Source organism: Malania oleifera, chromosome 10, assembly GCF_029873635.1.
Source record: "Malania oleifera isolate guangnan ecotype guangnan chromosome 10, ASM2987363v1, whole genome shotgun sequence".
Lineage (NCBI taxonomy): Eukaryota > Viridiplantae > Streptophyta > Magnoliopsida > Santalales > Ximeniaceae > Malania > Malania oleifera.
The window spans coordinates 48275441-48336388 of record NC_080426.1 but is presented as its reverse complement, the minus strand read 5'-3'; the positions used below and the strand labels follow the sequence as shown (position 1 = coordinate 48336388).

The following is a 60948-nucleotide window of genomic DNA, read 5'->3' as shown; positions in this document are numbered from 1 at the left end:
TTACATAGCTTTTATAGAACCATGATTATATACAACTTTTATAGAACCATGATGTTATACATGTGGATGATGTTATAGAAGGTGTAAGGATACGTCAGCGGAACATCGAGAATCCTCTGCAGAATACCGAGAATCCTCAGACAGAGGAACCTGTGGAGTAGATTGTTGCACCGCCACCTCCTACTCCAACACCAGAACTTAGGAGATCTTCTCAGCAGCATGTACCAAATAGGAGGTATGTGAATCATTTACTTCTTATAGATGCAGGAGAATCCGAATGTTATGTTGAAGCATGTCAAGTAGGAGATTCGAGCAAGTGGGAGCTTGCAATGAAAGATGAGATGAAGTCTCTTAACTTCAACAAAACATAGGAACTAATTAATTTGCCCAATGGTAAGAAGGATCTTCACAAAAAATGGGTGTACATGATCAAAGAAAAGCATGATAGATCCAAAAGGTATAAAGCTCGGTTAGTAGTCAAAGATTTTGAACAGAAGGAAGGAATTGACGACAGTGATATTTTTGCACCAGTTGTGAAGCTGACAACCATCATATCTGTATTGAGTATTGTTGCCTCAAAGGGTTTACATCTTGAGTAGTTGGATGTGAAGACGACATTTCTTCACGGTGATTTTGATGAGGAAATTTACATACAATAGCCAGAAGTTTTCTCATTCAAAGGTAAAGAGAATCTTGTATGCAAATTGAAGAAGAGCTTGTATGGTCTCAAATAAGCTCCTAGGCAGTGGTACAAGAAATTTGACAGTTGTATGTAGAAGAACAATTTTTAAAAGTGCAATGCCAACCATTGTTGCTACTTCAAAAGGTATCGTACTAGCTATATTATCCTATTGTTATATGTTGATGATATGCTAGTCGCAAGATCAAATATAGAAGAGTTCAGAAAATTGAAGCAGCAATTGTCAGACGAATTTGATATGAAAGACTTGGGTCCCTCAAAGTAGATTCTTGGGATGCGGATCTCTAGAGATAACCAACAAGGAACGTTGCGGTTATCTCAGTTAGAGTTTATCAGCCGTATTTTACAGAGGTTTGACATGAGCAACGCAAAAACTATAAATGCACCATTGGTAGGTCACTTCCGTCTCTCTAAGGATCAGTCTTTCTTAGACAGATGAAGAAAAAAATTTCATGGCTAAGGTACCATATGCCTCAACCGTTGGAAGTCTAGTGTATGCTATGGTTGGTACCAGACCAGATATTTGCCAAGCAGTGGGAGCTGTCAGCAGGTATATGTCAAATCCAGGGAAGACACATTGGGAAGCAGTGAAGTGAATTTTGAGATATCTACATGGCACTATTGATAAGTGCCTATGTTTTGGCAAAAGCGATTTGAAAATCCAAAGGTTTGTAAATGCTAATTTCGCAGGTGAAATTGATCATTGCCAAAGCACCATTGGTATATATTCACTGTTGGCACAACAATAGTTAGTTGGATGTCACAGATACAGAAGATTGTTGTTCTATCCACTACAGAAGCTGAGTATGCAGTAGTGACAAAATCCAGTAAAGAGATGATTTGGCTTCAGAGTTTGTTAACGGAGCTTGGATTAAAACAAAAGAGGAATGTTTTGTATAATGACAATCAGAGTGCGATACATTTGGCAAAGAACTCCGCATTTCATTCCATAACTAAACATATTGGATTGCGTTATCACTTCGTTAAATCTCTGATAGAGGACGTCGTGTTGACACTTGAAAAAATCCAAGGTAGTAGAAATCCGGTAGATATGTTAACTAAGGTGGTGACTACAAAGAAGTTGAAGTTGTATTCAACTTCAATTGGTCTTCATGCTTGAAGACATATTTTGAACACATCATTTATTCATATACTGATACTGGTTGAGGATGAGTCTTTGTCTCCAAGTGGGAGATTGTTGTGCTAGAGCTAGGAGACGTGTGAGCTGCAAGCTCGAGATGCGTTCGTACGCGGCCATTAATTGTAAAAGAATGAAATTCCTCAATTTTGATTTATTGTGATTGATTACCAGCTACCTATATATAGAGGAGCTGTTGAGAGATAGAATGTACAGAGAAGTATAGAGAGGAAGAAGAGAGTGTGAGGAAAAGAGAAGAGAGGCCTGAGAGATTGTATTTTCTTTTCCGGTGGTTTAAGTGAATTGTGGTGTGCTCCGTGGACGTAGGTCGATCTTACCGAATCACGTAAATTTCTGGTGTCTCAATTTTTCTGGTTGCTCATAGGGTCCTAACAATTTTATAACTTTCCATTTTTTTTTTTTTTTGTAAGTACTCCATAGTTTTCTCTTTGAAATAAGCAATTAATTGGGATTGTGCATCAACTTAGTTGAAGCAAAAATAAAGTAGAAAGGATGATACATGTAACAATATTCCACTCAAAATAAGATTATGCTAAGCAACACAACTACCCATTAATATTTTTACCTTATCAATACAAAAGAAATAGTGACTTAAAGCATTTTACTTTCATTAAGACTAATATTTTATATACTTAGCAAGAAAGAAAAGTGATACGACCCATGATGGGAGATGGAAAAAATTGAAAGTAAATATGATTTGTACATATTTGATAAGAAAGAAAAATGAAGATCAAGAAAGAAAAATAACTTTTTTTTATTTGCACTCGTAAGACCCAATCCTCCTAGCAAGGACAACTTAGGCATGGAAAAAGAAAATAGATGGGTATCAGCAAGACCTGGGGGTAGAAAACGTTGATCCATAAGTTTGGTGCCGCACCAGGGGGTGCGAAAAGCTTGTTGGTGGCTGGAATTTCTATGTAAATAAAAAAAATAAAAATAGATGGGTGTTGAAGGTGTAAATTTATCTAAGCGTCTCTATTATCAATGTAACCCTAGTTATCATATCTCACACATATATTGATACTTCAATATTTTATTAAATATAATTGATCTCAAATCCGAACAGAAACCAGAGGACGTCACATTATCACACACATTGTATAGCTAATATAAGGAGAATTGTAAAATCTTGGTAGAACTTGTCTTTGGATTGGAAACTATTTATTGACTTTTTTGTTATTATTGATATTATTGTTCATTTCTTCATGTTATTCCAACTGTTACCATAGCCCTATTTGTAAAAATAATAATTTTATTTTTTTTTCTCTCGTTTTTCTTTGTTAACAAGGATAAAACACTTCTTTGTTTTTCATTTTGTGCTTTTAATATTATCGTGCTGCCAATAAATATGGTAGCATCATTCTTAGTATTTAGGATGTTGACATGTAATAAATATATTCACTAATAAGAATAAGTTTGCGTATTTTATTAGCACAACTTCTCAAGAAAAAAGTAGTTTATATGCCAATATATCATAAATATTAGGGTAAAAGACACTCGCCTTCCATGAAATTTGACAAAAAGATAGAGACCTCCCTTGAGGTTTCAAAAATCCCATTAACCTCTTTGTTTTAAAAATGATACATACCTCTCATAAAGTTTCGCAAAAAACTACACAAATTTTGCCTCAAAAGACTTGTCTTTTTACAAAATATAAAGACATGTATGTGTCTTTTTATCAAATCTCAAAACAGGTCAATGTCTTTTGTCCTCAATATTAAAAAGTTTGTTGGTGAGGTTCAATAAAAAGTAAAAAAGAATCTAGCAATAAAAGTTTTGTTTTGTTTTCTTTTCTTTTTTGTCCCTCATACCAAGTAAAATCTTTAAAAAAAAATATCATTTTTTTATTTTTCCAAAATTTGTATAAGCCAACATTTGGGATCATGTATTTTGGGGGATTTTGGATTTGTACGATTTGGAAGAAACTCAATATATAGTCCACAAAAATTAAAGTTTAAGATCTAAATTCCATACTTCGATATGCAAAGTAAGAGTAAGAAATAAAAGGACATTTTCTAAATTTTCTATATAAATATGAAAAATTGGAAAACAAGTTTGTATTTGTGTAATTATTTGAAAATCTAGAAATAGAAAATAAAATTATTTCTACAAGTAAATAGTGTAAAAATTATTATTATTATTATTATTATTATTAATTTATTTTATATAAATCTTGAAAAAATAAAAATAATAACTAACTCTTTAATGCTTTTTAGAAAACAAAAATAAAAAACAAAATAGCTTTTAACATTTAAAAGGACCCTTAATTTATTACAAGGACTTTCAGGATGCATGAGTAGCAATTTTTATAATTTTTTTTTACAAATTTTGACATGTGGTTGGCGATGAAGTAATGAAAGCTGCGTTCCATTTTTATTTTTTTTCTTCTTTTGGTTTGAAAGAGGTTGCCCATGCACTAGAAAATCAAAAATAAAACCTTGATGACCTAATTTCCCATGAGAATAAATAGGAGGACGTAGGACCTATAGGTATAGTATTCTGCGGTCAAGCCCATTGTTATTGATTAATTAGAGGGGTTCTCAACTGATAATTGTTTGAACCTCATTGGTAATTATTAATTACTTGCCTTAACTGTGGACAGAGACTATACAGCCAGGAACTATATTATATATGGATTAGAGAAAAAAAGTGCAATCCGTTGCAGCATAATTCTGGACCGCACGATCATCTAATTTTGTTGACCAGAGATCAACCCAAGAATTGAATGATCAGTCAACATTCGGTGGGACTGGCTGGACCCATGCACTAACCATTTCTATATCCTTTTTAACCAATAAGTAGAGAAAAACAATGGTCTCAGACGGACCAATGTGAATGGTGTAGTTTCGTGAAACATTCCTAAGTGAAGACCCTATCGAACAAAGGTCCATCTCCAGATCCCAATTCGTCACCAACTCCATCACACGGTCAATGCATGTTTTTTACTTCTCATTATTCTTAAGAAAGAATGGCTATGCAAATGAATAAGAGAGAATGAATGGTTGAAAGGAGAAGAAAAAGAGTTCTTGTGCATGGAAAGTAGAAGTCAATGTTCCTTAACTCGTTGCCCGGGGGGATCATGTAGTAAAGTTGGACACTCAATCGGGAGTCTCTGTGGGCTGTGGCAGGTGGACGAATTGGCGATTCACGTTGAAGGCAAGGCCTTGGGCGCAATTACAAATTTCACGTCGGGAAAAACGCATGTTAAGGTGGTTCGTACTCGTGGAGTGTCAAAGGGTGCACGTGCGTCTTAAATTTAGTGGGTTGACTATTAATTAAGGAGGTAAATGGAGGTTGCTTTGTTTTTTATTTTTTATAATCCCTGAACTCCCGTAACTATTGCACCACATTAGACATTATGGTGTGACTCTAAACCTGACAGGTGAAATGTTGTCATCTGCCCATTGACGCACTCCTGGTAATTCACTGGCATAATGTCAAAAAGAGCGAATCGTGTTGAGAATTCCACTTATGAGTTCGTCCCACATTGGAAAATTTGAATGGACGATGGGTGCTTATATATATGGTTGGACCCAAAATCCAATAGGCTTAAACTTTTGGGTCAAATTGGTGTTCACCCATGTGTATCAAGCTCACCTATGAGCTCCTCCGATCCTAACAAGTGGTATCAGAGCCGATGGTACGTTTGTAACTCTGGGTGTGCAACATCGTGAAAAGTCGACACGTGAAGCTAATTCTCCTGACGTGCTAACAGTTGAAAGACCAAGTGTGTGACCAAGGCCAATAAAGATCATCTAGGCTGCGGATGGATCCAAATAGGGTTAAGACATGAGAGGTAGGATTGATTCGAATGCACGTGAAATGTAATCCGACGCACGTAAGGCACCAGTGGTAAGGCCCACTTGAGCAACTGTTAGAGAATTGGGTTTACTCCCAGAAGGGAGACGATTTTCGTTCAAGGAGGAACAGCTGGAAATCACATGTGAGGAGGAGATTGTTGAAAATTCCACTTGTGAGTTTGTCCCACATTGAAAAATTTGAGTGGATGATGAGTGTTTATATACATGGTTGGACCTAAGAGCTAATAGACTTAAACTTTTGTGTCAAGTTGGTGTTCACTCATGTGTATCAAGCCCACCCATGGGCTCCTCCAGTCCTAACAAATCGAATTTGTATCCTTGGAGTCACCAAAATTACAAGTTCGCCCTTAGCACTTGAGCTAGCTCGGCTGGGCGGAGGTAGCTTAATTCTCATTCAAATAATTGTTTGATCACCTTGTTAGAAGGTAATGTTAGGAAGAATTTTTTTTTTTTAAAATTTTTAAAAATATTTAGTAAAAAGAATGCAATTAAATTGAAATTATTTAAATAATTAGAATTAAAAACTGTGCATATGGGAATTTCACATTTGAGAATAGGGTTCTCATGAGACTTTAAATTATTTAAAAAAAAATAAATTTTTTTAGGGACAACAAATATACTAGGTTTTGGAGAAATTCATGCATACAATAATGTGAAAATTTTCAAAGTGGGTTAAATATGAATACCCAATTCATATCTTTTAGAAAATCTTAAAATTTTCTTGGATATGAGACAATTTGGGTAATACATACCTACCAATTATTCGAAGGCTTCGGTTTTAATTTTTTTAATTAATGATATTTTTTGATGCTTATGTATATGTTGTAGGTGCATTTTATTATTAATTAAAAAGTTAATGTTTATTAATAGAGAGATCCTTGCAATGCGCAAAAACGACAATCTAAACTAAAATCATATATAAATTGCTAATTAGTTTGGTGAGATGATTTCTCAAGCCAAAAAAAATCATTATTATTACTTTTTTGAAATTCACATTTCTTAAGCCTAGAAGATTTAAATTCAAAATTCACACTATTCACATCAACTTCATTCCTAAAATTCTAGTACTCTGACTTCAAAATTTTCAAACCAAACCAATCACAAATAAATAAAATAAGAGAAATTTAACTGTCTCACTTTCCTCCATATGCATCATGTATGAGATGATTATATAATCTAAGAATTATATATGAGAAAATGTAGATTATATAATCTAAAATTGTTTATATTGATATTTTATTTTCCTTGCTCATTTCGTCAATAATAAAACATGAATGAAATTATTTTTTTTCATAATTGTCTTTTATTTCTTTAGTGTTTTGAAATTCCAAACAAGATATAAAAATTATTAAAAGATCAAATTTATTAATTAATAATATTTTATTTAGAGCAATTTACTTTAATTTGTACTTTAATTTATAAAATAATAGGAACGAACATTTCAAATTTTTAATAATAAGTTAGAATTGCTTTAAGTATGACTATGCATGAAATGAAATAAAAAATTTATTATCTTTTGTACATATTTTTCTCTTTAATTTATTTTTTTTCCTTATCTTATTTCATTTGGTACAAGTTAATTATCTGTAATATGCGATAATATAAAAAATATAAATTTTAATTCTTAAAGTTAAATTTATAATTTTGAGTGATTTTGAAAGAAGTTGAATATATATTTTATTATATTTTTTATTTAAATATGTGAATCATTTGAATTTAGACAGCTGTCTCGTGGAACTGTCCAGGTGGCAACAAGACAGCAAGTCATTCTTAACAAATATATGACGTGGTAGCAAATCTGCCGCGTCATCCTTTTCAAAAAAGGGACGTAATTGTTTTAAATAAAAAGAAGTCAAAATATAAAATATTAAAAATCATAAAGTAATATTCCAGTAATAAAAAACCAAACAAAATTTGTGTTGCTGCTGTGTGCTGCCACACTGCCCACTCCCACTCCCACTGTTACTTCCAGCGCGATTATTACAGCGTCACCCTCTCGCCACCGTCGACTTCTTCGGCGACACCGCGTGGCCGCGGCCGCCGTCTTCCTGGCATGCAAATTAATAAATGCATTCCAGTTGAGTTTACACAGCTGCATGCTACGGTTCCTGGTAAAATCTGTGTCTTCTCTCACAAGAGGTGATGAGCAAACTGGGGGAGGGATGGCCGGTGATGCCTAATTAAGGGAATTAATGGGTGTTGTGTCCTCTTCAATGGTGTCTCCGGTGAACTTTATTCTCAATGTTCTCATCAAATTATTTCTTAAAGAGTGTGTTATGAAGGAGAATATTTTTAACTAAGGAATATTTTTATTTGGTTTTGTTGAGAATTTCACATGTGAGAGCTTGTCTCACATTGAAAAATTTGAGTAGATGATGAGTGCTTATATACATGATTGGGTTTAAGACCCAATATGTATACCTTTTGAATCAAGTTGGTATTCACTCAGGTGTATCAAACCCACTCATAGGCTCCTCCGATCCTAATAAGTGGTATCAGAACCGACGGTTCGTAACTTTAGGTCAGCAACATCGTAAAAAGTCGAGACGTAAAATTAATTCTCCTGACATGCTAACAATTGGAGGACCAAGTGTTTGACCGAGACTAATAAGGATTATCTAGGCTTAGGATGGATCTGAATAGGGTCAAGACGTGGGAGGTAGGATTGGTTCGGAGGCACGTGAAATGCAATTTGAGACACATAAAGCGACAATGGTAAGGCCCACTTGAGCAACTGTTGGGGAATTGAACTTACACTCATAAGGAAGATGGTTTCCGTTCAAGGAGGAGCGGTTGGAGCTCACAAGTGAGGGGGAGATTGTTGAGAATTTTACTTGTGAGTTTGTTCCACATTAAAAAATTTGAGTGGATGATAGATGTTTACATACATGGTTGGGATTAAAACCCAATAGGCTTAAACTTTAGGGTCAAGTTAGTGTTCACCCATGTCTATCAAGCTCACCTATAAGCTCATCTGATCCTAACTGTTGGGGAATTGGGCTTACTCCAATAAGGGAGATGATTTCCGTTCAAAGGGGAGCAGTTGGAACTTACAAGTGAGGGGGATATTGTTGAGAATTTCACTTGTGAGTTTGTCCTACATTGAAAAATTTGAGTGGATGATGAGTGCTTATATATATGGTTGAGCCCAACATCCAATAGGTTTAACTTTTTGGGTCAAGTTGGTGTTCACCCATGTGTATCAAGCCCACCCATAGGCTCCTTCGATCCTAACAGGTTTGAGTTCTAAAAAATATAATTTTACCAATATGCATGTTTGACATGATAATGTGCATATATGTACATTTATTTATGTCATTTATTTGTGCCCATAAAAAATGTAACTAGGAGGACACTACAAAAAAGAATGCCTTTAGTGACCATTTCAAATTATTACTAATAATAGCAAATCATCACTAATAATTATTAGTGATGATTTAGTGGCAATTTCGGATTGGTAACTGAAACAACGGAGACAATTAACTATAGTGACAGTTTCATTCACTCACTAAAAGTCTAAGATCGTCACTATAACTTGCACATTTTTTCGGTTGGAAATCATCACTAAAAACATACTATTATTGACGAATATCTAAACCGTCACTAAAAGTCACACTATTAGTGGCGGTTTTAAAACCGTCACTAAAAGTCGTACTATTAGTGACGATTATTAGTATACAATTTTTGAATATATATATATATATATATATATATATATGTACGTACTATAAGTAAAAAAGATTTGATAGCAAGAATGATCAGACATAGTTAAACAAAAAATGATACAAATTTAAATAGTTAAGTTTGATTTGTCGGAATTAACCCCACTTGGCGGCTACCTCGTATGCTCAATTTGGACACCTAAGTGCTTAAGTTAACTAAGTGTATTAGGTTAACTTCTAAACACATAATTTTCAATCGGGGAGGAGTTTTGGGTACCATAAGCTCCGACACTTTGAGTTCAATGTCACAGACATGTTGGGGCAGACCCCACCAAATTTGGATCTCGTATGCCCGACTTGGACACCTGAATGCTTTAATTCAGTAAGTTTTTTAAGTTTGTTTGTATTCAACTTTATTTCTAAGTGCGCAAAAAGCTTCCGGGGAAGAATTTTTGGGTACCGTCAGCTCAGGCACGTCCAACTCAATGTGACGGACGTATCAGAACTGACCACACTCAATTTGGACCTCGTATGCCTGAGTTGGACACCGGAGTACTTAAATCCACTAAGTTTTCTAAGTTAATTTGTTTATATTCTAACTTTACTTCTAAGTGCACAAAAAACTGCCAAAGAGGAGTTTTTGGGTACCATCAGTTCTGGCATGTCCAGCTCAATATGACAGATGTGTCAGGACTGACCCCACTCATTTTGGATCTCGTATGCCCGACTTGGACACCTGAGTGCTTAAATCTATTAAGTTTGTTAAGTGTGTTTGTATTCTAACATTACTTCTAAGTGCGCAAAAAAACTCTCAAAAATGAATTTTTGGGCACCGTTAGCTCTGACACGTTCAACTCAATGTGACAAACGTGTTGGGACTAACCCCACTTGGTTTGGATCTCGTATGTCCGACTTGGAGACCCGAGTGCTTAAATCCATTAAGTTAACTAAGTTTGTTTCTAAGACTGATATTTTAGTAGCTTTTAAAGATAAATATATCGATCATAAATCTTCTAAAATTTTAGTGTATTTTCTTGGTATCGATAGTCTATTCACTAAAATACAAGTTTGATTTGAGGAGGAAAAAGGAAGTTGAGCCTAATAATGGCAAAAATTTTTTTTAGAGGTAATAATAATGGCAAAAACTTTGTTTTTCTTTAATGGCAAAAATTCGGTGAAAATGAGTCACGAAAGTAGAAGCAAAGAGGATTCCATTAAGATAGCAAAGAGAGGATGTAGATACACTTTTATATCTTCAGAGGCATTACAATGGCGGACCCTCTTTTTTGAATCATTTAAACTCCTAAAATTCTATGACAATATTTTTGACTTCATAACTCAAAGATTAAAGACATGATTGAGTAAATTAATCTTACCCCTTCCTTCCTTTAATTATGTCAAAAAAATTTAGTATTTCCTCTTCATGATCTTCAAATTGTAGCCTAACAATTTACTTAATCTCAAACATAATCTTTTCAGCATTCAAATCTATGTCACTAACATTGAACATTTGGTAACATACAACCAAAAGTCATATTAGAACTCTAAAGCTTTCAATTCCAGTTGAAGTTTCAGGGAAGATTTGAAATGAAAGAAATTCAAGAACCTTTAACAAAAAAAACCTTCAAAATACTATAGTGGTGTTTGAAGTAATTTTGAGCAATCTTTTCCTTTCGAATAGTAGTCTACAAGAGTTAATTTCAATACTTGGAAAGAGTTCTTACCCGAGCTCTCCTCTTTAGGGTCTTAATGGTTGTGTAGCCTTCCATAGGCTCTTTGAATTTTCTTCTCTCTCCTTTCTTGCACATATTTTTCTCTTCATAAATTATAGTTTTACCTTTTAAAAAAACAGGTTCCTATAGTGTTTAGAAGAGTTTTTCATCTGCATGTGTAGGATAGAACTTAATCTAACTAATATATAAGAGTACTCATGAGCTTGACCTTGTTTTAGAATATTATAATTATACTCATTTCATGAGACAAATATCATTGATTATAAAATCATCACTAAAATATAATAGTTACATCCAAATATTTCTATTTTATTTGAGTTTAAACATGCAATCTACTCATTTCTAGAGAATTAAAAGATCATGGCTATCAAAATAAAATAGAAATTTAATAATATAGACCATACGAGAGTTGTTAGTAGATTGCATGTTTAAATTCAAATTGTGATGCCTAGGATATCAATTTGTAATTGTACCAAAATCGGGATTTACCATTTAGGTATTACTTAAAATTTTAAATTGACCACATAAGAAAAGAGCAAAGAGAAAGTAAATTTGGTAAAAAAAGCTAGGTTGATGGTTAACTTAATTGTATATGCATAATTGTACAATGCAAAGAATTAAAGGACTCTTCAAATACACAATAATTTGAACCAACACTGTCCTTTGGTCTTTGTGCAATTATTGTCTTCTCCTATTCTTTTTTCCTAATCCTATTTCCTTGTCCTCTTGTTTCTCCATCTTGTTGTCTCTGCATTCCCCAAGTCTCATCCCTCTTTTCTCCCTACGTCTCGATCTCTATTTTTCTAATTTCTACGATTCTCCATTATTTCCCATGTACTTATATCTTCCAGATATATAGGACACACCTTATATCTTTCAAATGACTTGGTGCTTGTACTCAATTTGAAATTGATTGACCATATCACCCTTCACCATTTATTAGAAGGCTTTTAATGATATACATTTTTTTGAGCACCTCGAGGTATATATATATATATATATATGTATGCATGTATGTGTGTATACTTTTTGTATATCGGCACACACGTGAGTGCTTTATATTTTAAATTTTCGGATTTGAATTTGAAAATACATGGACATTGGAAGAAATTAACACAATTTTAAATTACGGTATCTCCAAGTTCACACAAAATGTAAATCCAAACCTGAATTACATGTTCCCAAATAAAGGAAAAAGTTAGTTTAACAATCCGAAAAACATGAACTCTTATGTCGCGTTTGAGAGCATAGGTTTTAAGTCTATAACTGTACATTATATTTTATTCAAATTCAAAATAACTCTAAAACCAAGAACTCGATTGAAACTTTTCTTCAAGGGTGCGTGGGAAATTAGTCCTAATAATTGGAAGTGAAGCTAAGCCCTGGGGAATGAATTGCAGTGTGCAGTGTATATATGTTTCATTTCTGTGAAATCACGCAAGTATATATATGTAAACAACGAATCAAAAAGACCTCACCTAACTAGCCAGCTGGCCAAGATATATATATATACCGACTGTTTCCCCAACCTTGACGCTTAACGAAAAATTAAACGACCATCTTGACCATCTTCTTTTCAGATTTTCTGAAACTGGCAGTAGGAGGGTGTGACTGAGGGCGTTCAATGTTAAACGCATCGGCGCTGTTGAGTTGAGGACAAAAGCAAATTAAAGCAACTGTGTGATACGCACGGGGAACACATATTTAGTATTGCATTGATGAAGTTGAAACCAAGAGAAAGGCAGTCTGGTCGTACGCCCACCCAATTTAAGTAAGATGAAGGCACATTTTTCACGGCAAATCAGATCAGCAACCGACGCATGCATGCATACGCGGTCCGCGTGAGTAAAACCGAAAACATGTGGATTGTGGGGTTTTGTTAAAGCATTTAAAATGGAAGGATATGTGAATTCATCAATCTTCATGTTTCTTGACTGCATTTGTCGAAACAAAGTTAAAGCTTCTTCTTTGATTCCTTGCCTTACGCATGCACTTATCATGGAATTTCAAGAAATAATATCTTTAAATCTCAACTCAAGTGGTAAGGGTGACTTATAACTTTGATAATCTCAAGGTCACGAATTCGATTCCCTCTTAAAGTATTACGTCAATGAATTATTAGGGGGTGCGTCAATGGGCGGACGGCTTTCACTCTCAAGTTTGGTGTCACACCATAGTATCCAAAGTGGTGCGATGGTGGCTAGAATCCTTGGATTATAAAAAAAAAAAAAGTAGGGTTTTGTTGGCTGGAGTAGTGTAGAAATACACTAGTACTGCTTATATTATCTAATTCCTCCTTTTCGTTTTCTTTCTTGTAAAATATTTTCTTCCAAAACTTCCTTCCTTTACAGAAACAACTATTAATTCTCTAAAAAGTAGTAAGCTTCAATCTCTCTCTCTCTCTAAAATATTTAAACGTTTTATGCAGAAATGAAGATAACGGAAACTAGTTATGTTTTATATACTGAATTGTGATATGAGATTTGAAATATGAAAAATGTTGAAAAGTGGAATATAGAATTATTTTATTAAGAACGATAAATTGTGATATATCAATGTGTATTTTACTAGAAAATGATGGAATATGATATATATATATATATATATATATATATATATATATATATATATATGAATAGAAATGTTTTTCTATGATAAACAAGGAAATAAGAAATTCTGATATGCTTTATTGAGAAATGTTGAAATACATGAAATGAGATATATACCATTATGAGATGGAATGTGTACTAATATGTTGGGAAAGAAATAGAAAATGATAAGAATATTTCTAATGTGATGAAATGTACCAACATATGGAAATGTGAATATTGAAATGAAAATTATGAATTGTGAATACTGAAATGTGAATATATATGGAAATGTGGAAATGAGAATCCTGATGAACTAGAGTATTTATGAAAGCACAGTACCATTGCTAGTGGGATGATAAGTGCAACCACACGGTCTATTGGAGAGTGTGGCGTGACAGTCGATTAAGCCAGTGAGAAGGGTAGTTTTGCCCCCTGGAGTCCAAACCAGGGTTAGGCAGACCAATCGTACTACAAACAATTTGTATTCTGGATGGTTTGTAAATATTGATTTCCGCTGTTAGGTTTATTTGTATGTGATAGTCTGATTACCTGGTAACCTACTTTGGGTCGGGTTATATTTATATGGTATCCGAGTTTGTGACGCGACAGAGGATTGATTTATTGATTATTGATTATATTTTAAAAAATATATATATTGTATGAAAAATTAGGACGTCACATAAATGGTAATGTAATATTTATATTTTGGATCATTGCATATGTATATGTAAATTTTTCATGCAGGATAAATACATGCAAGAGTGGCATTATGGTAAACAAGAGGAGCAAGAATCATCAGATGTTTTGACAGTTCTCATGCTAGAGTGAGAATATATAGCATTGAAAGCTCTTTGTGAGAATTATCAGTCATCAATCTTGTATAACTCGCTAGCATGATATTCACATTTAGTCTCCTTGTCTCTCTAGATAAACATATGTTGTCAACAAATGTGTAATAAATGAACCATGTTACTTTTCTTTTGACGATGTGATTCACTTTTCTTCTTCATCCTTATTTATTGCTTGCTGCTTATTTTGTATGGAATGATTGAGATGGTCATGCGATGGATTCATGACTTTTGTTTGTCTTTTGGTTACACCTTGATGTCACAATTAGTGCAATGTGACCCTTACACTAAGGAAATTGTTCAACTCGTACATGTGGGTATTCAACATTCTAGAGACTATATTGCCAAAAATATCTTGTAGGATAAACTAAGCCAAATGCTACCTTAAGGCAAGTAGAAATTAATGCACATGCCATATGTTGTTGGGAATTAACAACAAATTCCCAAAACCTGTGAGAAACAAAATAGAGAAAGAATACACGTCAAAGAAAAATCAATCATACTCATAAGACAGTATTTGCGTGGTTCGGCAATTTTGCATACGTCCACGGAGTTGTAGGGATTTCACTATTATTAGGAAGAAAAAAACAGAGAGTGCGGCGGTACAATGCTCTCTCTCTCGCACTCTTGCGAAGTTTGACCACTTACCCTAATCACCCAAAAACAATCATTTTATATGCTGCGCACAGGGTTCCGAATGGGCTACAAAACAGGCCCAAAAAATTTTCAGTCCAAGCCGCAGCACTCATGGACTAAGCCTTAGGATAGAAATCTCTCATTAAATAAAAGTCATGTCATCATCCAGATTGAACGCAACTAGGCTCTACAAAAGCCCAACATATGTTCCAACAAAGCAATTATATGAAGACTCTCAAGCCTAAATGAAGAACTTATAGGAGTTTATATTAAAACTTCATTAAAAGCCTTGCTTCTTTGAGAGAGGTCAATCTTATTAATTGAAACAGAATTTGGATGCAATTAGAAACTTGGAGAAACTAAATGGTCTTGTGTGGGAATTTAGAGACTAAAAACTCCACAATCGTCACAATTATCAACATCAAGTGATTTGATGGCCCTAGTAGTAGCATTAACAAACACATGCATATAATCTTACTAAAATACTAAGGCAAACTAAGAAAAGCAATATGTCATTTTTTCATCGTACTCTTACTTCCTCCTCTAACTTGAGGAAGAAGAGGTTTGGGGCCTTTCAATGCGTTCTTCTTGATGTTGTTGTATAGGACCAAGTTGTGTTCTCAGCAATAAATTGTTACACATGGCAAGAAATATCAATACAAATAAAGTTGTTTTTAAACTATCATGTGTAAGAGAATTAAATATTATTGGGGAAATGAATAGTCTGACTAACATAAAGAATCTAGACTAATTAATAGCAAACTAAGAGGATGCAAACCGAAGTACAAACTCTTAGCTTTAATAATTGTTAGTTAGGGTTAGTTCGGTGTACATGAGTGTGAGTTAAACTATAAGCTTGGCCTTCCTTTTTTTCAGAATAGATTGGGGGCCATTAGGATAGCTTGGTATAGGCATGTACTATGTGTGCCACTAGAGTAGCTCAGGGTCATTGTGATAGCTAAGTAGAGGCTCGTACCATGCACTCTAATATTGTGTTACTTGGGGGCCTGATAGTCACATGAAAACTCCCCACCACATACCCAATTGAAGAATTCATAGTAGAACTTCCCTAGCTATGAGCCTCTCATGCTCGACAAAGGGTGATCTTGTTGGGAACAAATTAAATGTGGATGCAATTAGAAGCTTGTAGAAACTAAATGATTAACAAAGGAATTTAGCTAAGGTAAACTAAGGAAAATAAGTGGTCACTTCATTCACCATACTCTCATTTCCTCCTCTAACTTAAGGTTTGAGGAAGCAACTCCAAGCCTTCCGAAATTGTTTCACCCTCGCCGTGTTGTGCAGGACTTGTGTTTGCGGTGAATAATTTCATGTGACAACAAATATTAAGAAGTGAAGAAGCTATACATTATTTAGAAATTAGTCAATTTTTTATGAAATAAAATGAAGCCTACTATGCTGTGACCTATGTATGATATTTCATATATTTTTTAAGAAGCTTTTTTAATAAAAAAATAAATAAATTCTAGGCTTAATAAAAATCTCTGTATCATTCAATCAAGCATCATCAAACTGTATTTAGGCTAATTATCTTTAATTTAGGAATGGTGGCACCTCCAAAAAGGCAAAAGGGTATTTCCTATTCCAGTAGTTCCCCCTACAGAGATCTCATGAGTTGCATTTCAAAGTTCATAGCTCCAAACCTAGCCAGTAGTTGTGACTTGTGAGTCATGGGACATACCCATTGGTGAATAACTCCAAAAGCCAACCCCCTACAATATGCAAAAAGGGTCAATAGCATTAACATCCCTCATCGCCTCTCCAAGCTCTCAAAGGCTGCTCCTCTTCTGATCTCATCTCATATTAATTATATAATACACATATAGCAATACTCATGCCCCTGGAAACTTCATCTTATTCCATAGTTACATCTTACTTTCTTTTTTTTTTCTTCTTCTTCTTTTTAACATTTTCCCCACATTTATTTTTCCCAGATGGAACTGGCCGGTTTCCTTTTCAGATCAAACTTGAAAAACATAATCACGACGAGCAAAGGCCAAGTCTTCGAAAAAAAAAAAAAGAAAAAAAAAAAGAAAAAAGGAAAGCACTAGTCCATAAACACACCAGAAATTAATGAAAAATCGAAAAAGCAAGTTGAGTTAGAGAACTCCCTACTTCTCTTCCTCACATGGTTGCGTTTAGATCATGAGTAACACGCAAGCAATTGGCTTGACTGACCTGACCCCAAAAAACGTTTTTGGAAATTGAGATGCTGTTCTTTCCCAAATTTTCAACTTTAGAATGGACTTTTCTTTCTTTGTTTTCCCTCTGCTGGCTGCCATTTGTCCAACTCCATTGCCCTATATAAATCCTTCCCCCAACTCTTTCTTTCTTGCCTCACACTACAGCATTCTCATACAATACCCAATAGATCCCTCTACCTACTATTCGATTATGGGGTCCTTGAGTGAGAACGGCCAACTCCTTTCCAAGATAGCCACCAATGATCGACATGGCGAGAACTCACCTTACTTCGATGGATGGAAGGCTTACGACAGCAACCCTTTTCACCCCACCAAGAATCCCAATGGGGTTATCCAACTGGGTCTTGCAGAGAATCAGGTTTCAACAACTTAGTGATCTCTCTCTCTCTCTCTCTCTCTCTCTCTCTCTCTCTCTCTCTCTCTCTCTCTCTCTCTCTCTCTCTCTCTCTCTCTCTCTCTCTCTCTCTCTCTCTCTCTCTCTCTGTGTTTTTCTCTCATATGTAGTACTTCCCAGGAAATAGTATTTAGCTAGCAGCGATCAAGTATCTAATTGTTATTTCTGGTCTGTTGTCTTTTTTTCTCGCAGCTTTGCTCTGACTTGATCCAAGAGTGGATTAGGCAAAACCCAAAAGCCTCAATTTGCACCACTGAAGGAGTACATGCATTCAAGGACATTGCCAACTTTCAGGATTATCATGGCTTGCCAGAATTCAGAAGAGTAAGAATCATCCAAACTTATATTTGTGCTTATATTAATTTGAACGATGAATGATGAGGTATTTATATATGAAGCCAGCTATATATGTCAAACTCAAGCATAGCTGTGTTGCTAATGATGGGGTTTTTTAATAAACAGATGCATATTGTTTTTTCAGGCTGTCGCAAGCTTTATGGGAAGAGTTAGAGGTGGAAGGGTGACATTCGACCCAGATCGCATCGTGATGAGCGGTGGAGCCACCGGAGCTAATGAGACAGTCACGTTTTGTCTAGCGGATCCTGGCGATGCTTTTCTGGTTCCCTCACCTTATTATCCAGCGTATGAGGCATTCCTCTTAGTTCTTTTCACAAAATTTTGCTACTAACTAGAGGAAAGAAAATGTGAATTTCTAAGATAAATTCTTATTGCAATGCCTTCCCTCAAGTAGGAGTGGATTGAGGTTAATTAGTAAGGGTTTAATATTAGAATTATGTACCAAAAAGAGGAATTATTTGGCCTTCGAATCGAAATTATTCAAAGCATGTCAATTTTTCATCAAATTGCAACCATGAAAGATGATAGGAGAACTAAAATATTGCAAAAAAAAAAAGGAACAGTAAGAAATTGGCAGAAAAATTACTGTTGGGTTACTTGGGTATTTAGAACTTGGGAAAGGTCATATGGATTTAACCATGAAAGAGTATTTTGGTGTCACACTGTCACCTCCACCAAGTTAAATTATAACAATAGGGTTTTGGGTGGGAGGATGGGCTAAGAGTCAACCTTTCTACTTTTTGGAATTTCAGCCATGTCCAGATCAAATTCAATTTGAATGGGGTTGGATGAATCAAATTTCAGCCACTGATTTGCTGTAGTAGTAATCACGTGGCATTCAACTTTAATTAGTGTTTACATACTCGCAATCTTCCAATTCTTGCCTAGTTTCCTGGTGGGGACCCTTCTGACTGAATCTCAACCCACTGACAATTCAAACATCAGACCACCTAAAATTCTCACCAAGCTCCTTCAATACCTCACATTGTTTGACCCCATGTCCTTAAATTCCCTGTTCACTCTTTCATTTAAGGGCACATGGCCCATCTTGATGTGACCAACTGCACGGCCAGTCTGAACAGAACACAGAGTCAGCAGAGCGCAACTTGTCAGAATTAATTAATCAGGTCCCCCTCCCCCCAAGCCTTCACATTTTCAAGATATTATAAAATTATGTTACTCAGAGATGGAGTTTTAGTCTCAATATTATCTCTAAAAAAAAAAAAAAAGGTTTCTGCTTACAAGTTTCGGAATTGGGTTGCAGATTTGACAGAGATTTGAGGTGGCGAACAGGGGCACAGATCTTCCCTGTCACCTGCGACAGCTCCAGCAACTTCCAGATCACCAGAGCGGCGCTGGAAGCAGCATACCAGAAGGCCCAAGAAGCAAAAATCAGAGTGAAAGGCTTGATCCTCGCAAACCCCTCAAACCCACTTGGCACCGTCCTCGACGGCGACACCCTCAGAGGCATAGTTAGCTTCATCAACGACAAGCAAATCCACCTCGTCTGCGACGAAATCTACGCAGCCACCGTCTTCTCCTCCCCCAACTTCACCAGCATCGCCGAGGTGATCCAAACCACGGAATGCAATTTAGACCTCATTCACATCGTCTACAGTCTTTCCAAGGACATGGGTCTCCCCGGATTTCGAGTCGGCATAGTGTATTCCTACAACGACGCGTTGGTGGCCTGCGCCAGGAAGATGTCGAGCTTCGGGTTAGTCTCGTCGCAGACGCAGTACCTGCTGGCTTCCATGCTTTCCGACGAAGAGTTCGTGGGAAGGTTTCTGGCGGAGAGCGCGAAAAGGCTGGCGAACAGGCACAGAGTCATCACCAAGGGGCTGGCGCAGGTGGGAATTGGGTGTTTGAAGAGCAGCGCCGGGCTTTACTGCTGGATGGACTTGCGGCGACTGCTGAAGGAACCCACGGTAGACGGCGAAATGGCGCTATGGAAAGTGATCATTAACGACGCGAAGCTGAATGTTTCGCCCGGTTCTTCGTTCCACTGCGCTGAGCCGGGTTGGTTCCGGGTGTGCTTCGCCAACCTGGACGACGAGGCGGTGGAGGTTGCGCTTAAGAGGATGCGGAAGTTTGTGGGTCAGGGGGGAAAGGAAGGGGAGGAGGCGGCAGCGGGGAAGAGCAAGCGGTGGCAGAAGCCCGCTCTGCGGCTGAGCTTCTCCGGCCGGAGATACGAGGAGGCGGTGCTCACGCCGCACATCTTGTCTCCTCACTCCCCGATTCCCCACTCGCCACTGGTTAAGGCAAAGACTTGATTAGAATGAAACTGAAATAAAATTTAATAACCCATCTAGGTTAGCTCATAAGAAAAAGGAAAAAAGGGAAGTTGATGGATTGTTATCTGTAGGAAAAAAAGCTGTGATTTTTTTCCCAATTGCATGGAGGGTTTAGGAACGTTGTGGTGTATGATTTTAAGTGGTTTTCATCAATGTGTGTATTTTTGTTAGTACGAAGTACTAATTTTTTTTTCCTCTATTTTGATGGATTCATCTATCTTGATGTTTCATCAATGTCCCATCTGTGAGCCTTTGGAAAGCTACTTTATCAATTTTAATTTTAGGTTTAGAGTTTGGATTTGAGATTTTAAACTATAAAAATATAGAATCATATTTAAATTCACACAAATCTAAATATATAGTTTGTAATCTATGCTTCCAAACATTAACTAACCTTACTTTTGGGAGTAGGATTTTAGAACTTAAATTTAATTTTTTGTGAATTTGAATATTTGCATTTCATTTTGTTCAAATCCAGATAAATTTAAATCTAAATCCCAAAAGTTATGCTCTCAAAAACATTAACCTTATGTTTGGAAAGACCTTGAATTTGAAGTTGTATTAAATTTGAATAAGATATAATATAAAATTATATTAAAATTTATCTAAATTCACCCAAAGTCAAATTCAAGATTTAAAATTCTTGCTCTCAAATACTATCTAAGTTTTTCCAAGCTTTTGGAGAGTAGGATTTGTGTCCCACTAGCTACCTTGCTCCGAGAGGTGTGATAGAGGGTAAGGAGCTATTTAGAGAAATCAAAAGTGCACTACACATAGTGGCAGCCAAAAGCATGATAATCAATTTGACATGAAAATGGTTTTTACCGTAATCACTCATTTGAGAGGAAGAATAAGATCTCTTCGGATGCATAAAAAATTTAGAATAAAGTAAGGGCCTCTGTACAGAATAATTGAATCTTATTGACATGGAGAAAAAAAAAACAAAATTAAGATTATGACAAGGAGAAAGATGAGTAAACAAATATAGAAACCAATCACTTGGCCATAGGCACATTGTAAAGCTCGAAAGCCCCAAATTGTCCAATTCATTTGTGAGTTCTAGCAGTTGCCCTCTATGCTACTACTACTAATCTTTAAGCTCCAGGGGCGAAGTTGCATTGACCCCGACCTATATTGAAATAGTTGATTAGAACTCCTTGTTTTGTTAATTGTTAGGAATAGTCACCAAGTATTAAGCTTGAGCCGCGCCGGGGGGGGGGGGAGAGGAGTATACAAAAGCAATGTTAAACTTGGTATCTTGAGACTTGATTAGTCTTAATTCTCAAGCACGCACATGTCCTTATTGAGATATTTTGGCTAAAGGTTGAATGTGTAGCTGCTGCAGCACCTGATTAAGGTCAACAAATGAGGGGGTGGTGTAACGACCCGAAGAATAATGGTATTTAATAATATAGAGAGAGGGAAATCGAAGCAGAAACAGAAGGAGACAACAGGCTTTGTCGAGAGAGGTTTTTAAGGCAGTCTGAAATTCGTCAACGAGGAAGGAAGTTCATTGACGAAATTCCTTAAAGACTCGTTGAGGAGATGACGTGTTTCGTTGACGAATCCGGGGCTATAAATTGCCAAAACCCAGATTTTTTAGCAGAATTTTGGTGCAAAGACTCTTTCTCACTTTAAAAACGCCTCTCCCTCCTTCTCTCTTCGATCCTGGCCCCATTTCTCATTGGATTGAAGATCTGAGACCACCACAACGCTCCTGTAGAAGTTCTCTACAAGTCTTCCGGAGCTGATTGTGAGAGAAGTTGGTTTGGAATTCATTCTAAATTTAAGGTAAGATATTTTATTCAGATTATGCCCTCCTCATAGTTATAAGAAATGTTGTAGGTAAGGAAATACTGATGTTTTTTTTAGGGGGATGTTGTTTTCACGGTGTTAAGTGGAGAACCCTATGGGTGTAAGGCTAGAGTTCAGTGAGGGGCTTTTTAGATTTAAGGTAAAGGAATATGCTATGCTAGGAATTTTTATAATGTTTTCAAAGATTTTACACATATGTATATACTAGCTTATTACCCAATTTTATAGAATATGAGTTTTAAATGCTTGTGTGGCCTGACTAAATATTTATTAGATGAAGAACTTATATAGTTTTTACAGTATATCATATTATACAGAATACACAGATATAGACATATCACAGATATTTATCCAGAACATTATATTATAGTTTTACTCAGATCAGTATGTTATAGTTTTATATAGATCAGTATATCATAGATATTTATTCAGAATAGTATATTACAGTTTTACTCAGATAAGTATATTACAGCTTTATTCAGAACAATATATACATTATTTACCGTCTGCCATGTTTCCTATTACCATAACATTCAGAGTATATAGACAGAGTATACAGACAGATATACAGAGATAGCATCAAGATGTTACAGATACAGAATATAGAGATTACAGTATTTACAGTACAAAAAGATAGCGTTATGGTAATTTTGGAAACATGATGAAAATAGTAAAAGAATATATATATATATATAAATAGTATTAGATCCCTGAGAAAAATTACAGACAGATACAGTATAGATACAAAATACAGAGCACGGTACCGTTGTTAATACAGATAGAGTGCAACCACATATCTCAGATAGTGTGTGGGTACCGTCAACCATACTCGGGGAGTATGCAGCTCCCCAGTTCGTTGGGTTGACGGGGCCGATTTGATGAGTTAGCAGCCAGACCCGAGCCTAGGAGTGGATGCAGTTTGGCCGGGCTGAGGTAGTGTACAGTATAGTGACTTACCTGAAGGGTCGACTAGGTTAAGTCCCACCTACGGACCGCATAACCCTGTCATGAGGGGTCAAATCATGACATACAGAGTTCTAGGGATAAAGTACAATTATGCATATGTATACAATTTTACAGCTTTTGTTGTATATAGTATGATATTAGCAGTATGAATGATAGAAAGTTCAGATGATACATATATTTTAAGCTACTGTACATGTGATATATGAGTTTTACAGATTTACCAGATCATGCAGTTTTACATACTATTATTATAGTTTTATGACTTAGTCACCACACACTAGTAATTGCATATTTTCACTTACTGAGCATTGTCTCATCCCATTACTTTATCGTTTTTTAGGTGAGCTAACTAGGCGAGCAGATCAGGCTCTCGGATAGAGATTTTGTTTAATCACCCTGCTTGTAGGGTGAGTTTTGACAGAGTTTTGTATTTTTGGGGTAGAGGATATTGGAAGGAATTATTTTGTATGGTCTGTATGTATTGGATTCTGGTATTGTATAGTATATATGATTATATTATTTATGTTTCCGCTGCGTAGGTATGGATATATAGATATTTAAATAATAATAATAATAATAATAAAATGGAGAAATTTTGAGGTCATTACAGGTGGTGTGAGTTAAGGAGTACTAAATTGTTGATGTTCCAAGATTTGTTTAGAAATTATTAATTCTTTGGAATGAATGTGTTTCAGACAGCCAAACCCAAATCTCTGGCCGAAAGTGTTTTTTGATTACCCGTCTCTAGAAAAGTAATTTCGACAGATTATCCAGAATTCCTCTCCCCAAAATCTCAACAATCCCAAACACGTTGAAATGGTGGTCCTTACCATGTTTTCTCATGTAATGTGAAGGAGAGCAATACTATAGAAACCTGAACACGAAAAATAAAGAAATAAATAAGAAAAGAAGATAAGAAAATTTAAAAAGGGCAAACAGCAGGACTCGTCGACGAATCCCCTATTTTCATGGACGAGTTCCCTTTTGTTTCTCGTCGACGAAATTCAGGCATCATCAACAAAGAGATCCCGAACAACATGAAAATATCATTCTTAAGGTTCATCGATGAACCCGTCTTTCGTCGACGAATATCCTTCTGCAATTCATTGATGAATTGTGCCGGGTCAAAAGGTTATAAACAGGTTTTAAAATTTCTTCTTGATTAAGAAAGCTAAATCTCTCTCTCTCTCTCTCTCTCTCTATAAACATGCACCCCTCGCTCTCTCTCTTCAATTTTTTTCTGTTTGTCACTCGAATCGACGATCGGAAGCAGTCACGAGGATTTAGGAGAAAGTCTCTACAAGTCTAGCAGAGTGAATTTTTTATCGGAGTCTTTCCAGGCATGACTCCAAAATTGAGGTAAGGGTAGAAATAGGCTATTTGTTTAGCATGTAAATAGTTAAATGGGGTGTATGGGCCAGGGGATGGTTAATGATTGCTGATCTAGGATTTGAGTTGATTAAACTAGGGGAAATGTCGTTTCAAGATTTTGAGCTCCGTATCACTATCGGGTGGATTTTAGGAGTGTTGTAGGAACCTTCTCAGTAAACAGGTAAGGGGAGTATATTATGTCAGCTATTTTGCGAAATTTGGACCGATTAAAATGCAGTATATGTTTTTGGAGAAATTAATATTGGTGGTTTGATCATCTCCTATTTTCTATAAAATAAGTAGTTTAAGTTATATTAAAACCCTAGAGATGTTCAGACCCGATTTTTAGCAACTTATGTTTTTCCCAGTCAAATTATTTTAGTTATGGTTAACAAATGAAAATTGTGTGGCATAGGAACAATTTTTAAATGGCATATGTGAACAGAATGCTTAAACTAATTTTTATACAGCATTTGATATAACGGTCGGGGGCCAAGTTTTGATATAACGTCTGAGGGCCGAGTTTTGATATAATGGCCGAAGGCCAAGTTTTGATATGACGGTCGGGGGTTAGGTTTATTGAATATTAGGTTTTATATGAAATGAATTATAATACAGTTTCTACTATGTAAATTACCATATATGATTCTAGAACCCTGTGGATTTGCGATATGTGATATTGTGATAATGTGAGCACGGTATCGTAGCTATATATGGGTTGTGAGTGCAATCACAGGAGCATGGAAGTGTGATAAGTCAATTGGAGACCTGGACCGAAGTACTACTCTGAGGTTTTTGTCGGGGGGGGGGGGGCATCCGTGGTATATCGGGTGACCATAGGTAGACACAATCGTACTTACAGTGTTAGTTTTGACTCAACTGCAGAACCGCCAGCTGCGAGTTGAGTCTAGCCTTTAAGCCACACAACTCATCATGGGGATGAGCATGTCGTATGAGTATGTGATAGCATAATGACACTACTTCAACAGTCCAGGTTTTGTCTTTTATGCATATATGAGCAAATTTACTATAAATGGACTATATTGAGCTTACAGTTTATTATTCAAAACTTATGTATTTTTAGATATACTTATTAGTATAGTTTAAATGTCATTTTCATATACAGTTAAATGATGGAATTTTATATCCACACGGGAACTCGTGCTAGCCACAAACTGATAATAATATAGTCCGTCTTACGAGAAGTGTCTCACCCCATTATACAAATTATTTTTCAGGACCTTTAGGAAATCGTGTCTAGCTTACCTCGAGGCTAAGACTAGACTTTTGAGAGTAGTAATTAGAACTGTTGAGACATGAGATCTTTTATTTTGTTATTTTGGGATTGTAATATGTAGACAGGTAGTGTTATGTATGTATGTATGTATGTATTTGGAAATAGTTAGAACTCTGGTAAAGTGTTTGGATTTTTAGAAATCTTCCGATGTATGGTTTTAATTTTAGTAATGCCAGGTGCACCCGGGATTCCCTAGTTAAGGTGGGTTGCATTTATATATATGTGTGTGGTATTAGAGAGTACTTATACGTTTCACTAGCACTCTGGGCCCATGTGGCCAGTCGGGGTGCTACAATTGGTATTAGAGCCTAGGTTTTTAGGTTCTGCAGACTAGATTGGATGATTTTACTAAAGTATAGGTTCAGATTGGGGAACGAGGATAAGCTTAGAGACAAAAATTCCTTAATGGACTTCTGGTTTTTTCTGAATCAGTCGGTGGGTTCAAAAAACCACGGCTATCCATTGACAATTTTGTTTCCAAGTAGAAGGGCAGGAACTTGAAAACTAGAACGGGAATATGAAATTGGCAGAGTAAGTCGTAAATTAGGGGAGAAGGTTTAGGCCAGTATTGGGGTCTATTTTAAGTGAATATTTTAGTGTTATAATTGCACCAGACATGTTAGGATAGTAGAATTCTAAATTCATTTTGGTTCTATCTTTAGGATGGGTCCCAGGGACAGCAACGCTATCGCTGGAGGAAGTAGCAGTGAGGGAGCTACCCATGAGGGCGGCAGTGATTCTGCAGTGGCACTTCATGATTTCACCCAATAGTTTATGGCTAAAGTTATGCGGAGTTCTCGGGGGCGAGATCATCTCACTGATGAGCTAGGAGATTCTATTGAGAAGTTCACTCGTTTAAAGCCTCCTACCTTCATGGAAAGTACCAACTCGATTCTTGCAGAGAATTGGACTCGGAAAATCGAGAAGATCTTGGCCGTACTGCGATGCACTGATGAGAAGAAAGTTCTATACGCCACATTTAAACTTGCTTGAGAGGCCAAGAGATGGTGGGAAGCAGTAAAGCTGCTAAAGGAGCAGAGACTAGTACTGGTGGCGATGATGTGGAGCCTCTTTAGAGAGGAGTTCTTTGATTGGTATTTTCTAGCCTTCACTAGGAAAGCAAAGGCATAGGAGTTCCTGAATCTGACTCATAACTGACTATTCAGAAGTACACTACCCAATTCGTGGAGCTGTCACGTTTTGCTCCCTATATGGTACCAAACGAGTCTACGAAGGCTTGGAAGTTTGAAATCGGTCTGAGGTAGGAGATTATTAAACAGGTGGTTGTGTTACAGGTGCAGGAGTTTGCTACACTCACTACAACAAATTGGGTTTTTAGTGACGACAGTATTAGTGAGGAATTCAAATCACTAAATGTTGGTAATAGTGACAGTTTTTAAGAACCGTCACTAAAAGTCTAAGCATTAGTGACAGTTTCTGAAATCGTCACTAATACGACACTATTAGTGACGAATTAAAATCCGTCACTAATACTTTCGTCACTAAAAAGAGTGCGGTAAACAATCTCTGTGCGAAAATTTATCCGGGAAAATATTAGCGACAATTCTATGGTATTAGTGACGGTTTTGAAAACCGTCACTACTAGTGTTTTTACTAAAAAATATTTAAAAAAGAAATGGTTAAGGGTATTAGTGACGGTTTGGGATAACCGTCACTAATATTGATTTATTAGTGACGGTTTTAAAACTGTCACTACTAGTTTTTTATTTAAAAAATGTTAAAAAAGAAATCGTAAGGGAATTAGTGACGGTTTGGAACAACCGTCACTAATAATGTGGTATTAGTGACGGTGGCCAACCGTCACTAATAGTGTTTTTATTTAAAAAATATTAAAAGAGAAATAGTTAAGGGTATTAGTGACGGTTTGCAACAACCGTCACTAATACCCCAGACCTAGTCAGCCCAGTGAACCCACTGCCCAAGTGCCCACACGGCCCATGCGCCCTGCTCAGCTCTCCCACTCCCAGGCAAAACGTAAATCCCTAATCCCTAATGCCCTAATCCCTATTTGATTCTTCATTTGAGCATCTCTGTTCAGAAAGCCAGCACGAGAGGAGAGAGTGAGAGACCCTTCAGTTTTGGCCTTCTTCTTCGACCCTTCAAAGCCCTCTGGCCTTCTTCTGACCTTCGTGAGTTCATTGTCAACCCTTCGAACCAGCAGGAGCTTCGTGAGTTAGTCTTCCACATTGCGAACTAGCAAGAGCCCTTCGCAAGTTTGTCAAAAACTTCGTGAGTTCGTCGTGGATATTTCGAACCAGAAGGAGCTCATCGCAAGCTCGTCTTTGAGCCTTTGTGAGTTCATCTGCGTCGAAGTTCAAATTTGTAAGTATTATTCTTCTTCTTCTATAGATCTTCTTTTTCTTTCAATGTTGGAATTTTTTTTCCCAATGCTATAAGCTAACTCAATCTGTTTTGAGACATAATGTGCAAATGGTTTATACAAGTTGTATAAAATATTTTACTGGGGACTGCATCTTATGCTACGCTGTGCTGTGCCTTCAGATTGAGTTAACCTCAGATATCCAAACATACTGTAATTGAGATTAAATTATACTGACCATTAGGCATAATTTACAAAGAACTAATTCACTTCAATATTTTAACATATAATGAATAACTTCTACGTCTATTTTTAAACTTATACACTATTTCATTGAATTTCGAGGAATAATTGTTCTGTAAATCAAATATAACTCATATGTTGAAGTTCTAAAATGAGAAAAATTGACCACCTTTCATTGTGTTGCTCAAATTTGGTGTGGACTTCTAATTAGTTCACTTAAGCAATGCAATTAGAGTACTCTTTTTCATCACTTGCTTCTTTGGAAATCTCATTGGCATCTGCTGACTCAAGGAATGAATCCATTTCTTTGGCGGCTTCTTCAACCTGCATTTTCATTTTCTTAATCAACAACTAACAATTGTTAAATGCTAAAAAATAGCGAGATGATGTTGACACTTACCCTATACTTAAAGAGACTTTAAATTTGAAGTTGTATTAAATTTTTATTAGATGCATTATAAATTGAATTAAAAATGTTTAATCTATCCAAATCCATATCTAAGGTCTGAAATTCATATTTTCAAATGTAACATTAAAATATTACTTAAACGCTGATGTTACTTTCAGTTTGCGAAATGAAATAGAATGCAAATTTAAACACAAAGAATAAGAAAATCAAGTGTTACATTTGATTCCATTTCAACATACTTCATTTCATTTTATCTACTAAACATGCTATAAAATTACGTTTAATTTGTTTGTGGTGGTGGTTTATAAAAAGAGATCAGCAAACAAAGAACTAATTCACTTAAAAGTTTAAACTCATTAGGCATGTGTTTCGATTGATTATGTGTTCTCAAGGTTGCTAAAGGGTTGTCAGTCAAGCCTGGCTCGACCAGTTATTCTGACATAATAGCACGTCCCTCCAACGGACTATTAGTCATCCCTTAAATATGAGAATACTTTCAATTTGCCTATACTATTTATGATACTTCTGTCCTTTTATTTGACAATTGTTTAAAATCTTTCCTTGTTCTAAGAGTGATCTAGGCATATCTGGTATTAGAGCCAGTTTTATTCATTACTCTTTCAAAGGTTTGTAATTGAGATTAAATTATACTGACCATTAGGCATAATTTGTAATTACAAATGAACTTTATTTGGAATTACAGTTTGTTCAGATATGCACTTGCCTTCGGTTAAAGAACTAATTCACTTAAAAGTTTAAACTCATTAGGCATGCGTTTCGATTGATTATGTGTTCTCAAGGTTACTAAAGGGTTGTCAGTCAAGCCTGGCTCAGCCAATTATTCTGACATAATAGCACGTCCCTCCAACGGACTATTAGTCATCCCTTAAATCTGAGAATACTTTCAATTTGCCTATACTATTTATGATGCTTCTGTCCTTTTACTTGACAATTGTTTAAAATCTTTCCTTGTTTTAAGAGTGATCTGGGCGTATCTGGTATCAGAGCCAGTTTTATTCATTGCTCTTTCAAAGGTTTGTAATTGAGATTAAATTATACTGACCATTAGGCATAATTTGTAATTACAAATGAACTTAATTTGGAATTACAGTTTGTTCAGATATGCACTTGCCTTCAGTTAAAGTACTAATTCACTTAAAAGTTTAAACTCATTAGGCATGCGTTTCGATTGATTATGTGTTCTCAAGGTTGCTAAAGGGTTGTCAGTCAAGCCTGACTCAGCCATTTATTCTGACATAATAGCACGTCCCTCCAGCGGACTATTAGTCATTCCTTAAATCTGAGAATACTTTCAATTTGTCTATACTATTTATGATGCTTCTGTCCTTTTACTTGACAATTGTTTAAAATCTTTCCTTGTTTTAAGAGTGATCTGGGCATATCTGGTATCAGAGCCAGTTTTATTCATTGCTCTTTTAAAGGTTTGTAATTGAGATTAAATTATACTGACCATTAGGTATAATTTGTAATTACAAATGAACTTAATTTAGAATTACAGTTTGTTCAGATATGCACTTGCCTTCGGTTAAAGAACTAATTCACTTAAAAGTTTAAACTCATTAGGCATGCGTTTCGATTGATTATGTGTTCTCAAGGTTGCTAAAGGGTTGTCAGTCAAGCCTGGCTCAGCCAATTATTCTGACATAATAGCACGTCCCTCCAACGGACTATTAGTCATCCCTTAAATCTGAGAGAGAGAGATGCACCTGGAGTGGTAACATGTAAGATATGGGTATTTATTTGAGTATTTTATTGAAAGTACTTGTGGGTGGGAATATATGTCTATGAAAATATAATTATTTAATTAATACAGTTTTGTTTATGTTTTTGTTAATACTTTAATACCGTTTGTGTAATGATTATTATAATATGATAAATATTTTATCTTGTTTGGTGTAACGCATTTTTATGCAACTGAGTGATTCATGGTTGGAGGTAGTCTTGTTAGCGCATGATTAATTTCTTTTCAGCATCACTCTCATAGTCCCATCAATCGTGATTGTTACCTATTGAAGCATTTATCTTCAACAGCCACATCTTTATACCTCAATGCCATTAGGCTTATGCCTTGCCTACTTATCACGGGTTCCTTATGCAAAATTAATTATTGTCATTTCATGTGTGCATCGAAGCTTAGACCCGTTCAATAATGGTTACTATACATTCATGCCTCATCGTACATGTGGGACAAATCAATTGTTAAAATTCAATTGAGTATTAGTCATATTATATAGACTAATAATCAATTGAACATGACGATTATTTGTTTCATTTATGATTAGTCATGTTTGTATTTTAACCATTATTGAATTGTCCAATGTGGACAATTTAGGAAGTTGTATTGACATTCTTGTCATTGTTTATGCTTCCTCATTGTCATTATATATCTCGATCGCGTCTCTACTTGTGTTCTCTGGGTGCATAGTGGGGTGTGGTGACAATTTGTTAGTGATGGAAAACTAGCAGATGATGTGCACTTCCCCCATCTCATGTACTTGGAGAGCCATAAGGAGATGCTGCTGAAATTTATAATGATTACGACGAAGAAATTTGAGCGATTGATCGCAATGTAATTGCAACATTCCTGAATGGGATAGGATTCGTACCCTTTATACGGAAGGTGGTTGATTATAGGATTCACAATGCATGCGTCGTAAACATTCTGACAATGTAGTCAACATCATTTACTTGAACATGTTATAGGGAATTAATGAACATGGATAAGAGTTGGATGAACGCTCGGGGTAGGTTTTTGCCAGAATACGTGAAAAGGGTAAATGATTTCATAGAGTTTGCGCGTCCTCGTGTTGACGGTGCTAGTAGAATAAGGTGTCCTTGCAAGAAATGCCAAAACATAACATTCAAACACATTAATCTGGTCCATTCACATTTATTAGACTTCGGCATGGAGAAAAGGTACACAAGATGGGTGTTCCACGGTGAAGCTTATGCAGTTCAGAGCGATGATGATGACGATGAAGATGAGGGGGCAAATATAGTAGGTGGTGATACACGTTCGGAAGGGTTAATCGAAATGTTATGTGACTTACAAAGGGGGATTGCAGTGGACACAGAAGACGTCAGTGTATCGCGTACTGGCGATGAATCTACTTTAGTAGGTACCATACCTTGCGATCATAGAACGTTAAATCAATTTGGTAAACCATTTGCTAATCTCGTGAGGGATGCACGAGTGCCCCTATATCCAAACTGTAGAAAGTTATCAAAATTAGAGTTCTTGATAAAGTTGCTTCATGCAAAGACTATGCATAGGTTATCTCAAAGCGCATTCAACATGCATTTAAGCCTCATTAAGGCAGCACTGCCTGATGGTGAAACACTTTCAAAGTCCTTTTATGAGGCGAAGACATACATGCGTGAATTGAGTCTCGGTTACACTACAATACATGCGTGTAGGCATGATTATGCACTCTTTTATGGTGAACATGAAAACTCGAATGAGTGTCTAGAATGTGGTGAACCGAGGTATACAACTAATCAGAAGAAGGGTAAAAAGTCCCCTAAAAAGTTTTGTGATATTGTCCATTAATCGCGCAGCTGCAATGATTGTATATATGCAAAAAGACTGCTACAGATATGAGAAGGCATAAAGAAAAACGTCTTCAAGATGGAAACACCCTTAGCCATCCAACGGACTCCGAAGCTTGGGACAAGTTTGATAAAATGCATCCATGGTTTGCTAGTGATCCTCACAACATCAGACTTGGCCTTGCTTCAGATGGATTCAATCCTTCCGGTAACTTAAACAACCTGTACAGCATGTGGCCAGTTATGATGATGCCATACAATATGCCGCCATGGCGATGCATGAAAGAACCCTTCATTTATATGTCTCTGCTTATTCCTAGACTGAGGGCACCTGGTAATGATATTGACGTTTACTTGAGGCCATTAATTGATGAGTTGAAAGAACTATGGGAAAAAGGAGTGGAGACATTTGATGCGCAAATCGGGACAACATTTTGGATACATGCTGTACTTTTGTGGACAATTAATGATTTCCCCGCCTACGGTAATCTGTCGAGCTGGAGCACAAAAGGTTACTTAGCATGCCCAGTATGTAATAAGGATGCTGGGTCCTTATCCTTAAAGCATGGACGCAAGTTATGTTTTATGTGTCATCGTCGTTTTTTACAACCTGGACATCCTTGGAGGACTTGTGGTGTCAGAAGCTTTAATGGAAAGCCTGAACGGAGGTTGCAACCAAACCAACTAAGTGGGGAAGAGATATTAAACCAGCTCAGGTTGATCGAAGATATGAAATTTGGGAAATCACCTAGCAGTAGAAAAAGGAAACGTGCTGAGTGGGAGTTAAATTGAACAAAGAGAAGCATCTTCTTAGAGTTGTCGTACTGGAAAGATCTTCCACTACGCCACAACCTGGATGTTATGCACATCGAGAAGAACATTTGTGAGAATATCATTTGTACATTGTTGGATATAAATGAGAAGACAAAGGACAATGCAAATGCTCGTCGGGATATGGAAGATATGGGAATACGACCTGAGTTGCATCTGATTCATGATGGGGACAAACTTCTCATGCCATCTTCCTGTTACACATTTTCGAAAGATGAGAAGAATAATTTCTTCGAATGGTTGAAATTAGTGAAGTTCCCTGATGGATATGCATCGAACATATCTTGATGCATAAGCACGAGGGAAGGGAAGATGTTAGGAATGAAAAGTCATGACTGCCACATCCTTTTGCAATGAGTTCTTCCTGTTTTCCTTTATGGACACTTGACCGAAGATGTTCGCTTGGTGCTGATTGAAATGGGGATCTTCTTTCGACAGTTGTACTCCAAGAAATTGAGCGTAAACGTACTTGAATGGTTAGCAGATGACATTGTGATCATACTATGCAAGCTAGAGAAAATATTTCTGCCAGCATTCTTCGATGTGATGGTCCACCGAACCGTCCATTTACCAATGGAGGCCATAATTAGAGGACCGGTCCAATATCGTTGGATGTATCCTATTGAGAGCTACATTATAAAGTCCTACAATGTTCTTATGATTTTGCTTCTTTTTTTTTTTTTTTTGTACAACTCACTAATGCTGTGTAAACTGCACAGGTTTTTATCCACTTTGAAGGGGTATGTGCGCAATAAGGCACGATCGGAAGGTTCAATCATTGAGGCATACATTGACAATGAATGTTTTGCATTTTGCTCAATGTATCTACATGATATTGAAACAAGGTTCATTCGTGAGGAGCGAAATGCAGACGTTTATGCTATTAATGCCGAAGACGAAGAACCGAGCAGCTCTATATTTTGAGGAAATGTTCGGCCATTCGGTGCACGGGTTTACGATTTCATTGATATGGACGACCTACGAAAGGGACATTTTTACGCCCTCAATAATTTCATATATAGAGTACGTGGTTCAAAACTCCTGACTTCGAATTATATTTACATATGCATATATACTTAGTTGACATTAACATGTACTATTGTTGCATATAGTGAACATAAAGCTGAACTTTTCGCTCAAAATGAAAGGAATGTTGACGAAAGACATAAGAATGAATTTGTTAATTGGTCTGGGTGCCATGTAAGTAACAACTACCGCCTGAGTTCGCTACAATGTACATTTTCAATATTGACGGTTTACTCATCTAAAGTCCTTTGTAATTAATAGATGAAAGTCATATATTACAATAAAGAAGCAACAACAAGTAAAGATTTGTACGTGTTGGCATGTGGCTCCGATCAACGAGTTAATCGCTACAGCGGTTCCATTGTCAACGGCTTACACTTTCATACCAAGTCCCTCGAACTGCATAGAAGAACCCAAAATTGTGGCGTTGCGGTGCTAGGCACAGAAGAAGATGAGGAAATTGACTACTTTGGTGTGTTGGATGACATTATAGAGCTTCACTATGGAGCTAACAGACTTGTCCACATCTTCAAGTGTACCTGGTGGGACATTAGCAATAAAAAGAGTGGGATAAATACGGATGTCTACTTTACTAGTGTCAATTTCAATAAAACATGGTATCAAAATGACCCTTTTGTGCTTGCGACGCAGGCAGAACAAGTGCTATACCTTGAGGACACAAAATTAAAGGGTGAATGGCATGTGGCCCAAAAAATTCCTCCTCGAATTTTGTATGATATTACAGAAGTCGCAGATGGTGAGAAGAGTGTCAGCGATGATGCTTTCCAAGAAGATCAGCCATCTGATCCCATAGTAATGCAATATGCTATCAATGTTGCCGAGGAAGGAGTCGATCCTATACCATTAAATAGGGTTGGTTCCACGGCAGAACCCGTAGGAAATGCTGACATTAAAATTGAACCCTCTATACATGTTGACTTCATTGACAGTGATGAAATTGATGGGGAAGATGAAATTATGGTTGAGTGCTGCAGTGAAGAGGAAGACACTCTAGAAAGTGAGGACGATACTGATATTGAGGACGAGTAGGGGGTAAGCGTGTTATGTTGTCACCGTGTATTTGACATATGAGAACAAGTGAAAATATATTTACTATGCATCCATCTAATATCCAATCTTCTTATATTTACTTGTGAACTATTTTGCAGACATGGCCCCAGGAGGTCGCCGCCCCTTACTTCAAGTCTAGGCTATTGACGACATCATCCCGCAAGGATGATGGGTCATCATCGAAAGCGACTGAGCACGTCGGGGTTGATGCGGCACCATCTGAGCCCTCGGGACCCCAGCCCGACATCGATACATCAGTTAGGGATCAAGCCCAGGGTGAGTTGCCGTCCATAATCAGCAGCGTTGGTAAGCTTATGCGTATTTGATTTAGAATAATACATTTACTGTCATTTCACGTGTATGATTATGTTATTGTTCTTTAACTCTTCTTTCAGCATCGACCTCTATGACACATACAAGTGCAGGCCGCGGTGCAGCGAAGAACGTTGCACTAAAGAAGCACCTGGAGAGGACAGGGCGGCGGATCCGTATCGACATTCCTCCAGGCTTTACGGCCCCACTTAACGATTGGTGCACAACCTGGTCATGGGAGCTTGGGATTATATGTCGCCAATATGCTCTAGTCACTTGCTTCACCTGGCCAAAGGTGACAAGGCTCAGCGCTTGGTTCTATATGAGCGCATCTTGGTAAGTAACCCTAAAACATTTCTTTCACTTTTAATATATTACACTAAAGATTCTCTAACATTAAAAAATATATTTCATATGCAGGAAGAGTTTGATATGGACATTTTCACCGCAGACCATGTGAAAAAGGCGGTGAACACGCAGCTGTGCTCTCGGTTTAAGACCTATCGCAGCAAAATGCACAATCATTTTAAGGAGATGGGAGATCAAGCAGAAGCACACCTGTATGATAAGATCTCCCTAGAGGATTGGCAGGTGGTGTGTTGCCATTTTCGCGACCCTAACTATCAGGTGATGTGTTTCTATTAATTAAAATAACTACTTTTTCATATTTATGTGAATAATAAGAAGTGATTACATCTATTTTGTAGGCTATCTGTGAGAAAAATGTTGCGAATCGCAGCAAACTAGAAATGATGCATTGTGGTGGCTCGAAATTGTTCGTCAATCATTGAAAGGTAATTGCTACGAAACTATCTGACCATCACTTGACAAGTGTTATTTATATTGACACCATTGAATTCATATTAATGAACTTTTATATGATAATGTAGCGTTATCCCGTCACTGGTGCCCTGGAGTCGAGGCCGGATCTGTATCAGAGAACACATCAGAGGACATCGGGGGAGTGGTGCTAGGGTGCGCAGATGAAACATGTAAGTCAAGCAAATTATTTTGTTCATTATGTTATTCAAAACATCAGTTGTATTCTTATTTCTTCATTTTCATCATTTTAATGACTGAAAATAGGCAAGGATGCTTGAGCTGCGGGAAGCACCCGTTGCAGAGGGCAGTCAACCGATGACGGATGACGAGATTTGCACTCAAGTGCTTGGGCAACGATCAGGTGGCTAGTTGAACGGTCTTGGGATTGGATACGTCGCCCCAACATCATCATCTTCTTTCAATGCGGCGTCTCGTGCTGATATTGACCGAGAGCGTCGAGCCGCTGAGGCTCGAGAGGAGGCGATGGTTATCCAGTTGCAAATAGTGGAACCGGAGAACCAGCAATTAAAAGAAAAGATCTCGAACTGGGAAGCGGAGATGCAAGCCATCAAGGATTGGAAAGTGCAGATCGAACAAATGATGCGCCAATCCCGTCCAGATGATATGGGTGACTCCTCTCATTAGAAGGTATGTAAAAGCTAGTGACAATTAATTGAAATAAAAAATGCATGAGGATTTCAATTAGAATAAATACTTTATCCTTTTTTTTTACTTGCAAAATACATCAATAGATATTTAATAATTATTGGTATAATGTTATGGCTGTTCCAAATTCTTTATTAGTGCTTGAAATAATATGCTCTTTATTTTTAACAGCCTAAGTGTGTTTTGTCGATTATGGAGTTTGGATAAGAAAAGTGCCATTATATAATTGGAGCATTAGTTGTTCTAACCAAATGAATAATTACTTATCATCTATGTCATGTTTGATCTGCAAAATAAAATGTAGTGGGAGTAGAACGAATGGAGATCAAACATGCACAAGTCAAGTGCTCTTCTCCAAAACACGGATCAATGTTTGCGAAATCCTAAAAATAAGTAACAAGTTCAATTCCTTTTGTAATATATAATTGGTCATCACAAAAATAAGAATTAAAAAATAAAAACTGAGGGGCATGTAGGAATCAAACAATAATGAAATTCCACCAACTAGGCAAATATACATGCATTCAACTTTATGTTCCCTGTTCCCTAATATGTAAGTGAAGGTATATCAAAGATGGTCCACTGTGACAACAACCCTACTTCCCTTCAGAACCTTAGCACAAAGACTTTGCAAAATTAGAAGCAGATACACCAACCTGAACTTCTTTAAGCTTAAAATTTATAAGTATAGTGTTTGGGTGACAACCACCCCCTAACTTGCAAGCTAAAGCTGCAGATTTACATGAAGCACTTTGCTATTCATCCTCACTTGTAGCATCTACATACCATAGCATAGTGAAGAACAAAGAAATCAAAGGTATACAAGATATATCAAGGTCTATAGAGAGAACCAGAAAACATAAAAAAGAAAACTAGCTATCAAGGCTAGAAAATTACAGACTTGCTAGCCTTTTAGAGTAGAGATGGATAGATTTCTTGCTCTCCATGTATTATATATTGATAGCTAAAATAAGCTCGTTATGATCTGGTATAGCTCCTCTTAGAATTACAATTCTTCTCAACTCATTATTCCATCTTTTTTCAGGCCAGCAATGGATTCTCGTAGCAATAATAACAAAATATATTATATGAACATATTCAATTATAAATTTTCATTTTCACCTGATCAAGGGTTTCTTTGAGGTCTCCCATCTCCAATAACATATTTATTTATTTCATATTTTGCTTTCACGCCTTCACAAATACATCAACTTATGTTTATATATATATGTATTTGATGTTAACACTAGCACATAACATAGTCAAACTTTAATAATTCAGGTATGAGATAAGCCTCGAGTCTAAACATTGGTTACACAATTTAACTTTGAACATTTAATTGATAAGTAATGAAATATAATTTAACTTTCTATCTTTGATCATTCTTAATGCACTATTTATTCTCAATACTAATACAAAAATGGTGAACATTTGATTATTAATTACTTTATTCACATATATAAATAATTCTTAGGCATGAAACTTCATAGTTACCTTGTTATTTAGTGTATTTAATTCAACTATAGAAACTTTATATTATTTTGATGGATTATTTGTATTGTTTCTATTGTACGTTTTCCTTTTAAATTATTTGTATCCTACCCTCCTTAGCTTCATCTACTATTAAGTCCCACTTGTTGCAATTCTATTTCCTCACAAAAAAAATTCCATAATGCAATCCAAGCATTACACAAGTAAAACATGTTTGATTCCATAATGCACATTCCCTTACTATGGGACTACCATGATTTAAATCTTGTTTGGAACTTGAAAAAAACATCATAAAAGTGTTGAAAATGAAGCAAGAAAATTGAATAAATCTACTGACTTCATGTTTCAAAGCTTGGAATTCAATTTTGAACTTGTGTAAATTTAAATAAACAGAAATATAAAATTATACTAAGTTCTTTCTAAATTTATTCAAATTCAAATTCAAAGATTGAAGTACACTCGAGGCACAACTTGAAATAGTCTAATGATTTGTGAGGGGTGCATTAGTGTAGATGAAACTTGAGAGGACGCCCAATAATTACAATTGGGTTTTTTATTTTTTTAGCTATTTTTTATTAGTTGATGAAAAGCAAAGATTGTTTTTAGTTGATGATTAAGTGTTATGAGTTTGTAAGGGATAGGCATATTAATGAGGCTTCGAGACAGATTGGGTTTTAATTTTGTTCAGTTTATGAGGAGCCTTATTTTATAGTTGAGGATGGTTGCTAGGTGGTTCCTAACTTTAGAAATTACTTCTAGTAAATCATGTATATATTTATAGATTTTTAGTTGTCTATTCCACTAATTTTTCTAATAATATTTCACAAAGCTTTTTGGAGGTAAATTAACATTTTAATAAAAAAAAAACACTCACTTTGTAAAGGACATTCACCCAATATTTGGGAGTATCATCTTTAGTTATTGAAAATTTGAACAAAATATAATACAAACTTACACTGATTTTCGTCTAAATCCACATAAAATCCGAACTCATATCCAAAATCTAAAATTTACGCTCCCCAAACACCACCTAACTCCCAAACACAACCTAAAAATTAAAATATGTTCTTCCCAATACAACCACACTATCTAGAATAAGTTAGAACCAATAAGATTTCAAGCAGGAAAGAATCTCTCCTTGTGCTTGGTTCAAGTAAGAGAATCAAGACTAGTGTTTCAAGATTTTTCTTGATTGATATATGCAATTGATTTATCCTGCAAAAAACAGTACATTTTTTGGGCAGATTTTTGCAGTGATGATGTGAACAATTTGTTTGCATTTGCTAGTTTGTCTTGGAGGTGGCAACTGGTGTGGAGGTTAAGGCTATACCCATTTTTTGTGCTGAAGAATGATGAAAAGCTAGCTTGCTGGTTGACAAGGTGGTGGGGGCTAATCTGAATTAGATAAAGAAAAGGATTGATGGTTTTGTGCAGTCCATTTGTGTATGTGCAGCCTAGGCTAGTTTGGATTTTAAAGCTACTGATGAGTTTGTGCAATTTGGAGTTTGTGATGGTGGTAATCCTGCATCTGCCAGTGGCTGTGGATGAGGATGATGAGTTGGTGATTTAGGCTTCTGTGTGAGCTGCTTTGAAATATCTAATTGATCTTCCATTACCCAATTAATGCAAATTGTTCCTTCTGAATTTGAGAATAGGGCATTTCACCTGTAAGGGTCAATGTTTGTTTAACTTAAGATGCGAGATTCACCGAGTGATGAAGCCAACTTCCCTGCAATTTAGACAGCAACGGCAATGCAGCCCTACCAATCATCCACGAGGTCCATCAGGTTGTAAGGTTTTGCCTCGTATGATCATCAGATATGCATCTACAAAGGGAAATGCTTGCTGCTCATCATGAGCCAATGATGATCATCAGTTGACATGGCGAGTAGAGATAGGTAGGTCCCATATGAGCACAACCTATACCGTACACACTATGAGTTTCTTGGTTGCAATACAAGTGTGTATGGTCAATCAAATGTCTTGAGGCAGAGATAGGCAGCTCTATTTTTCACATCGATAAGTGGATAATAGTTTTGGGTAAAATCAGTGTATATAACTTCTAGCATGAAATGCAAACATACTTACCCATGAGTCATTTCGCTTCAAACTAGCTGCACTAATTACATCCCTAGATCCATGATTCAACATTACAAAAGAAAAGGTTTTGAAGAACCAATACCTGATAAACTCACAAAAAATTTATGAACAAAAATTTGAAGTGAAAAAGTGAGTATTAATGGGAAAGCAAGAAGATTGAGATTTGACATCTAGAGAGTTAGCAAAAATTCAGAGGAAACTCTGGTCCAATTAGTCATGGTACTTGTTAGTTGTCCGTTGTGTTAGCTCTATATCTTTAAAACAGTGTTTGGAGCAGTTTCGGGGAAGACAAAGCCGCTACAGACTTGAACTGTAACCACAACAGCAACCTCATTAGCATACTGGTAGGATAAATTGGCATGAAATATATATAATACAGACACTAAGTAACATGATTTTGTAATGCTTTAGAATAACATTTTTTCTCTGGTTTCTTAGTTTGTATACTTCCTTTGTCTAGCCAAAAAAATGAAAGAAGCACAAAAAATATTATCAACAATCAGCAACAATCAATTACTCGGGTGCTAAGTTAAAAGGAATTGAACACAAAAGGCAAAGAGGATTCAATTTTCCACCTTTTCTTGCCTGTACTTTGCACGTATAGCATTCAGAGGGCAGCCATTGGTGTTCATCTGCAAATCTTGTAATGCAAAAGTCGTAGTCCCTTACTATGGGACTACCATGATTTAGAGGAAGGCCTAAAATCCCACATCAATAGTTGAGAAAATAAACTTACAAGGCTAGGATTCGCTCCACAAATAAGTTACATTTTAAGAGTAGAACTGGAAGACCCTATTCAGCCAAAATTCTGTGCATGTGAAGTTATTTTGAAATTGAATTCCAATCTTCTGAGTTTAAGCCCATGAAAAATATCATACACTAATCAATGATGTCAAAATGGATCATAAACTATTATATAAGAATGTTTAAACGAATTTTAAAATGTTGAATGCATCACATTATCTTCAAACATTATATACTTTTTCATTTTTTTCCCAAATTCTGTGCCCAAGTATCATATATTGTGGACTACAACTCCTACATTGATCATTAATAATTTGCATATTCTTGCAACTTGAAACCAACTTCTCAAGGTAGTAAACTAGCTTGGTTCTCTAGCCGCTGCTTGGGGAGGTAACCAAGCATCGCATGGAAACTACTAGGGGGTACGACCCAGGCACAGGTGTATTCCTTGACTCCTGACGACGCCGAGAATGCAGGAGATGTGGTGACAGGTAACATTTATATGCTTTCAGATAGTGTTGCAGTATTGTTTGACTTGAGTGTGACGCACTCTTTTATCTCTCGGGGATTCATCAAATTGTGTAGTGTGGAAACACAATTATTAGATGCTAGGTTAGAGGTTGTCACACCGACAAGGTCAGTGGTAATGTGTAGTAAAGTGATCCGAGATTGTCCAGTGAGGATTCGAGAGAGAATGATGCCTACTAACTTGATTGTCTTTGACATGTACAGTTTTGATATCATTTTGGGAATGGATTGGTTAGTAGACAACTATGTTAGTATTGACTGCCACAGGAAGGAGGTAGTGTTCAGACCTCCTGGAGAGCAGGAGTTTATATTTTTCAAGTCGTGTGTGCGCTCTGCACCACGAATCCTTTCAGCCATTCAGGCAAGGAGGCTACTTCTAGAGGGATGCTAGGGGTACTTAGCATTCGTAAAAGAAGCACCGAGGGATGAACTTAAACTGGAGGATATTTCCATGGTAAGGGAGTTCTCAAATGTTTTCCTAGAAGACTTACCGGGATTGCCTCCTCACCACGAGGTGGAATTTTCTATTGAGTTGCTTCTAGGGATAGTGTCTATTTCTAAGGCTCCTTACAAAATGGCTCCAACTGAATTAAAGGAGTTAAAGGAGCATATGCAGGAACTTCTTGATAAAGGGTTTATCGGACTGAGTGTATAACCCTAGGTAGCACTGGTGTTGTTTGTAAAGAAGAAGGATGGGTCGATGAGGATGTGCATCGACTATAGAGAGATTAATAAAGTAACAGTAAAGAATAAGTACCCGTTACCCCAAATTAATGATCTGTTTGACTAGCTACAAGGCACACAAGTCTTCTCCAAGATCAATATGCGATCCAGGTATCATCAGGTGAGAGTTAAATCAGAGGATGTACCAAAGACGGCCTTCTGTACTAGGTATGGCCACTTCGAATTTCTGGTTATGCCTTTCGGATTAACCAATGCTCCTGCGGTATTCATGGACCTGATGAACATGGTTTTCCACGAGTACCTAGATCAATTTGTGGTGGTATTCATCGATGATATCCTGGTTTATTTGAGGAGTCTTGAGGAGCATGCAATTCATTTGAGGTTGGTACTCCAGGTACTTAAAGAAGAGAGGTTGTTCGCAAAGTTTAAGAAATGCAAATTTTGGTTAGAGCAAGTAACATTTCTGGGACATGTGGTGTCCAAAAAAGGTGTTTCAGTGGACCTAAGAAAAATAGAAGTTGTAGTTGATTGGCGAGATTGAAGAACGTGCATGAGGTTTGAAGTTTCTTGGGTGTGGCAGGATATTACCGCTCATTTGTAATGGGTTTTTCCAAACTATCAGGTCCGCTGACACGACTCACGAGGAAGAACATGAAGTTCGAATGTTTTGATAAGTGCGAGCAGAGTTTCCAAGAACTGAAGCAGTGGCTAATTACTCCCCCAATGTTGACCATTCCATCACGAGATGGTGGATACATGATCTACAATGACGCATCTAAGAAGGGAGTCAAGTGTGTCTTAATGTAATAGGGAAAAGTTATTGCGTACGCTTTTCGCCAACTTAAGGAGTACGAGAAGAACTATCTAACGCATGACATGAAATTGGCAGTAGTAGTGTATGCATTAAAGATGCGGAGGCACTACCTATACGGTGAAAGGTGCAAGATCTTTACTGATCACAAGATTCTTACGTATTTTTTCATTTAGAAAGAGTTAAACACGAGGCATCAAAGATGGCTGAAGTTAATAAAGGACTACAATTGTACCATTAGTTACCACCCAATAAAATCCAATGTGATACCTAATGCCTTGAGTTGAAAGTCAGTGAATGCGTCAATTTCAGCAGTTGGGGTTCGGCATGAGATTGGGATGGACCTGGAAAGGTTAGGTATGGAATTAGTGGAAGGAAATCACCATACATTCATTGCTAGCCTGGTAGTGCAACCAACCTTACGTGAAAGGATCAGGACAGCTCAAATGAAAGATGAAGAACTGGCAGAGATTGTGAGTGGAGTACAGGATGGGTTAAAGGCAGATTTCAATATCTTGGATGATGGGGTGTTGAGATTTCACACCAAGATATGTGTATCGAATGATGTTGAGATTAAAAGGACCATCCTAGAAGAGGCACATCGCTCTCTATATACAGTGCATCCAAGGAGCACAAAGATGTACAGAGATCTACAAAAATCTTTCTCGTGGTCTAACATGAAAAGAGAGATTGCCTGTTTTGTTGAGCAGTGCCTGATGTATCAGCAAGTGAAGGCTGAGCACCAGAGGCCATCGGGACTGTTGCAATCACTTCTCATTCCTAAGTGGAAGTGGGAGCATATTTCCATAGATTTTGTTACGGGATTGCCATTGAAATTTCATGGACAAAATTCTATTTGGGTAGTTGTTGACAGATTGACGAAGACTGCCCATTTCATTTCGGTTAAAGTCAATTATTCCATGAATAGGTTGGTAGAGCTCTATGTGCAGGAGATAGTCAGACTGCACGAGGTGCTTGTGTCTATCGTTTAAGATAGGGACCCGTAGTTTACTTCCTAATTTTGGAGGAGTCAACAAAAAGCATTAGGATCTCAACTCACTTTCAATACTTCTTTTCACTCGTAGACCGATGGTTAATCAGAGAGGACTATTTAGATTTCAGAAGATATGTTACGGGCATGCGTATTGGATTTTAGGAGTATTTGGATTAAATATCTGTCGTTAGTTGAGTTCGCATACAATAACTGTTATTAAGCCAGTATTGGGATAGCACTGTATGAGGCACTATATGGTCGGAGGTGTCGATCTCCGTTATACTAGGACAAGGTCGGTGAGCAACAGATTTTAGGGCCAGAGCTTATTCAGAAGACCTCTGACAAGGTTCATTTTATTAGGGAAAGAATAAAAACAGCTCAAAGTCAGCAAAAAAGCTATGTGGATACACACCAGAGAGATTTGGAGTTTGACGTAGGTGATGCCATAATTTTTAGTATTGCTTCGATGAAAGGGATAATGAGATTTGGGAAAAGGGAGAAGCTAAGCCCTAGATACATCAGGCCATTCGAGATTCTGGAGAGAGTTGGTCCGGTGGCGTACAAAATAGCATTACCTCCAGGACTATCTAGGATTCACAACGTGTTCCACGTGTCCATGCTAAGGAAGTTGTTGACGTGATAGGTCACACCCAGTTTTGATCATGACTCTTGTACTAATGGTTTGTACTAAGGCTTGCATGCAGGTTCACCCTACACATGTACTCAAACTGAAAGACATATCATGATGGCGTGCGGTGTTAGTGCCGATGAATGAAGAAGTCTATGTTGTATTTATATATCTTTTTCACTTTATTTATTCTGGGATGTAATATTATTATGAATTGTACACTCCTATGGCTTGTAATAATTTGCATCATGCATGATAGGTAGGTATGCTCAAACAAACCCTAGTTGAACCTTAGGTACCTACACTTAGTGCTTATAGTCCCCAACAACATTCACTATATGAAGGAAATTAAATTAGGATAAAATTAAACTTAAATTGAAAATGTTAAGAGTGCTCAGGCACCCGAACCATTTTGAGCTTATCTCCCTCGGGCACCCGAACCTGTGTCAGAACACTTTTCAACTACCCGGGGCACCTGAACCTTCACATTCATTATGACCTTGGGCGACTGAATTAATCGGTTCAGTTAACCGAACTTAGCTTCGGGCACCCAAACCTCGAACAGAATGCTACTAACTTTGGTTCAGCCAACTGGCCCTAACTTCGGGCACCCGAACCTTTAAAAATTGATTTTTTGTGTGAGTCTATTCGGGCATCCGAACCTCAAACCGAGCACCCGAATCTCGTGGGGTAAATTAATTTTTTACTAAAAATTAAAAGGGGTAAACTGGGTTAATTTTTCTAAATCTGTTTTAAATTTTTCTAATTATTCCCATTGAGTCCCCAATGGTCAAAAATTCCTCGCCTATATATATGTTCATTTGCAATAATTAGCAAGGATTAGAAATTTGATTAAGCCCAAGATTCTCTCAAATTCAAAAAACTCTTTTTAGCTTATACTACTCCAAAACACCTATACACTTCATTTTCTTTTATCTTCAAGTGTTGTGATCATTTCTAAAGTGCTTGTGTCTAATCTAGCTTGCTCATACTCTCATTAGATTATATTGATTGTTTGATTTTACTGAGAGTAGAAGCATCAAGTTCTTCCACTGATTTAACATGATAAATCTCTTGTGTGGGAAGACTTGGAAGGTTGTGGTTCTTGCATTATTATTGCAAGACACCTAAGCCTATATTTTTGTGTGCAAAATCATTTTCAAAACTTGCATTCAAACACTCCTTGTGCTGAGTATATTGAAAATATCTTGTTGAGTTTGTTTGAATCAACTAGCTAGCATATTTGAAACCTTGATATGATTTTGTGAAATTCACATACTATGTTTCAAATCTTGCTTTGATATACACTCTAGGTCTGGACTGATAATCTATACTTATTTGAGTGTTAAGCACACATTAGATCACTAAGCATATTTACATATCATTCGTGCTTACATTATTGCTTGAGCTATACTGGTATAGATATCTGCTTGTGAAGAAGCATATTTCCATGTACAAAAATATCATATCATTTTTTGTATTCCAGGCGTGGACCTAAAGAGGGAAACTAGCCCTATGGAATAGTCTCGGATTGGCTTAGACCCGGTTAGAAAAGTTAGGTGCGTCACCCTAGTAAGGCGTGTTGTATTAAGTGCTGCTCCACCTGTTTAAGTGAGTTGTAGTGGAATCCTTGTACTGGTGTAGCCAAAGCGGGGACGTAGGCACTTTGGCCGAACCTCGATAACATATTGTGTGTATCATTTACCTTTTCCACACTTTACTTTACTACACGTGTATGTTTATTTATTGATTGCATAGACTGACCCTAGGTTATGTAATACTGTTGTTAAACCTATTGACCTAGGCGATAATTTTTAAATACCCAATTCACCCCCCCCCTATCTTGGCTAACAGAAGTACATTCTGGATCATTTGCATGTGATCAGTTACGAGTATTTGGAACTCAAGGATACGTTGGCATATAAGGAGATAGCGATTCAGATCCTAGACCATAAGGAGTAGAAGCTACGTACTAAGAGCATTTCGCTTGTAAAGGTACTTCTTAGAGTTATCAATGGTTTGTATAAACTGGAGAAGATGGGTACGGCTTATATGAGGTATGTTTAGCCGATTTCCCGTTGGTATCGGTTTATGTTTATATGAGATTTTTTTTTCTTTTATTTGTTTCGTTGCGTGGGGTGTTTTATTAGTTTGTAGGTCCTTGTTTTGTTTTGTTTGGACTTGTAGCCCTGTTTTGGTTGGATGTTGGTATTATTTTTTAGGAGGCCTTTAAAATTTTTTTTCTATTGTAATCTCTCATTACTTTTCTTGTAACCACAATATTCGTCTGCCAAAAGTGAGAGTATATTAATAAATAAATGGAGGTGTCACCCTTCTTTGAAAAAAAAATGCAGTGGAGGAAGCATCATGGGAATTAGAAACAGAAATACGTCAAAAGTATCCATAGCTATTCAGAAAGGCTCGGCACTAATCAGGTAAGTAGAACTATAGATGAATATTGGTTTTGTATATATAGGCTGCTTAGAGTAGGTTTGTTAGCTTGATCAGTTGTTACTATTTTGTTCATGGTTGGTCTCTAGGAGAGTTTTGTGTGGATATTGTAATCTCCCAAGACAGGGTATGTAATCACGGTATTCCTCTACCATAAGTGATGGTAGTTAATAAATTTGGGATGGGGCTACTATGTGGGTGGCCGCCGGCTCTTCCTAGAATCAAATCAGCAGATCAGTGATAATTCAGGGGATGTAAAGGAAATTAATTAGCAAATTTTGAGGATAAAATTTTTATAAGGGGTGGAGATTTTTGAAACCTGAACCCGGAAAATAAGGAAATAAATAAGAAAAGAAGATAAGAAAATTTAAAAAGGGCAAACAGTAGGACTCGTCGATGAATCCCATGTTTTCGTCAACGAGTTCCCTTCTGTTTCTTGTCGACGAAATTCAAGCGTCGTCGATGAAGAGATCCTGAACGACAGGAAAATGTCAAACTTAAGGTTCATCGACAAACCCCTCTTTTGTCGACGAATGTCATTCTGCAATTCGTTGACAAAGACTACATTTCGTCGACGAATTGTGTTGGGTCAAAGGGATATAAATAGGTTTAAATTTTCTTCTTGATTAATAAAACTAAATATCTCTCTCTCTCTCTTTAAACCCACGCTCCTCACTCTCCCTCTTCTATTTTTTCTTTGTTCGTCTGCCGAATCGACGATCAAAAGCCATCACAAGAATCTAGGAAAAATTCTCTACAAGTTTAGTGAAGTGGATTTTTGATCGGAGTCTTTCCATGCATCACTCCAAATTGAGGTAAGGGTAGAAATAGGCTATCTGTTTAGCATGTAATTAGTTAAATGGGGTGTATGGGCTAAGGGATGGTTAATGATTGCTAATCTGGGATTTGAATTGATTAAATTGGGGGAAATGCGGTTTCAGAATTTTGGGCTTCGTATCGCCGTAGGGTGGATTTTAGGAGTGTTGTAGGAACCTTCTTAGTAAATAGGTAAGGAGATTATATTATGTCAGCTATTTTGTGAAATATGGACCAATTAAAATACAATATATGTGTTAGAATTGGTGTATTCCCAAGAGGGGGGGTGAATTGGAATTTTAAATTTTTCTCCTAGGTTGAACTAGATGTTAGCAGAACATAATAACCTAAGGTCTTTCTATGCAGTTCCAAATACGCTGATAAATATAATATATGGAAATTTAAATCAAGCGCATCATTAACATGATAACATACACGTGCGATAAATATAAAGTGCGAAAATATAAACAAACACACGATATGTTATCGAGGTTTGGCCAACTATGCCTACGTCCCCGCCTCTGACTCGCAAGCCCGAGGATTCCACTAATAGCTCACTTAAGGGTGGAGCTACACCTATTACAACCAGGTCAATTAGCACAGGGCTGACCTCAATCTTAACTAGGTCAATTAGCGGGGCTGACCTCAACCTACACGCCTTAACAAGATGGCGCACCTAACTTTTCTACCAAGGTCTAAGCCAATCCGGGACTATTCTTGGGCTAGTCTCCCTCTTTATGCCCATGCCTGGAAGTACAACATTATTCAAAATACAACCAAATGGTACAATGAATATGCTTTCAAGTAAAGCAGATGTGTACCCAGTTACGCGCAATCACTAACACCACAATATGATTTAATATGTAAGCTCAATGTGGTCTAGTATTTCAACTCTCAAATATATTTGCTATTAGTGTAATGAGTGCGTGAGAGTACCAACGAGCAATCTTTGTATCTCAAGATATTCAATCAATAAGTTCACACAAAGATATCAGGTCTCAAATATTTCAATTAGCAGGATGTCTCAAGCATGTAAATGTCAAATAATGTATATGCTTGATTTGAAAAAGATATTCAATTTTTGTATTCAGCAAATGATATGTAGATCAATGAATATTACAACAAAGATTAATATCACAAAACACAAATACCTTCTCACAAATATGTCAATATAAATCACACAAGATATTTGAGTGTGTTTTTGAAAACGTTTTTGCAACCCAAAAACAAATGCAAGCTTCCTAAGAAATTGCAATACAAATGCAATACTCAGAAGCTTAAGCAAGTCTTCTTAGGATAGGCTTATGAACAAAGCCCTCTAAGAACACTTAGGTTTAGCTCTCAAGAAAATTAAATCAATTAAATACAAATGGGAGAGCAAACCTCTAAAGAACAACACTCAATCAACTTACAAAGAGTATGAGCAATAGAAGAAGGTAAGTATGAGTGGTTTTGGTATGAAAATGAGTATTATAGGTTTTTGGATTTTCAGAGAACTTTCCCTAATCAAATATGCTAATCTCCTTACTAATTTTCCCAAATGAAGGGGTATATATAGATATCCCATTAAATATAACCGTTGGGGACCTATTAGGAATTATTAGGAAGTTTAATGACCTTTCAAATATTTTAACCCTATTTAAAAAATATTTAACCGCGGTAAAAATCAGGACAACCCGAGAGGTCCGATCGACTAGAATAGTTTTGGTTGACCAGGACTCATGTGGTTCGGTCGACCAAGGAGTTTTTGAACTAAATGGTTAGTCGACCGAAAGTGCCTTTCCAAAAGGCAATTTTTCATTTTACCGAGGTTCAGTCGACCAGGCCATTTTGAACTGGTAGGTTCGGTCAACTAGATCGTTGGGATTTTTCCCGAGGACCCTCAGTCGATCAGGTAGTTGGAGTACAAAATTAGCTCGGTAGACTAAATGGTCAAATTGTTGACCTCTGGGGGTTTTGGTCGACCGGGGGCTTTTGAACTGCATTGGTTCGGTTGACCAGGGCCTTAGTCAACTGTTGACCCATGCCTGTTTCGGTCGACCAGGGCAAAATGAACTGCCTTAGGCTGGTCGACCGAAAGTACACAATGTGTGCATTTTGGTCCTGTTTTAATACACATTCGTGCCTAATACATGCAAGTGCAAAGGTGAGTGCCCTAGGGTCATTTATGTCCAAAATCAAGACACTGAAACAATCTGGTGTCGGTCGACCCCTAAGGTCATTTTCATTTTATGGTTTGTTTAAACTTACGTATTATCATACATGTGATGTGTGTGAGCTTATTACAAACCAAAAACCTATTTACTATTACAGACTTTTGAATAAATATAAAGTACAATACAATTGGAAAATAAGTCTTCAACTTCACTCACTCTTTGTGCATTGTGATTCTCTAATATAAGTTCCTAAACAAAACCTCAAACACCCATTAGATAAAATGAGTATTTGTCATAATCAAAATCGGGCATGACCTATAAGGTCAACAATATGTTTCTGGGAAAATTAATGTAGGTGGTTTGATCATCTCCTATTTTCTATAAAATAAGTAGTTTAAGTTAAATAAAACCCTAGCGATGTTCATATCCGGTTTTCAGTAACTTATGTTTTTCCCAATTAGGTTATTTTATTCATGGTTAACAAATGAAAATTGAGTGGCATGGGAACAGTTTTTAAATGGCATATGTGAATATAATGCTTAAACTAATTTTTATACAACATTTGATATAACAGTCAGGGATCGAGTTTTGATTTAACGGTCGAGGGCCAAGTTTTGATATAACGGTCGGGGGCCAAGTTTTGATATAACAGTCGAGGGCCGAGTTTCGATATAACGGCCAGGGGCCGAGTTTTGATATGACGATCGGGGGTCAGGTTTTTACTTAATATCAAGTTTTATATGAAATGAATTATAATACATCTTTTATTGTGTAAATTGTCATATATGATTCTAGAACCTTGTGGATTTGTGATATGTGATATTGTGATAATGTGAGCACGGTACCGTAGTTATATGTGGGTAGTGAGTGCAATCACATGGGCATGGAAGTGTGATAAGTCGATTGGAGACCTGGGCCGCGGTACTAGTTCAATGTTTTCATCAAGGGGGCCCTATCCATGGTATATCGGGTGACCATAGGTTGGCATAATCGTACTTACAGTGTTAGTTTTGACTCAACTGCGGAACCGTCGGCTACGAGTTAAGTCCAACCTTCGGGCCGCACAACCCGTCATGGGGGTAAGCGTGTCGTATGAATATGTGATAGTATTACGACACTACTTCAGTAGTCCGGGTTATGTCTTATATGCATATATGGGTAAATTTACTATAAATAGACTATATTGAGCCGATAGTTTATTATTCAGAATTTACGTATTTTCAGATATACTGATTAGTACAGTTTAAATGTCATTTTCATATATAGTTAAATGATGGAATTTTATATCCACACGGGAATTCATGCTAGCCACACACTGATAATAATATAGTCTGTCTTACTGAGAAGTGTCTCACCCCATTATACAAATTATTTTTCAAAACCTTCAGGGAATCGTGCCTAACTTACCTCGGGGCTACGACTAGACTTTTGGGAGTAGTAATCAGAACCGGTATTTTATTTTATTATTTTGGGATTGTAATATGTAGACAGATAGTGTTATGTATGTCTGTATTTGGAAATAGTTATAACTCTGATAAAGTGTTTGGATGTTTAGAAATCTTCCGATGTATGGTTTTGATTTTAATAATGGCAGGCGCACCCGAGATTCCATGGTTAGGGTGGGTTGCATTTATATATGTGTATGGTATCAGAGAATATTTGTACGTTTCACTAGCACTCCGGACCCACGTGACGGGTCGGGACGCTATAAATACTACTTGTGCTTGTGACGTGGTGCCTCCCGCTCAAAATCTTTTACTTTCTAATGTAGTTGCACCATGCGTTTGCAGTCCCCAACTTTGCTTTTGTTCCATCCAATTGCTTTGTGGTTTATCAAAGAAAATAACACACCCGGATGTTTTAAGGTAATGATCAATTTTGATACAAAACCAAGGTGGAGTGCATTAACACTTGGATGCGCTGCACACATGTACGCTTGTATACTTGGTTCATTGAAACATCCATTGGACAACTAATTCAAATCGCTTATCAATCCTTCTCAAGATTAGAATATATATGAAAGTGCTAATATATTTTGAATACTTTTTAGCTATTGAAATGTTTGACTATGCAATAAGCAATCGTTTCTAAATTTATTAATCTATACACGGGTTTTCCAGATGGAGGTTAATAAGTTACTAGTCCCAGTTTAGGGTCTAGGGCTTGGTCTTAAAGAACTACAATAAATCGTGCCATTTGGCTTGAAAAATTGGAGCAATGCATAAATTTCATTTTGATAGATAATAATATTTTATTAAGTAATAAAACATTTCTATAAAAAAAAAAAAAATGCAAAGCAAAGGTCATAATGGTGATATGTTCATGCCAATTGCCAAGAATGGAGTATAGTGCTAAACAAAATGCAGTCTCTTTTTCAAATACATCCTCAAGCATGTATCAGCTCATTAGAGTAGTTATAGTTGTCAAGGGCAATCTTACAAAATAGAAATGCAACGTTTCTCATTTTACCTAGTCAAGATTGCACTGTTTTATATATACATAAAAATTTTGATAAAAAAATAAAAAAAAATTATGTGAACTAAGTCGAATTATAATACGAGTCCTACACTAGGCAATTCAAGAGGAATTGTTGGTACCATCACAATCAAGAGAGGGAAGGAGGGATGAATTGGGTGATTCCATTTAACTTGTGTGCAATAAATTTGACAAGAAGATGCCAAAGCAAACAATCTAAACACATAATCGACAAGCAAGACACGGAAAAATAAGGAAAACAAAGAATGAATATTTCTAGTAGTTTGGTCAGATGTTGACCCATATCTACTCCTAAAGAGTTCATTTGGAATTTCCACTATCACAATCAAGAGTTCCACATCCCCATCTAGCTTACAATGTTGACAGCTTTTCAATCCACCAACAAAGAGAAAACCCCCTAACACACTTCACAAACAAAGCACACTCACATTGGGGGACAATAGTCCTTCGCCCAAGGTATTGCACTGGAGGTATCATGATTGAGGTGCACAAGGAGTTCACCAAGAGAAAGTTTGAAGGAACAGACTTTAAGAATGAATCATCTTGGACAATGCACTCGTTCCCTTCGGTTCTCTATATCATGCAAAATTTCATGGCTCCAAGGTTTACATGGCAGCAGACTAGGCGTTAGGCTTCAAACAAATGTTTCAAGGTCCCACACATTGCCGCTTGCTTTCTAGCATTAAAAAAAATTCCAACTTAAATCAAGGAATCATATTTTCTAAAAATGATTACAGTAAAATCTGAAGGTTAGAGGCTGGGGTATACTCCAAAGAGAAGTCCTAATTATTACCTTAAACTCAAGGAATCATATTTGCTCAAATGTGCAAGGTTTGAAGTCAAATTCAAACCTAACACAGAAGGATAATATGAAACGACTCCATGCACATGGCAATCATAATGACTTACGCTCGTGGTGGTGTTTTGCGAAGGTTGCAATGATTGATTTATTTCTCGAGATTTTTCGAACTTGTGTTTATTTTTCACTTATAGTTGTTTAGTTCTTTTTTTGTTTGGTTGTTGATCATTGATTTATTGGTTTTGAATAAGTTGGTTAAGTCAATTTTATATTCTTAAGGTTTGATTTTATTTTCCCCAAATCTCAAGGTTGGACCCACAGTATTCCTCCACCGTAAGTGAAGAGTTTTCTAATAAAAATAAGAGATGCCGCCCTCTTTTTAAAAAAAAAAAAAAAAAAACTCAAAACCACCCCCTTAAAAAAAATACTTAAAATTGGATCTATGAGCACGGAAACATGTGCTCTTGAAAAAATAAAACATGTGGCTAACATTTTGTTAAAAAAATCTGGCCAGATATTTTCCAACCAATTGATAAATGAATTTCAAATTAGAACTCTTCTTAATTAAAAATGTAACAGGGAATAACGACTTTTTCTGATACCCTGGGACGCATGGGATGGTTGGAGCCCTTTGGGCCCTTGCCTCCTTGCCCAATTCCAAGTGATGTTGAGCTTGCTTACATAAGTTGTGAGTCAGCCTGATCGATAGTAAACCAAAAAACAAATTCAAAAACATTCCTATATAAAATAATAGCCCTTGGAGCAGTGTATGAACAAGTTTACTTAAGAGCGCATCAAAAGCACTAAAATTTTTTGCTCACTTAAGGAATCATATTTTCTGAAAAATAGGGTTTACATCAAATTAAACTATTACCCAGAACAATGGTATGAAATATTTTATCAATATTTGAATTTAAAAGACTTTCCATGCATTAGCAACCATCAATTGGAGAGGCTATAAAGTCCAGAATCAATCAAATTCAACTCAAAAAAAAAAAAAAAAAAATTCCATTGGATCAAAGAGCAAGTCGACATGTGCTCTTCGAAAAATGAAACATGTGGCTCAATGAAGCATCCAAGAAACATTTCAAAGATTGTGCAAGATGTTTTCCAACCAATTGATAATATGTGTCGTAGCAAACAATTTAAGACTAGTTAATTTAAAATATAAGATATTAACCTTATGTTTTGCATAAATTCAACAGGCCATCAAAATAGAAGGTAACAAAGATTTGCTGCTACAGAAAGCAATATGATCAAACCAAGTCAGTTTGAGCTTGCTCATATAATTTGAGTAAGCCTATCTGACAGTTAATGACAAATTTTCAAGAGGATTCCTATAGAGTAATAGTTCATGGAGCAGGGTACGAGCAAGCTCAGTTAAGAACTCATCAAGCTAACTACACAAAACTAAAATTAAAACAATAATTCCATGATAAAAACTGATGTAGAACAGCAACAGAGAAGAGAGTAAACAGAGAACAGTTACTGACAAAGTGGCAATTATCATATGCAATCACCGTTGATATAGACTCCATCACCATCTGCTAAGAATAGTTACTTGGCAGAATTTCAAAACCTGTGGCTCAAAAATTAGAACTCCAAATTGATGCCAATGAGAAACGATACCCTCGGCCCGTTTTCCATGTCTGTATCACATTTATACAATGACAATAAATTGCGTGCAATAAATGCTGGATTTTTTATTGCAGGCTAAATTCAGTAGAAGTCATGATGCTAAAACCCAGTAAACAATCTGTATTTCCAACGAATTCAATGTAGAAGTGCAAGTGAATTGAGGACAAAAGTAATACAATCAAATCTTCTTTCCTGTCAATCTGACAAAAAATTGAAAATGTTGCAGAATATTAGTAAGAGATTTAAATCATATGATGACAGATGAATGAAGGTGACCTGCTCAAGTCATAAAAATGTGGTTTCTGCTTTAAATAGATTTTGATGAATATCAAATGATTAGCCACCCTAAGATGGTACTTGCACAACTTCAATACAGAGATTTACAATTTAAATAGAAGAACTTGGACATCAAGATAGAAGTCATACCATTTTTTGGCAGTTAAAAAAATGCAAACTGCAGACATGAGAAAAGATGCAAAAAGATTCAGATTACAATGGAGGATAAAAAATTCCAATTCGAATAATTAATATCATATCTACAGTGCAAAGATTGTGGTTGCCAATTGATTGCGTGAAATACAAAATACATGACAGTCAATAAAAATAAAAAAAATATTATACCAATGCTTTTGCATTTCAATCACCAATCATCATACATTCATCACATGAATGGCACATTTTCATGGTGTGTGGGAAATGAATTATTGATATGCATGATTGATACTGTAGAATGACGGCCAGCAGTGGGAACGACGGCTAAGGTTGGTGAATGACGGCCACCTACCATGAGATCTTGCCACAAGCTAGAGGCTATAAATTGAGACCCCCCACCGAAGCTAAACTACACACATCTCAACTACAAGTTGTGTCCTCTTCTGTTTTTCCATATTTTATACTCTGTGTACATGTTAAATAGGGGACCAGAGTATGTAAGAATACACAATTGAATATACAATTGATTCATTCTCATTCTCTACAAGGTATTAGAGCTCGGGTTACTCTAAAACCCTAAGCAATCCATGGCTACCTAAAAAGGAGGAAGCCATGAGTCCAGCCAGTCGGCAACCCAGTAGGGAGAGTCAGAGATAACCTCCTCCATGGGCTAGGCCGGCGTATTCGAGAATTCCCCACTCCATCTTACTATTGAAAAATTCAATGGTAAGAATTATAGAGAATGGGAACAGTCAATCAAGCTCATTATCGACGGTAAGGGAAAGCTCGGCTTTCTTACCGACGAGACTCAGCGACCACCTCCTACCTACACAATGGCATCCCAGAATAGCGGTCTGAGAACTCCTTGATAACATCATGCTTGATAAACTCTATGAAGTCAGTCATTGGCAAAACGTACCTGTTTCTCCCGACGGCAAAGGACGTGTGGGATGCAGTGAGTGAGACATACTCCGATGCTGAAAATGCTTCCCATATTTTCGACTGGAAGCCACGGCAAGGCAATAAAAACAGGGGCTACCGAGCCACGATTGATAAACAAGCCGAGAGACCTCAAGGGAAGAAAAGCAGTAATAGTTCCAATTCAAACAGTGCATTTAACTCTGAGCAGTTGGAACAACTCTAAGATGTTCTCTACCTTTCAGACTTCGGGTTAGTCTTCCACAAATATTTCTTCGGGTTCTTTAGCCCAAAGAGGTAATTTTTTGCAAGCCTTGAGTATAACCTCTAGATCCAAAACTCCTTGGATTATTGATTGTGGTGCCTTTAACCACATGACCGATGTCTATCATCTTTTCTCATCATATTCACCTAGTGCTGGAAATTTGAAAGTTAAAATCGCAGATGGATGACTCTTGTCTGTTGCAGGAAAAGGAAATATCCGACTCTCTGACTCCATCACACTGGAGTCCGTTCTTCATGTTCCTAATTTATCCCGCAACTTACTATCCATTAGCCAACTAACTAAGAATTCCAATTGTTCTGCTAAATTTCTTTCCTCTCGTTGTGTTTTTCAGGACCTATCATCAGGGAAGACGATTGACAGTGCTAAGGAGTGTGAGGGACTCTACTACTTTAAGAAGGCTAATGTGAGAGAACAAAGTCAAATTGCTATCTGTGATTCTGCGTATGTTCCTAAGGATAGTGATATTTTGTTATGGCATTTTAGAATGGGTCATCCCAATTTCCAGTATTTGAGACAGTTATTTCCTTCCATTTGTTCAAATAAAACATCATTTGATTTTCATTGTGAGATTTGTGAAATTAAAAAACACCAACTTACTTCTTTCCCAAAGTCCAAATACAAACCAACCTCATCATTTACCATGATTCACAATGATGTATGGGGCCCTTCTAGCACTCTCAATCGTACCCACACAAAATGGTTTGTTACTTTTATTGATGACCACATTCGTATTTGTTTGGTATACTTGTTGAAAGACAAAATTGAAGTGCGTTTTGTGTTTATCTATTTTCTATGATTCAAACACAATTTCACACGAAAATTCAAATTATGCGTACAGATAATGGCACAGAATGTTTTAATCGTATTTTGGGAAATTATCTCCAAGAGCATGGAATAATTCATCGAAGTTTCTGTGTCGACACACCCCAACAAAATGAGGTCGCCAAACAAAAAAACAAACATATCCTTGAAGTAGCTCGTGCTTTGCTGTTTACTACCAATATGCCAAAAATGTTTTGGGGTGATGCCATTTTCACAGCTACATATCTCATTCTCACAGCCATTCTCTCTTTTGCCTCACCTCTTCAAAAATTCCAAGCATTTTTTCCAAACTCTCATCTTAGCTCAAATCTCTCTCTCAAGGTTTTTGGTTGTACAGTTGTACTACTTTTGTCCATATACATCATCGACATAAATTGGATCCACGCGCCGTCAAGTGTGTCTTTCTTGGCTATTCTTTTAACCCAAAAAGGGTACAAATGTTATGATCCTGAAACAAAAAGGGTATTTATTAGTCTTGATGTTACTTTTTTTGAAACTACTCCTTACTTCCAAAAGCCCTTGCTTCAAGGGGAGACTTTGAGTAGTAAAGAAGCTCAAGTTTTGGACTTCAATACCTTTATTACTGAACCTGAGCATGTCTTAAACACTGAGCCTGTCTTGAAAAGTGCTTCTAATCTGCCAAATACAGAAGAAAACATGAATTCAGGGGGAGATGCAGGAAAACAATATAACAAGGAGATACTAGTCTTCTCAAGAAAGCCAAAATTAAAGGACAAAGAGAATCTCATACCCGAGGCACCAAAAGAGTCGGAACCGAGGAACCAATGATAGAGCCAAGAAACCATGAGTCTTCATCCACTCCTGATCAAGTAATGTCTTCAAGTAATCTTGAGTCCTCCTCTGATAAACCTGCACAAGCTGATCTCAATTTACCCATTACTCTCAGAAAACAAACTCGTCATGTACTCTCCATCCCATTTCCAAATTCATGTCTTACAATACTTTGTCTACAGGGTGTCGTACTTTTACCTTTAATCTTGACAGAATAAAACTTCCAAAGAATATTCAGGAGCCCTTGAGATCCCTAGATGGAGAGAGGCAGTTATGGAGGATATGCGGGCCTTGGAAAAAAATGGAACATGGGATGTGATGAATCTACCGAGAGGGAAGAAACTAGTGGGCTGCAAATGGGTGTTTACTGTGAAATACAAAGCTGATGGGACAATGGAACGGTACAAAGCCTGCCTTGTTGCAAAAGGGTTTACTCAAACCTATGGCATTGGCTACAAAGAGACTTTTGCACACGTGGCAAAATTGAATACCGTCCGAATTCTCCTAGCCTTAGTAGCCAACCTGGATTGGCCACTCCAGCAACTGGACATCAAGAATGCTTTTCTGAATAGTGAACTAGAAGAAGAAGTTTTCATGACGATACCACCAGGCTTTTGTAAAAGGGGTGAAGAAAACAGAGTATGCAAACTCAAAAAGTCCCTATATGGACTCAAACAGTCTCCAAGAGCCTGGTTCGATAGATTTACAAAGGTGATTAAGAGCCAAGGATATCAGCAAGGACAATCAAACCATACTATGTTCTTCCGGCAGTCCAAAGATGGGACGAATACAATTCTAATTGTATATGTCGATGACATCATCCTAACTGGAGACAACATAGCAGAGATGGAAAGGTTGAAGAAAGTCTTGGCCACTGAGTTTGAGGTAAAAGATTTGGGGAAAATGCGGTATTTTTTGGGGATGGATGTTGCTAGATCAAAGAAAGGAATCAGTGTTTCTCAGAAGAAGTATGTCCTAGACCTCCTAACTGAAACAAGCATGCTTGGGTGCAAACCAAGCGATACCCCCATTGAATCAGGAAAAAGAAGAGAAGACAGCGGAAAACCTGTTGAACGAGAAAGGTATCAGAGATTAGTTGGAAAACTAATTTACTTATCACACACCAGACCCAACATCGCATTTGCAGTAAGTGTGGTGAGTCAACACATGCATTCACCAAGGGAAAGTCACCTAGAAGCAGTGTACAGGATTGATTCTTAGATATCTCAAGGGATCTCCGGACAAAGGACTATTCTTCAAAAAATGTGAAAGCAAAGAAATAGAATTCTTCACAGATGCTGATTGGGCAGGATCATAAGAAGATAGAAGGTCCACTTTCGGGTACTGCACCTTCGTATGGGGAAACTTGGTGACTCGGAGAAGCAAAAAACAGAACGTTGAGGCCAAAAAGTAGTGCTGAAGCAAAGTTTAGAGCAGTGGCGCAAGGGATATGTGAAGGACTGTGGTCACGGAAACTCTTGGAGGAGTTGCATGTCATGGTAAAGTTCCCTATCAAACTCTACTGTGATAACAAAGCAGCCATTAATATCTTTCTCAATCCAGTCCAGCATGACAGGACCCAACATGTAGAATTGGACATACACTTTATCAAGGAAAAGGTTAAAGAAGGAACCATTTGCATGACTTATGTTCTTACCAAAGAAGAAACAGCCGACATCTTTACCAAAGGACTACATCGACAAAGTTTTGATGATTTCACATACAAGTTGGATATGGTCAATATCTATGATCCAACTTGAGGGGAAGTGTGGAATGACGGCCAGCAGTGTGAACAACGGCCATGGTTGGTGAATGACGGCCACCTACCATGAGATCTTGCCACAAGCCAGAGGCTATAAATTGAGACCCCCCACCGAAGCTAAACTACACACATCTTAACTGTAAGTTGTGTCCTCTTCTGTTTTTGCATATTTTATTCTCTATGTACATGTTAAATAGGGACCCGAGTATGTAAAGACTACACAATTGAATATACAATTGATTCATTCTCATTCTCTACAGATACAGCGGCATTTCTTCCTAGATATGCTCAAGCCACCAAATCTGATAGATATCATTGACACTTTTTTCTTTATTTTGACAATGGACAGGTGTTAGATTATCACTCTACTTCATCACCCATGCAAATATGCTTGTTACAGCTTCATCATATTTTGGATTTTATAAAAAAGTTGTTCAGCT

The 60948-nt window shown here is 36.8% G+C and overlaps 1 protein-coding gene across 1 annotated transcript; it reads left to right on the top strand.

Annotated features, from left to right (window-relative positions):
* The first annotated feature begins 17511 nt into the window (after window positions 1–17511).
* LOC131166476 (1-aminocyclopropane-1-carboxylate synthase-like) lies at window positions 17512–20597 on the top strand. Its single transcript, XM_058125077.1, has 4 exons — window positions 17512–17733; window positions 17962–18093; window positions 18251–18411; window positions 19391–20597. Exons 1-4 carry the CDS (start codon window positions 17566–17568, stop codon window positions 20397–20399), a joined length of 1470 nt encoding a protein of 489 aa, XP_057981060.1. The 5' UTR covers window positions 17512–17565; the 3' UTR covers window positions 20400–20597.
* Window positions 20598–60948: the final 40351 nt, after the last annotated feature.

Bases quoted from the DNA above. Each gene is read 5' to 3' on its own strand.
- LOC131166476 (XM_058125077.1), top strand. From the start codon at position 17,566: ATGGGGTCCTTGAGTGAGAACGGCCAACTCCTTTCCAAGATAGCCACC. The intron at 17,734-17,961 runs GTTTCAACAACT...TTTTTCTCGCAG, and splicing joins TGGGTCTTGCAGAGAATCAG to CTTTGCTCTGACTTGATCCA. The intron at 18,412-19,390 runs GTATGAGGCATT...ATTGGGTTGCAG, and splicing joins CCCTCACCTTATTATCCAGC to ATTTGACAGAGATTTGAGGT.